Source organism: Megascapheus bottae, chromosome 9 (genome assembly GCF_031878675.1).
Source record: "Megascapheus bottae isolate mThoBot1 chromosome 9, mThoBot2.hap1, whole genome shotgun sequence".
Taxonomy (NCBI): Eukaryota; Metazoa; Chordata; class Mammalia; order Rodentia; family Geomyidae; genus Megascapheus; species Megascapheus bottae.
The window spans coordinates 45,843,655-45,915,743 of record NC_143517.1 but is presented as its reverse complement, the minus strand read 5'-3'; the positions used below and the strand labels follow the sequence as shown (position 1 = coordinate 45,915,743).

General features: G+C 35.8%; 1 protein-coding gene across 1 annotated transcript; it reads right to left on the bottom strand.

Annotated features, from left to right (window-relative positions):
- Positions 1–33,332: 33,332 nt before the first annotated feature.
- On the bottom strand, positions 33,333–65,865 carry Emc2 (ER membrane protein complex subunit 2). Its single transcript, XM_090339267.1, has 11 exons — positions 65,764–65,865; positions 56,238–56,351; positions 55,718–55,782; positions 55,245–55,330; positions 54,220–54,277; positions 49,006–49,091; positions 48,797–48,856; positions 44,951–45,032; positions 43,331–43,441; positions 39,573–39,677; positions 33,333–33,697 (listed from the first exon to the last, which is right to left on the bottom strand). Exons 1-11 carry the CDS (start codon positions 65,801–65,803, stop codon positions 33,611–33,613), a joined length of 894 nt encoding a protein of 297 aa, XP_090195393.1. The 5' UTR covers positions 65,804–65,865; the 3' UTR covers positions 33,333–33,610.
- Between the last annotated feature and the right edge of the window lie 6,224 nt (positions 65,866–72,089).

The following is a 72,089-nucleotide window of genomic DNA, read 5'->3' as shown; positions in this document are numbered from 1 at the left end:
ACCTTGCCTGTAGTCTTCTAAACTCTGAGTAGAGAACCCAAATAAATGATAGCCATGATTCCTCATGGAAACCATAAAAAGAAAAAAGAAAAAACATGATTTTTCTTGTTCTAAAATTTGTAGTAATATATATATATATATACGGAAATAGAAAATTAATGTAATTGGCATAGTATTTTGAAAGGTTCATTGTTTGTATCTCACACTTCTCAAAGCCAAAATCAAAAGTACGTCTTTTGTTCTGAGTTGTAGATACCAGTCTTATAATGTATTCTCACGACTCATTGGGAATGCTTTCAAAACAGGAGTGTATTTAGCAATAAAATCATCAAATTGGAATATTGAGAATGTCAGAGGTCAAACATTCCACCTCCAACTCTCCACAGATAAATGAATAAGTTAAGTCCTAGACAGAGCAACGGAGTCTTGATCACCCAGAGAGCAAATGGAAGTGGCAAACACGCCTCCTTGGATGAAGCCCAACATTCCTTCAATGCTGGGGACCCTTAGCTAACTCCCCTGGTGCTTACCACAAGTGATACTTTGAGATCCATCCCTACTGGAAAGCAACAGGAAAGCTGAAAAGAAATTATTTTTGTAAAGTGCCAATAAACTATAAAGCTTAATGTCTACCATTACTGTTAGTCACCTTATTAAAACTTCTGGTCCCATTTTAATTAGCTAAACATTTAAGAAAAATAATTTAGTCAAATTTTTGTGGCTCACACCTCTATTCTAGCTATGCAGGAGGCTGAGTGGGGTTCACAGTTCAAAATCATCCAGGGCAGCAAAGTTCATAGGGTTCTTATCTCAAATTTCTCACAAAAAAGCCAAAGTGAAGCTATGGCTCATGTGGTAGAGCACTAGCCTTGAGTATCAATGCTCTGAAACAGTGTTCAGGCCCAGAGTTCAAGCCCCAGATATGGCAATAAATAAATAGTAATGATAATAATGTAATATCACATTTCATGTGCAATTGCAGTTATGACACTTAAAACACAAGACTTCTGTCCATGTGGATCCTGATGTAAGGGGGACAAAAGCCATGGTTATGAAGTCAGCCATCCCAGGTTCGAATTCAGTTATAACATCGAGAGAACTCCTCAAATGTTCCCATCAGCTAACCCATCTGCAAGACAAAGGAGATAGCAAGGACCTGCAATTATATTCAATCAACAAAATGAGAAAAGCAAAAGTATTTACATTGACAGGTGTTTCAGAGATGTCAGTCTAGGCCCATTTTTGCTGATGAATTTGCTTTCAAATGGAGAGCAGTTTTCCACTAGTCAGATGATTTTTTTCTGATTGGTTTTAGAGTTTATAACTAATGTGCTTTTAATTCTATATTCAATGGCAGTTTCTTTGAAAATCACTTTCAGTCATAAGATTTATTCTTCCTTGGCTCCCCCCACTCATCCTTCAACAATCTCAGAATAAAACACAGGCTTACAATAGAAAAAGAAAAAGGATTTCATTTAGTTATACCTAAGTTTATTGACAGTTAGGAACTAGTTTACCTCTACTGTCACCACCACCACCCCCAAAAAAGCAGCCTTTCAAAGATCCTTAAGTTAATCATTGATTAGGACTTTACATAATTCAGAGGTAGTAATTCAAGACCTGTTTCAAATTAGATGAGAGCAGAAGAATGATGTGGAAGGAGTTACTATTTAACTGGAATTTTTCTGATTGCACTATTTATCTGGTAGTATTTCAGATAATTAAATAGAACTTTGAGTAACTTGAAAGATTATAGTCACCATTCTCTTTTGCATGGGTCAGTTGAGATCTGGAGGTTATGTCCAGGAAGAGTTGGAAACAATCCAACTTGCACCATTTGGAATTAAGAAACAGCTGGTGAAGAGGCTTTCATTTATAGAGACTGTCTTGACAGCTGGAGAAAAGTGATATGTTGTCCTTGCTAACTGCCATATTAGAAATTATCAGTAAAATAAATGCAACTTAATTCAAAACTAACTGTCTTGATTTCAATATTTAAACAATCTTTCCTGGGGCCAATCTAAAGGCATGGTGATATTCTTTAATCTCTACTCTAGAAAATTGATTTTCTAGCAGGTGTGCCTTAAAGCTAAGAAAGGAGACATGACTTAAAAATCATTTCCATGAGTTTCAAGCACTTCCACATGTTTTTATTTTTTTTAAATAGCTCTTTCAATGTTACTTGAAACTTAGGAAAGGTCATGAGGAGAGGAAGCTGTGAATACCTTAATCCTGCAAATCTCATGACACATGGCATGATGCAATGGGGTTTGGAGCCAGAGGGCTTGTGTTCAAGGCTCTACTTTGCTAATTGGTAACTACAAGGTTTAGCACAGAGTTTGTGCCTCTTTTCAAGCTTCAGTTTAGTTTTCCAACTTGGAAATCATACACGTACCTTCCAGACTGCTGTAAGTAAATGATGTGCATGTAATATCTAGGCCAATGGTTTTCAAATTGCGCATCAAGTCACTGCAGTATGTTTATAGGGATTGCATAGGTTATTGATTTAAACATAGCAGTCCTTGATATCTACCAGTTACTGGGTAAACGGCCAGCTCAAGATAGTTTACTGATTCAAATTAGATCACACTAAATTGTTTCAAGCACTGCCATTGCCTTTAAACACTGAATGATGGTGGCTGCTAAATAAAAAAGCAAACCTGCACTAAAAATGAAATTGGGGGGGGGGTGTCCAACAGATTCCAGAGTCTGAGAGATACTCAAGGCCCAAGAGGCCCAAGAGCAAATAAAAACATTTTTCTTTCAACTTATGTGTATTAGTGTTTTCAAACAGCCGCTAAATTGCTAGAATATAAATACATTTAAAAATTGTTTGGACCTAACCATATACTGACAATATTCTTATTATTATTTTATCCCAGAAGTGTATGCAAAAGAAACAAATGAGATATTAAGGGTGCCATGAACCAAGAGAGTTTGGGAACATCAAGAAATTCACCTAATAGAATAACTATTACACGGTTGAACCCTCCCATTAAAATTAAGATAAATCTAACCTGGTGTTGTTGTCAAGACTCACTGGCATGCTCAGCCTTTGCAAGGATTCGAGAATGGGATTGGCAATAGGGAGAGGAACTAGAACTCTCCACTTCATTCCTCCACCAAGGCATTTCATTCGTCTGAGGAGAGGAGGGAGCCTCAAGACCTAAGAAGCTTCCAAGGTCAAGTTACCATAAAGAAGCCAAAGACTTTCCTGGAGAGTTTGCTGGGCACTGTGAGGTAAGTCAAAGGGTCTCACAGTTGTGTTTGCTGTAACGCACAGACTTGTCTTCTCATGATACAACACTCACACTATTTTCTTCCCATTGTACTGCTCACCATTGTTATCAATAATGATTTCCTTCCTATTTTTATGTTCAGTTCTAAAAGAAAATAGCCAGTATTATGGAAAGTGTGGCTTGAGCAATGCAAGCCTAACTAGTGGGAAAGCTAAAAGAATAATTATCAAAAGCATCAATAAATTCAGCCTGATCACAGCAGGGTGTCCCCTATCTCAGATCTGAGTGAAGGAAGTATTCCTTCAACACTGAATAGTGCTCTACAATATCTTAGAGCTTAAATATAAAAAGGTAAACACCATGACAGCATGATTTCTCATAGGCACAAAATTGTATAGAAGATGACAAAAGCCACTGTCATGCAAAATGATGGAAGCAAGATTGTTCAAAAACAAGATATTTGCTATAGTCAAGGAAACTTGCCCTTTTATAAAAAAATGGGAAAGTAATTCCAACACTTAGACATTTATATGACTGGAAAGATTTCTGACTGTTCTAGATAGAGGGAATCATCCCTCTTAATGACTGTTGAATGACACTGGAAAGAATATTTAAACAAATTTTTTGTAAAGGTGATGAACAGCGGGGTTATGGTGACATAAGTAAAGGAATGAGTAAAGCCCTGCTTCATTTTCTCCCATTTTCCCCTCCCCTGGCTTCCCTCCCCCTCTCCCAAGCTGTAAAGTTCATTTCTAACACCGTGTCTAGTGAGCATCAGTGCTGCATTGGTTCACCTTTTGTCCCCTAGTTTCTGTGATTTGCTTTCCCTTGTATATAAGACAGAGGTACTGGAATCACCAACAGTGATCATGGGGAATAAACCAGAGGAGAAAAAAATGAACAGTAAACTAAAATTATTTTTTAAAATAGAAAAAAAACAACCACAACAATAACTTCTTGTCTCCATATCATGGAGAGCATTGGATTCACCTCATTTTATCTGGTCATATGCACATAGCTTTTGGGCTATTGTGAACCTCTGCTAGGCCATCATAGGCATGTACTAATTATTACAAATGAAGAAAACCAGGGAGCGCATGTTTCTTTGGATCTGACTTACTTTACTTAATATGATTTTTAGAAAGAGTATTTTTAAAGTTTACATATCTAGAAATAAAAGAGTTAATATTCCTTAGCATTTCAAGTCTTAAAAAGATTAAGCTAAGAAATCAGGAAAATGCGAATAATTACTTCCAATTCATCACTATATATGAATACCTGAGTGTTCATTCCATCAGTATTGTTGGGTAGCTGGAACTCTTGAACAAGAAGCATTTATTGCTTTTTGTCAAGAGTTAAAATCTAAGTACTTCTATTCACTACATATTGGCACTAGAGCCACTAAGAATAGCACAAGAACGTTTTAATGAAGCAGTAAGTTGGACAGGCTTTCTTTGCATAGAAAAGACATAGAACAAGTCAAATTTGGTTGTGGACCTCACGTGGTCTACTTGTCCCTTTCAGCAGCTGATGAAGGACAAATGGACTAATGACTCCTCCAGTGAGATAAAGCCTCATCAATTCCCTGCAGGGAAAGATTGCATGTTTATGGTGGGCAGGTGCTGGGTTAAGTAGAACAAAGAAGCACACATTAGGCCTGCCACAGGAAAGCTATTTCTACATAAGATGACAAGTCAGCACTGTTAAGAACCTTTATCACTTGGTAAGGATATGTTCCAGGCAGGCCCAAGTTCCATTCTTGTGTTGTAAGAGTGAATTTAAAGACTGCACACATGAAACTGCCTTCCCCAACAAGACAAGCATTCTTTAGTACCTACAGGGAATTGTTTCCAAGAAACCTCAAAGATACCAAAATCTACAGATGCGAGAATTGCCTAAAAAAATGTCACAGTAATGGCTTGGAACTGATGCACAAACTCCCATATATGTCATCTCTACCTGTAATATCTAAAACAATGTAATGATCTACAAATATTTATACTGTACAATGCTTGAGGATGATGACAAGAAAAAGTCCATATATGTAATATACAGATACAATTCTTCTAAATATTTTCAATCCACGGTTGATTAATTCTGCAGATTCAGAGCCAGAGATCTGAAGGGCCAATCATACTTAACTCTAAATTGCTATTAATCTAGCAAAAAAAAATGTAGACTTAACTTGCAACATATGTCAATAGCAAAAAAGAGAAAATCTCTAGCAGTTCACAAAACCAACCAAAAGAATCAGTGGTACTTTCATCGAAGATACATTTAAACTAAATCTTGAAACATACTGTTAAAGTGTAAAGGTTTGAAATTTCATTTTTAGTGAGCTAACAAATTAGTTTAAAACAGTTTATGGATGCTGGCAGAAAACATGAGATGGCTGAATCAAACAGAAAGATGTTTATTACTCACAGACCGAGCATAGGGATCTTAACTCATTTACAATGGACAGTAAATATACTTTCCCCTTGTTCTAGAGAAAGATAATATCTCCACCTCCCAAGACAACTCAACATGTAAACATTCCAGAAACAATAATCGGAAACAAAGGCAGGGAATATATCCATTCACAAGCATGCAAAAATACAAGAGATGTATGAAAAGTTGTCTCCTAAAAAATAGAAGTTATATGACCCAAATATTTTAGCAAAGCAATAGAGTAAACATTAAATATGAAAACAAAAGATTCCCATACAAAATGACAAGAACAATGTTTGGCAGTTTGCCTATACTTAGTAACTTGGTCATTCATCAGAAGTACAAAAGGGAGGTCAAGATCTAGACTTAAACAGTTTGAGATAATTTTGTGAAGAACCATTAAAAGAACTTGGTGGTCAACTAGATACAAAAGTGACAATTTGAGGATAAATATAATTTATCTAGCAGATTTTAGAGGGAAACATTGTGGAATAAATGGTGAAGTCACTAATTGGAAATAGTACTATCAAAGTTCACTATCATTTACATCTTTTTTATCTTTTTTATCATTTACATCTTAAAAGGATATAAATGACAACGCCTAGAAGACTTTCCAAATCTCCTGACAGATACCAGGGTGGTAGAGAGTAAAGGACATAGTAAAGATATCATAGTTGAAGATAAATGTAAAAGAAAACCACCTAAGGAGGAGCTCTAGTACCAAAGAAGAAAATGTTGCCTCAGATATGAATTCATCTTAGTATTTATCAGCACAATAATGATCTTTCTGTATGGTAAGATAGACTGCTGATAAGAATCTGTGGACAAAGAATTGGTAAAGGAGAAAATGTATCTGTAAAATGAAAGAGTGAAATCAAAGACAGTTTGAGAAAGATAGTAATGATTAACATAATGTGCAATGGGATAGGGTCTGACTGACTTGACCTTTAAGCAATCAAAACCTCCAGGAAAATAGAGTAGAGGGCAGAAAGTGGAGGGTGAGGGGAGCCAGCTTCCCAATTTAAGAGAGAAAGGAAAGACAGCTTCAATACTTGAATCAGTGTATATCTGGTATGACATGAATGAGGTTGGAAAACATTTGTCCAATTATGTATCCGAGAAAGAACTTTGCGAATGGTTGCCATCATACATTAACATCCTTTCCACTACTAGATTGAATCTTAAAGGATTTTTTCCTTCTCAAAGATCTCCTTACTCAAATGTAACTCCTGTTACATGAGTGCCTTAAACTCTTCCTGTGAAATGTCACTTGATGAGAGCTTAGAGTTAACAGAGCAAGTGCTCTTGCTCAATGAGTTATCTACATACTGCAGTGTTCTAAGAGAAGAAAAACAAAAGAATTATTTAAAATGCAGACCTTCAAGGCTTCAAGGATAAAAGGCTCCTATTGGATAATTTAGTTAGGTTATCTTCTTGTTGGATATCCTTGCCAATGTTGTAACTGTTTGGGAAAACAACTGGCAAAGAAAATTTAAGAGCATAATTAGTGAAGTTCTTAAAAGAAATATAACAGGTGAAGCGTTATGAGAAGTTAATTGCTGTTTCTCTCACGACTATCTGTGAGTTCCATCACAGATTTAGTTCCATCCAATATGCTTTTCTTGAACCAATACCTATTAACCCACACAGCCAAGCAGATCAATAGCATAAATCTTCAGTGTATTAGTCACTCTCCAGGGTAATGAATGAATCAAGCATTTATTGCATGCTTAGTATGTAGTTTAACATTTAGCTGGACAGTGTTTAAAATAAGAAAAAGGAAAATCAGAGTTAGAGATTATAGTTATTAAGTTGGATTCAACACAATGTGGATGTTATAATTTTATCTCATTAGAAACACAGAACAACAGAAGTAAAGTTATCTGGTAGTGAAAATCATTTAAGATCTTTTCTCTACTAAGGCAAATTCTCATGGATATCATTTAGTAAAAAAAAAAGAGCTACAACAAACCTATCAATGCAAATTTTTAGGTTTTAAAAATATATGTCATCTAATTTCATTTAGGAAGTTATCCTAGTGAAACAATTGGAGATGTGGGCAAAATACCTTCACAATTACAATCAATACTCCAGTATCTACTGAAATATTAAAAACTCAAATGTTCATCTGAATGTTATGGTTCAATACACTATAATATTCCTACCTGAAGAAATGCTATATAGGCATTAAAATTAATGTGGAAGAACATTCTGTGAAAAAACTGTGAATTTGAAAAAATTTACGAGGGTCAAACAGCATAAATATTCTTAAAACTATGAAGTCACAGATATATCTACATATAAATATGAATAAAACAAATAAGTAGAGACCCACCTAGTCAAAGTTACTATTTATCTCAAGTATCAAAATATCTTTCTATCTGCTATCATCTATTCTCAGCCTCTCAAAGTTCATATACATAATATAATTTTTCAGAAATAGTAGTATACTTTTTCAGAAAAGGGTACATGCAAAAAGAGCGTGGGGCCAATGGGAGAGAGGTGGATGAAAAATGGAGTAGCTGGGCGAGGGGAAGGAATGCAATAAAATATCAATTGCATAAATCACAAAATTAAGGAAAGCAAGGGAAGGAGTGGATCAAAGGAGGGAGAGCTTTGAAGAGGGTGACACTTATCAAGATGCCTCGTAGGGAGCCGGAGTATGGCCTAGTGGTAGAGTGCTTGCCTAGCATGCACAAAGCTCTGGGCTTGGTCCAACATACACAGAAAAAGCCAGAAATGGTGCTGTGGCTCAAGTGGTAGAGCATAGCCTTGAGCAAAAAGTGTCCAAGGACAGTGCCCAGGCCCGGAGTTCAAGCCCCAGGACTGGTGGGGGAAATAAAAGAAGCCTCATAGTTATAAACTACTTGTTAAATAGCACCTCTTTTTCACACTAATTTATTTTTAAATTATTGTACATTACAAGCATACTTTCCTAATACAAGTACTACCGTGTCATTCTTAGTTAATAGTACTTAAAAGACTTTCTTCCAATTTATGATAATACTTATTCCCAGCTGTCTCTTCTAATTTCATCCTCCCTCTACTCCCCCTGTCTATGTCTCTTCATCTCCCTCTTTCCTCTTTTCTTTGTCTCCTTCTTTCTTAGTTACCTCTTATAATCTATCCTAAGACTTTTGAGTGTATGTCTTAACTGTTGGACCTAAACATTTAGATACAATAAGTTATTTATATTCTCCTGGGGTCAAGCATTGTTTTCATTCTCCTAACTCTGTCATCCAAAAGACTCCAAAAATCCATAACTAAAAAGGAATTTATATTTCCTATCACACCACAAAACAGGCAAAAGGCTTTTCGATCATCCTTGAAGCAAAGTCTTGGCTAGAGAATAAACAAAAATGCACAAAGTCAGTCAACTTCCCTCTAAGATTTCTCCTCAACATTTCTCTAGAAGGCTATTCTGCATACTAGAACAAAAGCAGGGCTGCCATCAATTGGGGGAGAAAGTATAAGGTCTTTTTAGTCTGTATCTCCAAACTATGATCACAAAAGAATGCTGGTGCATTAGCAATACCCACACCTGTTCCTCATCTCATCTAGAATTCATACCAACTGTGTGTCTTTGGGGAATATCCTCTCACATCTCACTACCTTAATTTTCTATGCTGTAGTATGGAACTTGGTTAGAATTTGTAATCCTACTTTCATATTTCATCCTGATTCCTGTACCTCGAAGGCTTGCTGGACTTAGCGTCCATCTTAACTTGATTTTACATAGTGTACAAAAGTGGGAGTGAAAGATACACCTTGATTTATCATGGTCCTTTAAAGCCCAAAGAATGGATTTAGGCAAATGATGTAAGAGAAAAAAATGATAGCTATCCATTATGCAACTTTTGTCAGTCTCTTCCCTTTATGACCCCTCCAACTTCTGGCTTACATTATTGTTTGAATAATGTTTAGAGAGCAATGTTTGTCTGACTTGTCTCAGTCAACATAATATCCTCCAGTTCTATGTACTTTGTTGCAAATGATATTTCTTTTTTTTCTTTATGGATAACTAGTATACAGTGTCCATAAGTAATAATTTCTTTGTACATTCATATGTGGACACACAGATTGATCACATAACTTCACTATTATGAATAGTGCCACAGTAAGACAAGAAGAACAAGTTCTGGTATTTCATAGCACAGTAACCTGACTATAAATGAGAATAAGCTATTATGTATTTTGTGAAAGTCTATAATAGAGAAGTGTGAAAACTCTAAACACAAAATTACACTGATTTCCTCACTGTGTACTGTATGCATGTGCTGGAATGTCACACTGAAACACTGTAAGATGTATGTTAATTAATACCTCCTGTCAAAATATTGTTTTAAAGATTTTGTTAGTAGAAACCACATGGCATAGACAAAGCAATGCATTTGGCCAAATGCATTTAAATACATGGGCCAACTCAAAGCATTTCCATGATTCCCATGTTTTGATTATTTGTGTGACTGGGAGAAATTCTGAATTTGTATAGTGTGTGTGTGTGTGTGTGTGTGTGTGTGTGTGTGTGTGTGTGTGTGTGTGGTGAGATATGCACACAACTTCTTGCAAAGAAAATCCCTTGAAAGAGCACACTTTCTCTCCTGCCTGCCTATGGTCCAAATTGAGCATGGCTGGAAAGATATATTCAACAAGTTGTGGGATAGAGCCCCTCTGGAGGTTGCTGGGCTAATCAACTCTAATCCTTCCAATCGCCTACCTGGAAATTCCACTGAAAAAGACACACAGAAGAGGGAAATAACACATTCTACAGGGAGAAGCCAAGGTAGACAGTGAACTCTTTCCCCCATAATTTCTTACTAGACTTTCTGATTTTACAGTATGATATGTTCTGAACCTTTTAGTAAAAGGCAGGTTTCTCATTTCAGCCTAACTGCTGCTAATCTGTTCCAAATGTTAACATTGCAAGTAAGGTCTGGTAACCATCGCTGCATCGAGTTGATAATAGGAACAGAGCTGATCACCATCTGGTTTGGTTCAGAGTACAACTTGCTGCCTCATATTGTAGAATTTGAGTTGGAAGTCCCTTGCATTTCACAAATGCCACAAAAAAGAATTCAAACAAACAGCCCTCCCCAATAAGCATACGTCCTTATTTATTGCTCTATAGGTTTGCTAAATATGGGCTATCACATTACTAATTTCGGCAAATTCTGTGGTCCATAAACAGGCCCAAAACTCTTAACATAAATTATGCCAGAGAAGCCTAATGATAATTTACAAAATTTATGGTGCTGCTTTCCCAGAGTTATGACAGAAAGCCATTCTAGAAATAAGAAACAAAATTGGAAATTGGTTTCTTGCAGCATGTCTGTCTCACCAGCGCTGCTGTTGCAGATCTATGAAAATATGCTCTATGCTACCACTTTATGAATAAATTGGAAAATCTGATTTATCTAAAACTACTGGTAATGTTTGAAATGGATTCTTGACTCAAAAGGAAGTGTTTCACAAGTCCTTTTCAATTCCAGCTTGATACAAAGAAAACCTTCTTCTAGTTGTACCAAATTATTGGTATATATAATATTGTCTGAAGAATTTAGTAAGTAGTTAAATCATGAGGACTGTGTTCTTTAAATTCTATTGCCTTGAACGCTGCCTGTTCCACAAGTGTCTACATAATGAATGAAGCCCAGGAGACCTATATGGGAAGTGCCAAGGTTTTGGATAACAACTCTGATTTACTGGAAAGGTCTTCTTTTTAATTACAGATATTTTATAAATATAGAATCAAGGGCTGCAAAGCATGCCTATATTCTAGAAGAGCAGGCAAATTACCTGAAGATTAGTTGCTCATTTATTTAGGGACACATGTCCAAAATGCAAAATCAAGACAAAGGCACAATTAAAGTACATACCTTTCCTTTGCATATTGATATGTACAGAGTTAAGACTTCTTCTGACCTTCAAAGGAAATATATTTATTTAGGTTCTCCATGAAGAAAGACTTCAGTAATTATTTCTGAAACTGCTGATTCTAATTTTTAACCTTATTAATAATTGGGAGACTATTCTGATAAGATAGCATTTTTACCATGTCCCCTCTGTTAAATGTTTGTGAATATCCAAAAGCCAAAATTTTTGTTTCATGACTTTAATGTGAGCATAAAAAGCTAGATTGGCAAAGCTAACTTGCGAGGATATAGTTCTCCGCACCTATTTATAGACAGACTCAAATGAACTTTCATCAAGCAATATAAAGTTTTATCATTCCTACATTTAAAGAACCACCAATTACGTTTTGTTTTAAGTGTATCTGATGAATGACCTTGCAAGAATCCCCTTAGAATCGGGCAATTATTTCACCTTCATTTTCTTGCTCAACCTTTTTGCATGCCTGTCTGCTAACAGAACAGCTAATGTCTCCTAGTGAAAAAGTTACAGCCTGTGAACAATGGGCTTCTTTAAAAAAAAAAAAAGAAGAAGAAGAAGAAAGAAGTCTGATTTCTATAACAAGAGCAAGATTGAGGTGAAGCAGCAAACTTATTTCTCTTTTCCTTTATCCTCTTCCTTGTTCATTCTTCACAATCCTTTCTTTGCAGGTTCTATACATTTCATCTCAGAAGCCTATTGTGTGTTTGCTTTATCACCTATCAAACAGAACTCTGCAGGCAGAACTATTGCCTTTGTGGCACATTATAACTTCTGCCAATAAATCCCCACGGTATCAAGGAAATTCCTTTGTACCGTGCTGAAGGCGCCTTCTAACAGCCAAGAAAGGAAACACTGGTCCACATGTGAACCTTGAAAGAAACTTCATGTACTTTGTTTTTCCTTTCTATCTGACAGCTCTGCAGTCCTGGAAGCTAAGCAGAATTGGGTCTGCTTAATACTTGGAAAGGAGACAGCTAGAGGCCTGTTCTTCTCACCTTATTACACACACCTCACCTCAGATCAGTAGAGTGGTCAAAAAAGCATTCTGGATCTCAGATATGGAATACAATTATTCAAGAACTTTCTATGAATTATAGACACTCAAAATTTCCTGTCCTTTCTAGCTCTAAAAGTCTAATACAAGTCTAGAATGTTATAATAAAATCGTCTTTGTCCATAATATCCAGAAATGGGATATGATAATAGGTGGTATTATTCTATTTGGAAAAAAAGTAAAGTGAAATGTGTTCAACATTGGGAATGTCCTGGCTTGCACTTTATTTTCTGTATTTCAATGCTGGCTTTAATTGTATTCTTTTTATGGCTAAGGATGATGAGCATGTCTTCATGTATTAAATTGGCCATTTGTATTTCTTGAGAAATGTTCATTCATTTAAGTGGCTTATTTGCTTTATTGATACTTAAGTTTTTTAGTTCATTGTATATTCTAAATATTAATTTTTGTCCAAATAATGGCTAGAAATTCATGTGCCATTCTGTGAATCATACTGAAAATATTTACTTCCAATGACATACAGTTACCAGAATGAAAAGATGTGAAGCTTTTCAATACATTTCAATCCCAGATGTCAATTTTTATTATTATTACTTAGCTACTGTAGTTCTTTTCAAAAGATGTACCTGTACCTGTATTTTCAAGTGCTGTTTTCCAGTGTTTTTCTATAGGTTTCTGGCCCCATATTAACATCATTTATCAATTTTACTTGAGTTTTATACAGTGTGAGAAAAGATAGTTGTCCATGCATAGACAATTTTCTTTTAATATAGTTTATCGTCATTATAAAGGTAATGTATAGAGGCCTTACAGTTACATAAGTCAAGTAGTGAGTAAATTTCTTTTGGAACAGTGTTATCACTTCCCTCATTTTCTCCCAGTTTTTCCCCCTGAACTCTTTCTCTACAAGTTGTTTTGGGACTTTTTTTTTGCCAGTTCTGGGACTTGAACTCAGGGCCCGGGCACTGTCCTTTAGCATTTTTGCTCAAGCTAGTCCTCTGCCACCTGAGCCACAGCACCACTTCCGGCTTATTCTGTGTATTGAACCCAGGGCTTCGTCGATGCTAGGCAAGCACTCTACCACTAGGCCACACATTCCCCGCCTTCCTCACAAGCTAGATAGTTCCTTTTCAAAGCTGTACCTAGTGAAACTGCCCACAGTGGCTCACACCTATAATCCTTGCTACTCAGGAGGCTGAGATCTGAGGATTGTGGTTCAAAGCCAGCCTGGGCGCTAAAGTCTGTGAGACTCTCATCTCTAATTAATCACTAGAAAACCAGAAGTGATGCTGTGGCCCAAGGGGTAGAGGATAGCCCTGAGCTGCAGAGCTCTGGGACAGGCCCAGGTCCAGACAGAAAGAAAAAAAAATGTGCCTCCTGAGGCATTGGACACATTTGTTCACCCCTTGTTTCCCCATTTCTGTGCTTTCCCTTCTGCTCCGCAAATCAGATAAAATTATATACAAAGGAAAAGGTACAGAAATAAAAAAAAGCACTGGCACAAAAGAGGAAAAAACACATAAAGTAAAATTTTAAAAAATTGTTTCCCTTTCTTGGAGTTAATTTGAATAAACACCATTTTCTATGATCATATGCACGTAGCTATTGAGCCTTTGCAACCCTATCCTCACAGTACCCTTCAAGTGCACTCTGAACATTTAATTTTATTGTCAAGGTGATGTACAGAGGGGTTACCATTACGTAGGGAAGGCAGTGAGCACATAGCTCGTGGAATACTGTCCCCCCTGCCATGTATACCCAAGTTTCCCAGCATCATGTATTGAAGATGCTTTAGTTCTTTAACATTTTTGACAACTTTGTAAAAATTAGGTTTCTATAGATGGGTGAGCTTATGTCTGAGTTCTGTATTCCACTGGTCTATTTTGGGGGGTGCCAAATACTATGTCACTTTTGTTCTATCATTCTCTAATATAATATAATGGCAGATATTGTGATTCTTCCAATGTTGTTCCTTTTGCAAAAGAGTGCTCTGGCAATTCTGATCTTCTTGGCTTCTGTAAGAATTTTAACATTTTCGTGAAAATGTCTTTGAATTGTGATCTGAATTGCACTTCACCTCTGGATCGCTGTTGATAATACAGCTGCTTTCACAATATTAATTCTGCTCATCCACAAACATGGAAGCTACAGCTGCTTATGTTTTCTTCAATTTCTTCCTTTAGTGTCTTATAGTTGTCATTGTAAAGGTCTTTCAGATTCTTAGTCAAGTTTATTCTTAGGTGTTTTATTTTTTAGGCTACCCTAAATGAGAATATGTTACTGGTTTACCTTTGTTCTTGTAGGCTATTCCTTTAAACTATAAAAACATTACTGATTTTTGTGTGGTAATTCTTCATTCTGGTATTTTATGGAAAGCGTTTATTAGATTTAATAGTGGTTTTGGTGGAGCCTGAAGGTTCTTTTGTGCATAAGACTATATCATATGGAAAGAGAAATAAGTACATTTTTTCCTATTCATGACCCTTTATCTCTCTCTTACTTTATTGCTCTGGCCAAAGTCAAGCACTATAATGAAAAATAGTGGAAAGAGTAGACAGTCTGGTCTCACTCTTTTTAAAAATATTTTTATTTCTTTTTTATTAATTCATTTATTGTAAAGGTGATGTACACAGGGGCTGTGGTTACATAAATTAAACAAAAAAATACATTTCTTTTTGAATAATATCCCCCCTTTCTTCATTCTCTCCCAGTTTTTTCAGCCTATCACCACTACAAGTTATACAGTTAATTTTCAACATAGTATCTAGTGAGCATCACTGCTGAATTTGTTTACTGTTTGTCTCACCATTTCTGTGTTTCCCATTACCCTCCCAAAGACAGATAAACTAACAAACAAGATAAAAGGAAAAACAAAAATAGAAATAGAAACAAACCAAAAAAAACTTGTTTCCACTTCCTGGAACCCATTCAAATAAATATTATTTTACATGATCACATACACACATAGATATTGCACTGATGTGATCTGCTCCTAAGAATTCCTCATTTGGTAACTGTGTGAATGCCTAAAAATTTGTATAATTTATCATATTCCAGTGTATTTTTTACCCTCCAGTGTGTTTACTTATAGATTTATAGGCACATTCTAACATTCTAATTACCACAAATGAGGAAAAGTAGGTAACCTATGTTTCTTTGAGTCTTGTTTACTTTACTTAGTAAACAAGCCTTTCCATTTTCTTACAAATGGTACAATTTCATTCTTTCTGAAGGATGAGTATAATTCCATTGTGTGTACATATATATGTATATATCAAATTTGCTTCACCTATTCATCCACTAAGGGGCATTTGGATTGATTCCATAGGTTAGCTATGATAAACTGCTGCAGTGAACATAGTTGTGCTTATAGCTTTAGGGTGGCCTTGTTTGTTGTCTATTGGATCAGTGCACAGGAATGAGATTGTTGCATCATAGGATACCACTTACGTTTAGTCTTCTGCGGAACCTCTATACTGCTTTCCAGCGTGGCTGAACAAGTTTACACCCCCACCAACAGTGAATAGCGTTCCCTTTGGGACACATTCCCACCACCATTTTGTCATTATCAAGAAAACTAACAGCTGGGTGCAGTGGCTTATGCCTGTAGTCCTAGCTACTCAGGAGGCTGAGATCTGAGGATGGTGGCTCAAAGCCAGCTGGGGCACTAAAGACGGAGAGACTCATCTCCAATTAACCACCAGAAAACCGGAAGTGTCCCTGTAGCTCAAGCTGTAGGGTGGTAACCTTGAGCTGAAAAGCTCCCAGGCCCAGAGTTCGAGCCCCATGACAGACAAAAAAAAAAAAAAAAAAGGAAAAAGAAAACTAACCATAACAATTATTTCTTCCTTAACTTCAGAAGAGACGATTTCAGATTTTCCCCATTTAATATGATGTTGCCAATAGGTATGTCATATACAGTCAGTAAATTTTGAATATCTGTTCCCCTATTTCTACTTTCTTTAGGATTTTTTATAATGAATGCATGCTGAATTTTGTCAAAGGATTCTTCACCATCAAGCGAGGTCATCATCTGATTTTCCCCCTTATTGTGATTGTATGTAATATATTAATTGATTTGTGTGCTGAAGAATTCTTGCATCCCCTGAAATGAAACTAAGTTTATCATGTTCTATGATCTTTTAAATGTATTATTAAATTAAGTTTGCCAATATTTAATTGAACATTCCTTGTTCTTAAAACCACATAAGTTCATAAGTTTGTTGTATTGTTATTGTTTTGATTATTATTTGGCTTTTGTATTGGGGGAATGACTTCACTGAGTTTGTTAGCATTCTATTCTGGAATAACTTAAGGAGCACTAGCATTGATGTCCTTTAAATGAGCAGTGAGTTCATCTAGTCCTGGGATTTTCTTTATTAAGAGATTATTTAAGCTTTAATATGTACATTATAGATTTAAGTATCCTGTATTCTATTGGCTCAGTTTGGATAGATCAAACGCATCTAGAAACGTACCAATTTGTGCTGGATTTCCCAGTTTATCTAAATATATACTTCTGAAATATTTTCTCATGATCCTGAGATTTATTGGTATTTGTTGAACTCTTTTTCATCACTAACTTTATTAACTTTGATCTTTTTCCTTTTTCTACTGGTTAGTTTGAATAAGCATTTGTCAGTCTTAATTTTCAAGCATTTTGTTTTATTGATTCTGTGTATGATGTTTTTATTCTCTAGTTTAATTGCTTTGCTGACTTTTATTCCGTTTTTTCAGTCTACTAATTGTGATGTGGCTTGTCCAACTTTTCTTTTTTCTTTCCTTTTTTTTTTTTGCCAGTCATGGGGCTTAAACTCAGGGCCTTGGACACTTTTTGCTCAAGGCTAGCACCCTGCCACTTGAGCCACTGCACCACTTCCAACTTTTTCTGTGTAGGTGTACAGAGGAATTGAACCCAGGGCCTTGCACATGCAAGGCAAGTACTCTACCATTAGGCTATGCTCCCAGCCCTTGCCCTATTTTTCTAACAATATAAGATGCATAGTAGTATTTTTCTTTTTAATGTAAACACTAATTGGTATAAACATTTTCCTTTACTGTGTTTCCAAAGCTTCTGGTAAGTGATGATTTCATTTTCATTTGCAAATCCAATGAAAGTTTAGTTCTCTATAGAGCACTAATCTTAAGCATAAAAGCGAGGAAGAGAGCTCAGGCCCTGAATTCAAGCCCCAGGACCAGAACCAAACAAAAAAAAAGTTATATTAATCCTCATATGTTTGAATGTTTTCTATATAGTCTCTTTCCACTCATTTTTTGTTTATTTTATTGTGATAACATACAGAAATTATTTCAGTTCTGTTGCAATTTAAGACTTACTTTATGTACCAAATATAAATCTATTTTGGAGAAAGGCTAAGAGGAATGATTTTGTAGTTCTAGGGTAGAATATTCTGTAGATATGTGTTAAATCCATTTAATTCTGAAATATTATTTTAATTTTCATCTGTTTAATCTCTGTTAATGAGAATGAGGTACTAAAGTCATTCAGTTATATTGTATTTTCAGTAGTGTTTGTTTTATGAAATTGAGTATAATGATATTTGGTATATATGTATAATGTTATATCCTCTTTATGGAGTACTCTTTATCAACATAAAGTTATATTCTTTGTCTCTTCTAATTTTGTCTTGAAATAAGCTTTGTCTAATAGGTATAATTATTCCTGCTTGCTATCATATTCAATTTGCTTTAGATATTTTTTCCATCTTTTCACTTTAAGATTTTGCAGTTCTTTTCTTTTTTTTTTTTTTTCGCCAGTCATGGGCTTGAGCTCAGGGCCTGAGCACTGTCCTTGGACTTTCTCAAGGCTAGAGCTCTACCACTTGAGCCTCAGCACCACTTCTGGCTTTTTTCTATGTATGTGGTGTGGAGGAACTGAACCCGGGTCTTTGTGCATGCTAGGCAAGCATTCTACCACTAGGACAAACTCCTGGCCCTGCAGTTCTTTTCTTTAAGGGCTCAAAATACATCAGTCCACAGTTTTATTTGAGAATTTTTATTGAAAAATCTGCTACTATTCTGATAGTTTTGCCTTTCTATGTGACTTAATGATTTCTTCTTGTATTGTTTTTGTTCTATATACTTAATGCTTTAAGTATAAAATGACATTGGGAAGATTGGTTTTGATATTGTCTGTTTAGTATTCAAAAACCTGTAAGAACCCAAATGTCATGTCAGGACATTTTTCTTATTTCTTTTATTAAATGTGTTTTCTGTGTCCTTGGTTGGCAACTCTTCTTCTTTGCCCATGATTCACAGATTTGGTCTTTTCATGTTGTCTCAGATAGTGCATGATCTAGTCATTGTGGGATGAGTAGGCAATGATCTTTACAAGATAAGCAGGACATATCCTGTTCATGACAAAACGGATATATATGATTCTTGACAGTACCCTTCTTAATAATCTACCTCTCCTGTGTGTTGGTAATTCAGAAATCAGTCAGGGACAGACAAGGAATATGCACATTGTGAAAGAGTGAACACATTGTGGTGAAATGACAGGTAATGAGATGATTTCTCCTGACACTGATGACATTCCTTCATGTCAACTTCTTCACTGACAACTTTTTCATGTGGACAAAAATTGTCCACAAGACCACTACCACCAATACTACCAACAATATGACCACCAATACTACCTTAAACTGAATCTGATATAGTACACCAGAAAAACTTCAAGAATCAATGATACAAATGTTTTCATGTTCTGAATGAACATCTAACCCTACAGAATATCAAGCCAAAACAATGAGATCACTGGTACCATACACTCTGGAAAGGTATTAAAAATGTTGGTTACAAAGAAAAAAAGTTGATGAGGATTGTCCATCTTTTGGACAAATGATTTTTGTTGTTGTTGAAGTCAGAGGAAATCCTGTGGTGCTTAATCTGTGGTGATAATTTTTGAAGCCAATCTGGAGCATCATTAAACAGGTTAAATTCAATAGAGAGGTAAACTGCATCTAGATAAAATCAATGCTCTTAATTGGGGTTTGGAATCCTAATGCCCATTTTCACTAGGCCTCATTGTGCAAGAAAAGGTAATTCACATGATTTATATAGTGAGTATGCTAATTACAAAGAAGCTGATGTCTCAGGTAGAGAAAGAATTTGTACAAGGAGCATGTGGACACTACAGAAAAATTGTTTAAAATTGTTTCTAAAGAAAAATGGTTTCAGTGTGCTAGTCTACCTCAGAGAACCATCTCAGATCAAATTACTTTGCACAAGACAATGAAAAGACAGAACAATTCTGCAGAAGTTTTCCATGTTTTCTCTTTGACTTGTGATGAAACAAGAGATACAACAAGTGTGCCCAAGTGGACATTGGTGTTGGTGGAATAACCAGAGAATTTGACACACGCGAGGAGCTGCTGGTTGCTGGGTGCCATGCCTGGCATGACAAGTAGTAGAGGCTTGTTTGCAGCACTTGTTTTATCAAAGAAAAGAATTTGAGCTAACATTTAGAAAGGTAAGTAGCTTTAGTAGAAAATGGAGCTCCAATCATGTTTGAAATGTTTGACAAGAAAAGTGATTGTGTCTCCCCATTCATAAGACAATGGAAAGACTTGGGAAAAAATTATATTAAGCGAAATGAGCCAGACCAATGAAACATAGGCTGCTTGGTTTCTTTCATCTGTAATAATTAGTATATGTCTAGGGAAATCTTAGCAGAGGGTCACAATATCCCAATAGCTATGTGCACATGACCATATAAAATGATGGTTATCAAAATAAACTCTAAGAAATGGAAACAAAAGGGAAGTTCTGTGCGCATGCTGCTTGCAGTTATTTCTTTTTTCTTCCCTTTTTTCTTTGTTTTATTCCCTGTTGTCACTGTTTTTGATTTTTATACCTTTTGTCTTGTATATAAGTTTTACCTGATTTGGGGAAGGGAAGCAGAATCCAAGAAATGGCGGGATAAAGGGGAACCAAGGCAACAATAGTGCTCCTTAGACACTATGTCAGAGATGAATTTTACAGCTTGAGGCGAGGGCCTTGGGAGGGAAGCGGGAGAAAATGAAGGAGATGGTAACACTCTTATAACTGTAACCCCTATGGATATCACCTTTACAATAACATTTTTAAAATAAATAAAATTAGAAAAATAAAAATGGGGAAAAAAGAATTGTCTCTGTTTTGATCCAAGGGATTCCATTATATACCACTTCATCATCCACCAAGGACTCTGTGCACAATCAGTATGTCTCGGGAATGTAATATCAACAGCAGTGCAGTATAGATTTTGTCAAAAGCAGGTGGTTTATCAGTTGCAGTTTAAGGAGTCATTAAATAATCTTGACTCTATATATGTTGATCTCATTTATCACTGAAAGATGGTGGCTGAGTTGGGATGACATGGTCATAAAATTTAACAAACAGAAATGGAATCGAGCAGCTCACAGAAATAGAAGAAAAATCTGTCACAAATCTCAATGATAGCAAACGGCAGGGTGTTCCAGCTTTCGTTGTAGATATTACAAAATACCTGTCTGATCTGGACATCAAGCTACAATGTGAAATCACTAGATTTTAAACTAAAGCTTATGAATGTACAACTCTAAAGGAATAATATGATACATTTCCTCACTCTGGAATGATAAATGCCTTCTCAGACACTACCACTTGGTTTGTTAGTAAATGTGTAAAACTAATTGAGGAATTTAATGCAAAATTCAAGGACAAGGAAAAAATGGAGTTGGACATCTTTACTACACTATCCTAAATAGAATAGATGCTGGATCTGACTACTTAAAACATGAAATCATTTAGCTGCAAAAATTATGATGAACTAAAAAACTGGTAGGGCAACTTTCCATAAGAGTTCTATGCATGCTATATAAACAATAGTGAATTTCCCATTTTTAGCAATATGCATTGAAATACACATTTGTGTTTGGAAATACAACATTGTACCCACTTCTTTTCAAAACTTAACCACTGCAAAAAATGTTACATGCCACACTAAAAGAGTCAAACCTATAGAAGCAGATTCAAGTAGCAACACATCATCAAAACCAGCTATTATCACATTTCACCAAAGAGAAACAGTTCCAGCTATCACATTACAGGTGACCAAATATTTCTGTGTGGGGGAGCATGTGTTGGGGGAGGGAAGGTCTTGAGGCTTGAACTCGAGGCCTGGGTGTTATCCCTAAGCTTTTGTGCTCAAGACTACTCTTGAGCTCTACTACTTAAGCTACAGCTCCACTTTCAGCTTTTATGATTGTAAACAGGAGACAAGAATCTCACAGACTTCTCTGGGCTGGATTTGAACCAAGATCTCAGCCACCTGAATTGCTAGGATCGTAGATGTAAGCAACCAATGTCTGCCTACCAGGCTAACCTTTAAGTTAATAATTTTTTATGACTTATGAATGATATTCTAAATATCCAAATGACTTTTAACAGAAAAAAAAGGTTCTCCACCTCTGGTTTATAAGATAGATTTAGGTGTTTACAAGATTGGTTAAAACACAATAAAATTTGCTTTTAATGGGTTTAATTATTTCTATTTTATTTTCATCATAAAAGTTGAAGGCAGAAATTTCAAATTTTATATTTTCACTTGTTTTTCATGAAGGAAAACTTCATAATGGTATAGTCATGATATTTCTTTGACATGAACAAAACAAAATATCACTGTAGAGATTAATCTCCCATATTAAATTTCTAGTTGAAAGTGCCATGTCAACTAAGCATCATATTTAGTCTCTGTCTTTTGGATTTTAATTACTGTAAAAGCTTCTTGTGGGCCGGGAGTTTGGCCTAGTGGTTAAAGTGCTTGCCTAGCATGCACGAAGACCTGGGTTCGATTCCTTGGTACCACATATATAGAAAAAGCCAGAAGTGATGCTGAGGCTCAAGAGGTAGAGTTCTAGCCTTGAGAAAGTCCAAGGACAGTGCTCAGGCCCTGAGCCCAAGCCCAGGATTGGCAAAAAAAAAAAAAAAAAAAAACTTCTTGTACTGCTAGTATAGCCATTTACATGTCAAATTCCTAGGGAACACAACTGCAGCCACATTTGGTGTTGATGGAATATATGGGTGCAAGTAACAAGAAGCTGCTGCTTCATTTCCAAGAAGTCAAGTTTAATTTGCTTTCTTCCCTCCCACCCCATTTAACTGGCAGAAACACAAATTCCACTGCAAATGCAACAACCAGCAAACACAGATGCCATCATAAACATCTAATGCTGCCAGCACGGAAACCCTGCATTGACAAATAACAGAACTATCCATAGCAACTAGATAATATTCTGGGTAGCATATGTGAAGCCTATATTTAAAGCTATATTATAAACAAAATGTATGCATCCTTTAGAACTGAAAAAAAATGAGTTTGAATATTTTAAAAATCACTGACGTTTGTGGTGACTCAAGTAATTTTTTCTTCCTTAGTGAGTTTGGAAATTTCATAAAGCTTTTATTGTAAACTTCTACATTATTGTAGCTCTCCTCTGAGATCCTATTGAGCCTTAAATAAAATTTTCAATACTCAATTCAACTCAAAAACAACTTTACCAAAAACTTTCAAAGTTTGCTGTTCAAATTCATAGTCTCCTAACCTAATTTGTGTTAAACTTCAGCAGTTCTCTGAAATTCCTTGTGAACATTACTTGACACAGAGACAAAATATGAAATCAACAAATATGCATAACCATACAATGTGTATATATTAGATACTGGGGAAAGGAAACTGAAGACAAGATACAGACTTCCCAGAAATGTTCCCTTTAGCTTGTGGAAATCACTGATATAGGACACTACTAAATGAAAGCAGTACTCATTAAGTAACCTGGTCTCTTGCTGAGCTCCCTAAGGAGAACATCTCTCTCCTCAACTAATACAAAATCTCAATATCCTGAAGTAAAAATTCCAAGTATAACACATTAACAGACACAGCAAGAATAGAAAATGATCATGAAAAGCACATTAAGATTGAGGCACTTAACCTCTGTAAATTTTTTTGTTTCAAATCTAAGATTTTTTGTTTTTATGAAATCTTTCCATATCACTAGGGCACATCAATGTTTTAAACACTTCCAAGTTAAAAGAGATTTTTTTAAACACTGCTTAGTTGAAAAGACCTAAGGAGGTTGAAATATATTTTTTAAGAAAGATATATAGATTTGTGGATAGATTTAAAAACATTTGTAAAGAATATTTGTTCTTTTATCTTGCCTACCTGACAAATATTACGGGCCAAAATAGAAGGTTCTTTTCATTTATATTTTATAAACATTTTGAAAGCATTTCCTCCTGGTATGTATCCAAATCTCATTCAGGTACACAAATATCTAACATCAAAAGTTACTTAATAACTATATAAATCCTTCAAAATCTACACTAAAGTGAACAGACCAAGGTTACTTGCAGTGTCTGAGACTGCTTGTGTGTGTGTTTATAATTGTTTTATAAATATTTTAATGAATTGACAATCACAAAGGATTGGCTTAAATGTTATTGTGTCAGATTTTAAAATCTATATCTCATGAACTGGACTGGTTACCTATCTGGTTACACATTAAGTAAATTGTTTAATCTACAACTATTAACAAAAGATGTCCATCTCATCCATATGTGGCAATCTTAAGAAAACTACATTTAAAAATTAAGCGTGTACCTATAGCAAAAGTCTACAAATATTCTAATATCTAGTATGTTTTCAATACTCTTTTTGTAATTTAACCATTCATCCTGTTGTTTTTTTCTATAACTTAAAATTTTAAAACTCTAGATGGCGTACTTCTACAAGCTTGACAGAAAAATATACACTCAAACAGCAAGCTTTATATTATTTCTAATCAATGACTTAAAATTATGAAATGAAAACTATTTTACTTGATTTGTGATTAATAGAAAATTAGTTATAAACTGAAAACTAGATTTCAATCTATACCACAAAATACCCTGAGTCTTTTTAGAATACTGAACATTTTCTTGTGGAAAATTAGAAAATGTAAAATGTGTTCAGCAGAATCCAAATCAGAATAAATATAATACCATATCCAACTGTTCTTAATACCTTTATTTTCATATATTTAAAAATTGCTTCTCTTTCTAATGTTTACAAAATTACTTTTGTGCAGATATTGGAGCCATTTACAAATGAACATCATACATTGTCGTTTCTATTTCAAAACACACATGCATACATGTGAAGATTAAAATGCTATACCAAGACATCAGTAGCTCAAGCCTGTGATCCTTGCTACTTAGGACCTTGAGGATCACAGTTCAAAGCCAGCCCAGGCAAGAAAGTCTATAAAATTCTTATCTAAAAGAAAGAAAGAAAGAGAGAAAGAAAGAAAGAAAGAAAGAAAGAGAGAAAGAAGGAAGAAGAAACTAGGAAAGAGAAAGAAGGAAAGAGGGAAAGGGAGAACAAAGAAAGAAAGAGGAGAGGGAGAAAGAAGGAGGGAGGGAATAAGGGAGGGAGGGAGGGAGGGAGGGAGGGAGGGAGGGAAGGAAGGAAGGGAGGGAGGGAGGGAAGGAAGGAAGGGAGGGAGGGAGGGAAGGAAGGAAGGGAGGGAGGGAGGGAAGGAAGGAAGGGAGGGAGGGAGGGAGGGAAGGAAAGCCAAAAGGAGTGCCATGGCACAAGTAGTAAAGTGTAACACAAAGGCTCAACCATACACACACACACACACACACACACACACACACACACACACACACACACACACACAATGATGATGATGTTGATGATGATGATGATGTTGTAAATAAACCTTGCGACTAACTAGCAGGCACACTGACCATCCCACAGGGACTGTTTCCCAGTGCAGCTCTGACTCCTAGCTGCACCCTGTCTATTTCCCAGCTGCTACTGTATGTCTTAAATGATGTCTACAGTGGATGCTATATGGAGTTCTTTTAAGTAAGATAGTACCGTATTACTTCCATTGTTTAATTCTGGAACCATACTACTTTGATCCCCCTCACAAGTACTATAGCAATATATATTCTAGTTTATAGTCATTGAGGAATTGCCAACCAATGGGGCTGTGCTATCTCAGATCCCCTCTCACCTACTGGTTATGACAGGTGGACTAGTACAGTGAAACTAGACCCCAAACCAGTTGTCATTCGAGTCCAGTTCTTGAAACACCTAGCTATTTGTTGCCACTCTGGAGACTTTTCATTTTACTTTAAATATGTGATGTTGACAGCATACATTGTTGCCTAGCATTTTTGAAAGATGGGATACCCTTACACATAATTCTTACCCATGTCTTCATGTAGTATTTAAGTTCCTTTAAAAATCAATTGAATTCACTGTAAGAGAAATTCTTCATACTACAGCTTTCAAGTTAGTTGGATAAAACCTCAGATTTCTTAAAATTTCTGCCTAATCCATTCACTGTTGAAATATTTCAACATTAGACTTCTGAAAATAGAAATTATTCCAACCTGTCAAAATTAGTGTTTACTGTTGTCATTTTTCCTAGATATTTTATTCAGTTCTATTGATCCATGTACCTATAATTTTACCAAACAAAAATCCAAGAGTATGATTGCTCCAGCTTCATTCCAATTCCAAATTTCTCAGGCCATTCTAGTTCCTTTTCATGTATTCCTTCTGGAATTTGGGTAGAATTGTAGTAAACCAACAGACCTTTCGGGCAACTGATATTTTATAGTATTTAGTTTTTAATCTACAAAAACTGTATGTCTCATAACTTGCAACAATTAGATCTTGTTAAATCTGTACTTAACATTTTTTTCTGTGATTACAGAATGTTTTACATGATGGTGTACAGACATGGTTGGGTTTTTTTGAGGGGGGGTGAAGTGACGTTGTAGTCTATATCTTACTAAACCCATTTATTAGTTCTGCTGCTGTTAGAGGTTTAGCAGGACTTTCTATGTAGACTATCTTGTTATCAGCAAATAGGAATATTGTCTTTCTTTCTGGTCCTCTTGCTTCGTATGTTATTACACTAGGTACAATGTTAAACCCTACATTGAGCAGACACACTGAACACATATATCCTTGCTTCAAATTTGGGGGAAAATGGATTTCATTTTCCATCATTAGGTAGTTAAAGACATCACCATGCAGCTGAAGTTTCCTTTTTTTAAAAAAAAAAAAAGCACACTAAGGTGCTGCTTGTGAATTATAAATGGGTATTAAAATTTGTTCACTGCCTATTCTGTACTACTTTTCCTTCTTAACATGGTAGAATATTTATTTTCAAATACTGAATTTGTTCTACTTTAATACAACAAATATTGCTGTAGTATACATTATTCTTTTTGTATATTCTATCAGTTAATACTTTGTGACTAGTCACAAAGCCTCCAGTCTTGAACTCAGGGTCTGAACACTGCCTATGGATTTTCTCAAAGCAGACCTCTACCAATTGAGCCACAGTATCATTTCCAGCTTTTTTTTTTTTAATGTATGTGGTACCAAAGAATTGAACTCGGGTCTTCGTGCATGCTAGGCAAGCACTCTTATCACTAGGCCAAACACCTGACCCTAGGTGTCATTTTTTAATATACTATCACTTTCTTGTTCCTTTATTGAGTAATAATGCCCACTTCATTTATTGAGTTAGGAGGTGTTCACTTCTATATTTGCTGAATGAAAACACCTAAAACTGGATTTGTTTATTCTATAATTTGGGAGCTCAAGATAGGAGGGAAAGGGCTGGAAGTGTGTCCTAGTGGTAGAGTGCTTACATAGCATGCGTGAAGCTCTGAGTTCTGTTCCTTGGTACCATATACACAGAAAAAGCCAAAAGTGAGGCTGTGGCTCAAGTGGTAGAGCACTATCTTTGAAAAAACCCAAGGTCAGTGCTCAGGCCCTGAGTTCAAGCCCTAGGACTGGCAATAAAAATAAATAAATATACTAATTTCAAAACTATTTTTTGTTTTTATTATAAAATCTAACACGTTTGTGGCAGTCACAAATAGTTTTGGGGTAAAGCAATTTAGCTTATAATAAGAGTTTATCGAACTCCCCTATGACCCAGCAATTCCACTACTTGGCATTTACCCAACCATCCAGAAACAAGGACATACTAAATCCACTAGCACAACAATGTTCATTGCAGCATTATTCACCATAGCAAAGATATGGAACCAACCTAGATGTCCCTCAGTTGATGAGTGGATCAACAAGTTGTGGTATTTGTACACAATGGAATTCTATGCTGCTGTCAGAAAGAATGGACATCGCCCCCATTTGATAGGAAATGGAAAGACTTAGAAAAAAATCATATTAAGTGAAGTAAGCCAGACTCAAGGGAACTTAGGCTCAATGGTTTCCCTCATTCGTCATAATCAGTAGAAACCTTGGGCTCTACTAGCAGAGATCTGCAATAGAGCAAAATCTTGATACATAAGGCCATATAATGTGAAGCTAATTGAAAGGACCTCCAGGATATTGAAACAAAAGCCATATAATGAATGATTGTTGTCCTTAATGTACTATGTTGTCTCTCATCTCCTTTGCTGTCCCTTGGTTATCTCATATTGTTATAGTATCTCACTTTATTATCTGATATATTGAATTTATTTGTATTTGGATATTTGAAATTTGATAGGGAAGGGGGGAAAACCAAGACAGGTGGGGGGTGTGGGGGGGAAGGGAAATGGGTACCAAGACATGTGAAAGGGTATCAATGTATGTGAATTAATGCACCTTCTATCTGGCAAATATCATGTAACCCTTTTACTAATTACAGTAAAAAAAAAAAAAGAAATAAAATAAGAGTTTATCTGCCAAGGAAGAAGAGAGTGGTAGGGTACATGTGAAATTCAAAGTGAAAGATGAAAGTAGTACTAGGTTTTTTGAAATAATTCTTTTTTTCATATATTTTTTATTGTAATTAATAGAAGGGTTACATGATATTTGCCAGATAGATGGTGCATTAATTCCCATACATTGATACCCTTTCACATGTCTTGGTCCCCTTTTCCCTCCCCCCACCCCTCATCTTGTTTCCCGCCCCCCCCCCCCCCGTTCCCTATCCAATTTCAAATAACCAAATACAAATATATCCGATGTATCAGGATATATCAGGTAACAAAGTGAGATACTGTAACAATATGAGATAACCAAGGGACAGCAAAAGAGATGAGAGATAACATAGTACCTTAAGAACAACAATCATTCATTATATGGCTTATGTTTCTATATCCTAGAGATCCTTTCATTTAGTGTCCTACTATATGGCCTTTTGTATCAAGGTTTTGCTCTATTGCAAATCTCTGCTAGGAGAGCCCAAGGTTTCTACTGATTATGACAAATGAGGGAAACCATTGAGCCTAAGTTCCTTTGAGTCTGGCTTACTCACTTAATACGATCTTTTCTAAGTCTTTCCATTTCCTAACAAATGGGGCAATGTCATTCTTTCTGACAGCAGCATAGAATTCCATTGTGTATAAATACCACATCTTGTTGATCCACTCATCAACTGAGGGACATCTAGGCTGGTTCCATATCTTTGCTATGGTAAATAGTGCTGCAATGAACATTGTTGTGCTGGTGGATTTAGTATGTCTTTGTTTCTGGATGATTGGGTAAATGCCAAGTAGTGGAATTGCTGGGTCATAGGGGAGCTCTATGTTTAGTCTTTTGAGGAACTGCCATACTGCTTTCCATAGTGGTTGAACGAGTTTGCACTCCCACCAACAGTGTAGTAGTGATCTCTCCTGGCCACATCCCCTCCAGAATCAAAATTCTCATAGTCACAAAACATTAAGTTTAAACTTAAATTACAACAAAATTTTATTTTCAATTAAACTTGTTGAAATCCTTCCTTAATAATCAATACAAGCCAATAAACTCAAAATAATTATTTTGTAAGTCAGAAAAATCTAAATTCTAGTCACTCTTCTGCTATTAAATTGCTATTTGTGTTAATTTTTATTTTATTTTATTTTTTTTTCAGTCCTGGGCTTGAGCTCAGGGCCTGAGCACTGTCCTTGGACTTTCTCAAGGCTAGAGCTCTACCACTTGAGCCTCAGCACCACTTTCGGCTTTTTCTAAGTATGTGGTACCAAGGAATCAAACCCGCTCTTCGTGCACACTCTACCACTAGGCCAAACTCCCGGTCCCCTTTTATATGAGTTTTACTTGGTCACCCTAAACTGGGAAAACATTATACAACACATGCTTCAGATACTACAAAGAGTAATGACTTGTGAAACTGACATCCTGGCACCTACTATCACAGAAGTTTAATTTCTCTAAGCCTCAGCCTCCTTTAACAAAATGGAGTTCAATTATATCATCTCCAAAGTCCTTTCTAAAGTCCTAGGTTTTTAAAATGAAGAAACAAAGTCATTTTGAAAGTAAGTGGGCTTTTAGAAGAAACTTTTTCTTAAAAGATAAAAAAGTCAAATTACATAATTTTAGCATATTGAAATCCTGGCCTTCTATCTCCAATTTTTAAAAACTCCCATTTCTACTCCAAATCAATATTCCTTTATAGTTGCAGAAAGGTGGGTAATTACAACTTGTTGTTCTCTTGGTTTAAGAATGCTTGTTGTTGGCCGGGAGTTTGGCCTAGTGGTTAAAGTGCTTGCCTAGCATGCATGAAGACCAGGGTTCGATTCCTCGGTACCACATACATAGAAAAAAGCTAGAAGTGGTGCTGAGGCTCAAGTGGTAGAGCTCTAGCCTTGAGGAAGTCCAAGGACAGTGCTCAGGCTCTGAGCTCAAGCCCAGGACTGGCAAAAAAAAAAAAGAATGCTTGTTGTTGAGCTACAATATTACTTATTACTTCTTTTGTTATAGGTAATTGTTTGCTTAAAGTAATAATATTCTAAAGTGCCAAGGGATTTTGCATTGCTACTTTAATGGTAGCCATGTTATTCAGAAGCAAACATAACTAAAGAAACAGGAATTCCAAAAGCAGTCAACTGCTCCTGGGGTTTCAGGTGATCCACAATGTCATCAGGGGACTAGATGGTACCTAATTTTTAGTTCCATCTTTGAAATGCAACGTTCATTCTCACATTTGTCAATCTATGGTTGTAAAATAACCAATATACCTCTATGCATTTCACTGGTACTATGGCCAGAAGGATAAAGAGGCAACAAACAAAACAAAACAACAACAACAAAAAAACTAAACCTGAACAAAACAAAACACCAGTCATTTCACAAAGCTCTGTTTCATTTAAAGGAAAGGCCTCCTCAACCAAAGCATCTGCTCATTTTTCTTGTTTACTCAGGTCATATTCCATACTTCATACTGTTCAACATGACAGCCACAAGTCATCTGTAGCTATTTTAACAGTTAAACCTTCACTTTCTCAGTTGCACTAAGAGTCTAGAAGCATTTCCAGTGTTCAGTAGACACCTATGAGTAGTAGCTGCCACACTGGAAAGAACAGGCCGTTAAATTTCCTCTTCTGCAAAAAAAAACCAATTCACTGAGCATAAGAATTAATGCTACTTCTGTTTCTCAATTCAGATGCTTCCTCTAGAGTTGGTACAATGTCCTAATCTCTTGGAGAAAAGAAAATTTTTCCCATTATCTGAATAAAATAGAATACTGTTAATAAGAAACATAACAGAAACTGTACAGGCAAACTGTCTTGTAACTCTAAGATCATCAGCATATTTAACATTTATAAATTATCGGCATTGACAAAGTCTTTGGTAAATAAAAGTTCTTGCACTTTTTAAAACATAACTACTTCTAGCTGGGTGCCAGTACTTCATGGCTGTAGCCCTAGGTACTCAGGAGGCTGAGATCTGAGGATCAGGGTTAAAAACTAGCCTGGGCAGGAAAGTGTGAAACTCTTATCTCCAATTAATCACCAAAAAGTCAGAAGTGGCTCGAATGATAAAGCACTAGCCCAGAGTACAAAAGATCAGGGCTAGCAGATAGCACCCAGATCCTGTGCATACATGTGGTGTGTATGCATGCACGTGTACATGCACACAGTTCCTTCTTTCTTTTTATCCTCTTGGTTGTGGGGCTTGAATTCTGGGCCTGGGCGCTGTCCCTGAGCTCTTCAGCTCAAGGCTACTGGCCTACCCCTTGAACCTCAGTCTCACTTTCTAGTGGTTAACTGGAGATAAGAGTCTCACGTTCTTTAGTGCCCAGGCTGGCTTTGAACCTCGATCCTCAGATGTCAGCCTCCTGAGTAGCTAGGACTACAGGCATGAGCCACCGAACCCACCTACAGTTATTTCTTAAGAAAATAAGATTGTATCGTGGAAAATTAAATATGCAGAATAATTTGCTAAGAGTATAAATTATTTAAAAGGATAAAGGAAGCTGATATTAGTTTCCTTTCTAAAACTCCAGGTCAGAAACTTTTTCCAAAATCCCAAAAACAAAAGGAAAAGCCTGCAGAAGCCTCTGTAAATTATTACTGAAAATAACATTAATTTTTTTCTATACTATCATCTATCTTTACAAGTTGAAAATAAATGTCCTCAATAAACAATTGCTTATTTAAAAAACATTTTTTAGCAATATAATGAATGATTGTTGTCCTTAATGTATTGTTATCTCTCATCTCCTTTGCTGTCCCTTGGTTATCTCATATTGTTACAGCATTTTACCTTGTTATCTGATATATTGCATGTTATTTGAAATAGGATAGGGAAGTGGGAAAAACAAGATGAGGGGTGAGGGTGGGGGGAGGGAAAAGGGGACCAAGACATGAGAAAGGGTATCAATGTTTGCAAAGTAATGCACCTTCTATCTGGTGAATATAATGTAACCCTTCTATTAATTACAATAAAAAATATATGAAAAAAAAGAAAAAAGTTAGGGAAAGATTGGGTTGGGAGGGATGGGTGAGAATGTTGAAAGGGGGTGACATTGATTAAGATTATATTAACAAACTGCTTTATTAAATGGGAATTACTTTGTACTACTACTTAAAGATAATAAAAAGATGGCAAAAAAAATAAATGAAAAAAAAAAAACAAAAAAAAATTTTCTTTTTTTTTTTGCCAGTCCTGGGCTTGAACTCAGGGCCTGGGCATTATCCTCGGCTTTCTCAAGGCCAGTGTTCTACCTCTTGAGCTACAGTGCTACTTCTGGCTTTTTCTGTGTATGTAGTTTGGAGCAACCGAACCCGGGTTTCATGCATGCTAGGCAAGCACTCTACCACCAGGCTACACTCCCAGCTCCTAGAAAACTTTCGTGTCTAAATAAAATGTTTAAGTTCCAAAGTCCTTCCTGTCCTACTGAAACATACTAAATTCTGTTGATGGAAGGATAATAGTTGTTTATTGTATAAACAATAAGAAATTATAATTCTTAGGAGGTAATATGAGAATTAAGATAATTCTAAACACAGTTTAGGTGCTTATAAAAGAAATCTTGGGCATTGAAGAATCTCTATTCTCCGAAACTCCTAAATACCTTGTATGTAATTTGCAGTTAAAAGCTTAAAGATTAATATGTATTGCATATATATTAATATTGAGGCATTTTATAGGCAAAAACCCCAATGTGAAAAGAAAAAAATTTCAGACACTGCTACTTTTGGCGAATGACATACTTTGAGGTAAGACTGATCAGAGTACAGGGCAGATAAACAATTCAAACAGCTCACTCCAACTTGCACTACTAACGGAAGTCAAAATAACTTGGTCAAGTTAGGATTACTGTGCTTTTCTACTATGAGTGGGAAGAAGCTAACTAGAAATTGAATTCTAAAGCTATATGCTAATAATGAGTACAGCAAAAAAGAAGCTAGATTCTGTATATGCAAGTTTAATAAATCATTATAGTTTATTTAACAAGATTATTTCTAACTGTGATTTAAAACCAGTTATAATGTATATATATATATATATGTGGATATGAAGATGTACAATCAATAGGTCTTAAATCTTTTTTCAATGGATATTCGCCATCTTCCTGCTTAGTAGTAAAAGGCATTTTTAGGTTTATATAAACACATTCTTTACAACCACTTTCTTCACAGAAAATTAGAATATAAATAGCAATGGGCATTTAGTAAATAAGTCACAGGCCAATCAGTTCAATTTTGCAGTTGTAGAATCCAATGCCAAAGAGTTTCTGAAACTTTAAGACTGGGTGATCTGCAATGTTTCCAACATGTCTTCAACTGCCTTGAGAGAGTATTTGGTTTCCTTCTTACTTCGACCTGCAAACTAATTACACATACCAAAGGAAAAAAAAAAAAAAAGAAAGGAAAGAAAGGAAGAAAAGGGAGGAGGGAAGGAGAGAGAGGGGAAGGGATAGAGAGACAGACAGAGAGAGAAACAGAGAAAGGGGGGGAGGGGAGAAAACAGAGCTCAATTAGAATTCATTTCAGAAGTTGGTTCAAAAACATCACACTCTTCCCTTCACCACTGCTAATGAAATGTAACACAATTTTACCACAAGTATGAAATGAAATAGGTTCTTCAACTGGTATTTTATTAAGATTTTTTTTTACCTTCAGGTGAAGTGTAAATATTTAAATACTAGGTCAGTTTAAGTAATGACAACTGCTAACATTATTTTAATTTACTCTATATTCGGACCAGAAAATATTTACAAATTAAATTTTAATAATATTTAATACATACTTATGTAGGACTGTGGTCCATTTCTATTTGTCTACACTTTGAACAGATTTTTACAATTTCAAAAAGGCCGAATATTAAACATATTTAAGTTTTAAGAAAGCTCAAAAATTATTTAAAATAGGCTGTTACCTTTCCAGATTTACTACTTGACAAAATGTTCTCTTGAGGGGCAAAAGTTGTCAGATAAAACTTTATGCTACATATAAAAATGATATACCCATATTTTAAAAATACACATTTTTATTTTTGCCTGGGGCTTGAACTCAGGGCCTGAACACTGTCCTTGGGCTTTCCTCCAGACTAGCGCTCCACCACTTGAGTCACAGTACTACTTCCAGCTTTGTGTATTTGGTGCCGGGCAATCAAACACAGGGGTTTATGCATGCTAGGCAAGCACTCTACCATGAGGCCATGCTCCTGGTCCCAAAATTAGTATATTTAAGAGGTACATTAATTTCAATATAGCACACATAATTTGTATTCACTGTTGAATACCCCATACTAACTTCAAAATGAATTTTCTACTGGACTGACAAACATTATTATTTATCAGTCTGATTTAACACAATAGATTTAGCAGATAAGTATTTTGAATATGAGACAAAGTTTATTGTATCTACCTGTTTTCTCATGTTAAAGTACTGTTTAAAATGTGGTATTAGCAAGGACTAGCATTTTCCAGTTAACATATTTTCAAGTGACTGAACGTTGCTTCAAATAGCAATGCTGCTTTAAGGGATTCAGCCCTTGATTTATGAGGTGTTTCTTCTCTTTTGTAATTAACTTAATTTGGCAAACTCCTCATGACCTGTTTAGATAGATGAAGTGATTAAGCACAGGTACCTTCATAGAACCCATAGGCTTTAGGAACTGGTAACCTGCCTCTGACCTTCTCCTATTGCTTAACATAAGTCCACTACTTCCTAACATTTTTGCTTCATTATTTGATAGGAGTAGCAATAAAAGTGCCAGGAAAAGTTAAAAAAAAAAAAAAAAGCTTACAAAAACCAAGTTTAGATTACTTGTTGTAAGGTATCACTACTGAAGGGAACAGAAGTGCTGAAAATACAGCCATAAGTACAAAATATAGCCACAGTATTGTATTTAAAACTTGTGTGTGTTTTTTTATCCTAATTTCACTTGACAAATAAAGGGCATAGGGCATGGTTACTACCTCTATTATCCAACTGATAGATTGACCTTCAAGAGGATTTACTAAGAACAGAAAGGCTTTCAATTTACCATTGCCAAACAATGTTAAACAGGAGTAGTTCTAATCAGATATTTTAAGAGCTAATTTTGTTTAAAAAAAAAAAACTTAGATGACTTGAAGGAGGGTATAGACTAACATACCACAAATTAACACTTATAAAAGTTGTCAAAATTTTTGAAAAACTCACATCCTGTATCTTTTAGAATACACCATTTTAACTAGTTTATGCTTAAAATAATCAAAATAAAGAAATTTAATTTTTCAAAACTAGCTAATTAAAAAAAATCACCTATGACAGTGTCAACAAACTAAAACCACAGCAATAAACCAAGCCAACTTACTTGTGTCAGAACAAATAAAAAGAAAGCTGCAAATATTAATCTACCACTTCACATTTTGTCTGACATGCAATTATTTTGTCTACTCTGGAATATATGGCAATTTAACTGATTGAAGCTGGAATCATTTTTCCTTGAATCTTGAATTGTCTATTTTCCATAAGAATAGTAACAGAATCACCTCTGCAATCATAAATGGCATAGGGATTACAAGCATAGAAGAATGTATCAGCGTACCTAAAGAGGCATTTATCTAGAAAATCAGGAGATTCATATTGAAGTTTTTCAAAAGCAATATTCAAATTTGTCTGTGTAAACCAAACACGGTAAACCAATTATCTAACTCAACACTTAAGCAGCAACCATGCTCAGTTTCATTACTAAGTAGAAACTAAGAAAGGAAAGCAGTTCTTAAAAACCTTACTTTTTCTCATTTATAATATCTAGGAAAACATCACTGTGAGTATTTACTACATATTTTAAACTGGAATTTATGCCCAGGTGTTGTCTGAGTTGTGAAGTCCATAATTAAATTTCTGGATAGCATTCAATTCTTTATTATTGGAATCATGGTCATTTTTTCCTCTAATAGTTATATTAGCATAAGTAAACCATTTATGGTTCTCTTTTGGATCGGTAACAAAAATCACAAGAACAAAAGATAACAAAACAAAACAAAAAACTTGTCTCAAATTTAGAGACATTTGGTTTGTCCACTGCAATAACTGGTATATATTAAGCTAAAATATACATTTACACATGTTGTGGAAAATAATATGGGTAAGAAAGTAATAGAATAAATGGGATGGAAAAGCAGGTAGATAAATGCCCAAAACATTATATTGAATTAAGAAGCCGGACATCAAGGAACACATAACCTATGTGCTCTCATTTCAATAAAGTTCTAATTTAGGAAAAGAAAACAACAACTGGGTATTAAAAATCAAATCAATATTTGCTTGCTGTAGTTCAGGCTTTAAAACATACAAACTTATAGCCTATTCTGTGTAGAATCCTATTATAGACATATGCTACCCCAAATCTAAATTGAAGCACAGATTATCTAATATTTGCAAATCTTTTGCCTTAGAATATGATAAAAGAACTAACATTCACTATAATATCTAGTAATAAATACACAAAGGTGACTCAATGAATGGTGTGATTAAATGGGAACTCAATTTTGTTAAACCTCCCTAAAGAATGTGAGGTTTTTATTTCCAATTAACAACTAGAAAATGGGAAGTGGGGCTGTGGCTCAGGGACAGTGCTTAGGCCAAGAGTTCAAGCCCCATGACCAAAACAAAACAAAACAAAACACAATACAGCAGAAAGCAAGCCTATAGATGATACATATTTAAAAAAAACAAAAAACTTCCCTAGTTTATGGGCAATTCTCCAAAATCCTTCAATGTGGTATGGACAATAATAGCACTACCTAAAGATGATGATCAGCAATGTGGTGGGTACAGGAAATAACAAAGAATCACTGCTCTATAAGGACACAACATCAATATTATGAACAGACAAGAATTGATGAATCTACAGGTAGCCTTCCAAACAAGACTTCACAGCCCCCAGTCCAAAGACAAAAGTGAAAAACTGCATGTAAATTGGAGATTGAAACTAGTCTAACCACATGATTTCTCAGGCTCTATATGACCTTAGATTTTAATAAGGCCTCAAATCCTTCCAAGTATTCAGTAAATATCATCTTTCAAAAATACAAAACTCTCACACCGTAAGGAAATAATGCAAGAAAATGAAATGAAATTGAATAGGGAAGAAACATTGGGGCAAGAGGAAGAGATGGTTCAGAAAAGGAAAGAAAGGAGAAAATAGAAGAAAAAGAAAAATAGAACCGTTACCACAATATTTAATATTTAAAACTGAGTGCAAACCTTTATAATTCAAGATCTATATAGAGCAGAACAGAGGACTACAGTCAGAAAAACCAGAGTCACATTTAACTGTGAGAAAGACTGTGTAGGCACGCCATGATTGAGTTTTCTATAACAGGGAAAAAAAAAAAAAAAAAGGAAAAGTGGAGCTGGAAAGCTTCCCTGTCCTAACACTAACTTCTGCCATTCCACAAACAGTCCAGGGATGACACTGCATTTAAATATGAAAAAACAAGAAAAAGAACTTTAATAAAGCTTGTTAAAAACTACTGACAACAAAGAAAAAGGAAAAAAGACAAAAAGTTGTGGAGCAACAGAGGGCAGGAAAAGGAAATCCATGATACTTATAATTGGAACTCTGAAAAGAAAAACTTAACAGAAAAAAAATTATAAATGAGAGTTTAAAAGACTCTTTTCTCAAACAACAGCAATGAATTCAAATGCTAAACAAATGAAATATATCTACGAGAAAACAAGGTGAAGGATAAAAAATAAGATATAAGACCATTGGATTCAAAGAAAAACTTCCTTTGGGAAACCAGACAAAACTCTCAGTCATTTATGAAATTCTGGATAACACTGAATCTTTTAACAGCAATACTTTATTCTAAAAATAATAGAAAAATGTGTTTCAGGAATGTAAGTACCAGGGTAGACACTTGATGTATAAAGGCTTATTTTATAAACACACAAGATATATATATATTGTTCATAATTTCTCAGGAGAAAATTTCCTGCTAAAAATGTCCTGAAAATTCTCCAAAAGAATATTCTCATAGAAAACTAAGACAATAAATTTTAGTTTAAGATCAAAGTTCTAAGTAGACTGAGAATGTTTTTTTCCTGCATTTTTTAAAATTGCTTACTGAAATTAATTAATATAACCAAATCTGTTTATACATAATTTTTTAATAGTTTTTACATTTAAAAAATTAAAAATTTTGCCAGTCAGTCCTGGAGCTTGAAATTAGGGCCTATAGCATTCTCACTGAATCTCCTAGTACTCAAGGCTAGCACTCAATCACTTGAGCCACTGAGCTACTTGTGGCTTTTTCTGACTAGCTTATTAGAGAAAAGTGTCTCACAGACATACCTGCACAGGCTGCCTGTGAATTGTGATCCTCAGTAGCTAGCATTACAGGAGTGAGCCACCAGTGCCTGCCTATATGTTGTCTATTTTATACTTTGTTGACATTTACCTTTTCTAAATGTAGGACCAATGAGATTTCTAAGACTAAGTGCTCATAATACTAAGAGATTCCATTTAGGGAAAAAAAGTCATAAAAACCAAAAATTAATTAAACATGATTAAAACACAATTGATAAGGACCCAGTAGTATAAAAACTCTATTGGCTTTGACATGTGTACAAGCACGAAGGTAATAAAATTATCTTAAAACCTACATAGTAAGAAGGTTTTCTTCTTTCTTTATTGCTGCTATTATTTTCTGCAGTTTTTGTCTTGTTTATCTATCTTTGGAAAGGTGAGAGAGGAGCACAAAAAGGGTGGGACAAAGGGTGACAAATACATCCATGGTCCTCACTAGATACTATGGTAAAAATGAACAATCCAACCTGTAGGTAGCATTATAAGGGAAAACTGGTAAAAATGGAATAGAGGACATTGTTCAAAAAGAAATGTACTTATTATCTGACATATGTAACTGTAGCCCTTCTGTACATCACCTTCACAGTGTGTACATGTATAAGACTAACAAAAAGAGCCAGAGAAATTAAGTTAATGATACTTTGTTTAACTGGCTACATTCATTTTCCTGACATGATGCATGGGTCAAATGGTTGAATGCTTTCCCCATAGGTTGGGGAGAGGGGTGGCAGGGGCTATTAATCCTCAGTACTGCAAAACAAAACAAAATCTCAACAACTAAAAGGAAAATACACCATTAAAACCCAGCTGTTTCTTTATAGAATTTACTAAAATAGCAATAATGAAATTGTAATAAGTATAGTAGTAGCAAAAGAAGACAATTATCAATACAAACCTGATAAGCTCGGTTTATTTGACTAGCAGCCCAACTAGCATATTTCATGTTGTCCTTTTTCATTTTTGCACTTGCTTTTGGATTTGAGGCAATATGACTTGCAGACTGAAAACAGAAAATCATCAAAAAAAATTCCTTTTTCTAGTCAAGATAATAAAAAACATGCAAAGGTCACAACTGCAATGAGTAGATAACATAAAATTAGGAAACACTGTATAACTATTTCTTTTTGCCAGTCTCGGGGTTTGAACTCAGGGCCTGAGCACTGTCCTTGGGCTTTCTCAAGGCTAGAGCTCTACTTTTGAGTCATAACACCATTTCTGGCTTTTTCTATGTATGTGGTACTGAGGAATCAAACCTGGGTCTGCGTGCATGCTAGGTAAGCACGCTACCACTAGCCAAACTCTGGCCCTGTAAAACTATTTTTAATGTAAAAATAAACAAATGAAATTAGTGTTAAGCTGGCAGCGGTGGCTCATACCTATAATCCTAGCTACTCAGGAGGCAGAGATCTAAGGATCAAGATTCAAAGCCAGTCCAGGCACAAAAGAATCTGAGACTCTTATCTCCAATTAACCTCTAGAAAAGGGAAGTGGAAGTGGAGCTCGCTCACGGGTAGGGCAGTAGCCTTGAGCTAAAGAGCTCAGAGACAGCTGAGTTCAAGCCCCATGACCCACAAAAAAAAAAAAAAAAAAAAAGGAAAGATAGAAATAAATAAATTAGTGTTTAAAATGAAAATGTTTTAAAATACAGCATACTACAAAGTAACATGACAAACAAAAGAAATTTTAAGTAATGTCATTTAATTATGCATTTATCATAGGTACTTAAATGTAAGATTTCCAAATAACTAAAGAAGTACAAAGCACTTCATACGCCAAAAGAACATTTTATCATTAAGATATTATTTCTTTTTTCTTAATTATATAACTTTTCTAAAATCAGAAATACTGAATTTAACAGATAGAACCTCAAAAATAATTTAGTCCAACATTATATGTTATAGGAAAAAAATTAAAAGCCCAGCAGAAGTAATCAGACTTGAGAGATAATTACCTGTAATCTGTTCTCTTTTCACTATATCAAAGCTTCCAAATTGTGTTCTACAGAACTCATTAGTGATTACAATTTGATACAACATCCCCTTTTTAAAAATGCAAGTGAGGGATTCTTAATATGACTGATATTTATGAAACAATTTATAAAACTCAAAATACAGGCAAATTTTATATTTCTGAGGAGAGTAAAATAAAAATTTTGTCCTATTCTTGGACACATCTTATTCTTAAAAACAATCTGTCCATGTGATTTAAAAAGAGGCTTAGCTTTTGTTTTCACACTTCATCTATGATTTAGGTTTTTTCCTTTAACATGTTTCTCCTGTCACTGAAGTATCTGTAAGCTAGTAGTGAATTTTATTTTATTTATTTATTTTTTTGCCACTGTCTTTGGACTTTCTCAAGGATAGAGCTCTACTGAGCCTCAGCACAGCACCATTTCAGCTTTTTTTCTATGTGGTACCAAGGAATCAAACCAGGGTTTTCGTGCATGCTAGGCAAGGACTCTACCACTAGGCTAAACTCCCGACCCAGTACTGAATTTTTATATCATCTTTTTGGTATGAATTGTAGAAAGATTTGGTGAAAGGAGTAAAACAAGATGATTGGGAGGGAGTGGGAAATGGGGACATAAACATAAGACGGGGTTATCAATGTGTGAGAAGTAATGCACCCACTATCTGGTGAATGTAACTGTAACCCCTTTTTATACATTACCTCAATAATAAAAAATAAAATGGGAAAAAAAAAGATTTGGCATCAAATGCCTACACTGAAATCCCAGTTCAATCTCTCAGGAGGTAGGTTTGATGTTGTGTATTAATTAATTCTATGTCTACACAGTTTTATCCATGAAGTGATACAAGTGAGGAGCCAGGAGCATAGTCTAGTGGTAGAGTACTCACCTCGCATGCACAAAGCCCTGGGTTCGATTCCTCAGTACCATATACACAGGAAAAAGCTGGAAGATGTACTATGGCTCAAGTGGTAGAGCTCTAGCCTTGAGAACAGCCAAGGACAGTGCCCAGGCACTGAGTTCTAACTCTAGGACTGGCAAAAAGAAGAAGGGAGAAGGGAGAAGGGAAAAGGGAGAAGGGAGGGAGAGGGATGAAAGGAGGGCTTGGGAGGGGTAGGAGGGGGAGGAGGAGGGGGAAGAGGGAGGAGGAGGGAGAAGGGGGAAGAGGGGGGAGAAGGGGGAAGAGGAGGGGGGGGGAAGGAGGAGAAGGGGGAGGAGGGGGAAGAAGGGGGAAGAGGAGGGGGGGGAAGGAGGAGAAGGGGGAGGAGGGGGAAGAAGGGGGAAGAGGAGGGGGGGGAAGGAGGAGAAGGGGGAGGAGGGGGAAGAAGGGGGAAGAGGAGGGGGGGAAGGAGGAGGAGGAGGGGGGGAGGAGGAGGAGGAGGAGGGGGAGGAGAAGGTGGTGAAGGTGGTGGAGGTGGTGGAGGTGGTGGAGGAGGTGGTGGAGGTGGTGGTGGTAGAAGGTAGAAGGACCAGAAGCATGGCCTAGGGGTAATGCTCGACTAGCATGCAAGAAGCCCTGGGTTCAATTTCCCGGTACTACATACACAGAAAAAGTTAGAATTGGCGCTGTGGCTCAAGTGGCAAAGCATAAGGCTTGAGCAAAAAATGTCCAAGGACAGTATCTAGGCCCTGAGTTTGAGATGCAGAACTGGGGAAAAAAAAAAAAAAGAGGGCTGGGATGTAGCTCAGTGGCAAAGTGCTTGCCTAGAAAGTGAAATGTCCTGGTTTCGCTCCCGAGTACCAAAAACAAAAGAAAGACAAAACATACACACACATGCACATACTATTTTAAAAAACAAAGAATAATAAACAATGCCTGTCACAAAAAGTGCTAGGTACATACAATTACTGGTAATAACTTATTGAGGTATTATTTTACAATAAGTATTTAATTTATTTAGCAAAGAGATATTGTTAACTACACTGTCATACAAGTCACTGCAATTGGTTCTAGTAGAATTCAGGAAAATTTTCTTAAAATTCTATAGAAACATATTCTAACTACATTTCCTTTCTAAAAATGATTCGTTTTTCTCAATCCCTTTTCTTTTAAAATCAATTGTTTTTATTAAGCTCAAATAAAAATGACCAGAAAGTCCATAAAAGGACAAGGTTTAACAAATTTCAAAGAACTAAAAGTTTAAAATTCTTTTTGTCTTCAGAGAGGTGTTTTCTTTCTATTTTAAAGCCCAATTATTTCTTCTAGCATCCAAAAGTGATTGCTAAATTGACTCTTTAAGCTTTCATTTGGCAAAAACTGTAATTAAATATGTTCTACAATTCCCTTTATTTCTATACCACAGAAAAACATTTTAATTTGATATACTTGAGATTTTATTTTCTATTGTCTTTTATTGGCATTGTTTAAAACAAGTAGGCAAGAAATATAAGAGTATAGGGTAATGCATTATCAAAACAACTAAAAAGTACTATACTTTCAATAGGATTGAATTTCATTATTCCGAGATACTAAAAGGTATTTTACAACAAAATGTCAAGCAGCTAGATTAACATTCCACTATAAGACTGTCCTACAGTTCACTATTCATAATTAACTAAAGGAAAAAAAAATAAGCTAATCAATAAAATACAAAAACAAACAAAGAATGATTGGTGGGGGTGTGAATATGGATTGTAAGTGACAAATTCTGTAAGAGTAACATTAAGCATACACTTTAACTTACCATGTAAAGCCCAAACAATGCTCTCATATTTCTGTTGTTCAATTTCAATGCCTGTGCAAAATACTTTCTTGAAAGCTCAAGATTTTCAAGTCCACCCTGGGTATATTTGACCTGTTAAAAGTTGCAGAGCACTGAAATCTGTTTATTTTACTACTTTGAAATATAGCATGTTTCATCGTACCATAGGCATTAAGTAATCGAAACAGATACTCTGCAAACAAATGCAAGATGTTAAAAGAATTCACTTTAGTATTTTGCAAGTTAATATAAAATTTAAAGCATAACTTCTCCCAATAAGCTATTTTATCCCATGAACATTAAAGACAGAGTAGTTTTTAAAATAAAAATGTCGCCACGGTAAAAAAAAAAAAAGTTCAATACAATTTCTATTTCAATTGCCTTAAGTATGCTTCACAACATTTTTTTATCACTAATATTATATTCCTAGACTTAAAATACCAAACTGTCCTTTCATATTCCCTAATAATGAAATCCTTTTAAGCCTACAGCATTAAATTATAATGCTATTCCTAATAGCAAAGTAAATAAATATTTCCACATCCCCAAATACTGGTCTTAAAATGAATATATAGGGAACAGATTTTTTTAAACCCAAATCATTAAAATGCTTCAGAAGCAATTAAAGAGTGACAATGGTGAAATAATTAAGAAAGAAGTATTCAAATGCCACACACAAGTCCAGAAACATCACTTTAAAACAGAATTTAATGGAAAAGTTTTATTTTCATTGAAATATTACAAAATTTAAATGATACTAAAATTGTATTATAAAGGTGACATACAGAGGGGTTGCAATTATATAAGGTAATGAGTACATTTTTTTCTGAAGTGTTACCCCTTCTCCCATTTTCTCCTATTTTTTCCCCTTTAAAAATGTTGTAAAGTTCATTTCCAACATCGTATCTAGTAAGGAAAGCTGGATTGGTTCACCCTTTGTTCTGCCATTTCTATGATTCCCTTTCCCTTTCCCAAATCAGATAAACTTATATGCAAGAAATCAAAAACAGCGACAACAGGAAATAAACCAAAGAAAAAGGAAAAAAGTAAGTGCCAATTATACAATTAAAAAAAAAAAAGATACTCTGAAAATGTTGCAGGAGGAAACAGGGGAAACACTAGGACCCCTTGGCAGAGGTCAAACTTCCTAAGATCCAGAAACACAACAAATAAAAGGCTAGATAAATGGCATTTCATTAAACCAAAGAGTTTCTACATGGCAAAGGACATAGCTAGGAAATAGCTAAGAGATTACAACATCTTTACTAGGTAGGTATATATCAGACAAGAGCCTCAGACCTAAAATATATTAGAGCTCAAAAAATTAACCCCCCCCAACCAAATCCTCAAAGAAACAACAACCCCATCAATAAGTGGTATAAAGACTTAAGAGATATTTCTCTGAAGAAGAATAAGAATGGCCAATAGATAAAAAAAAGGTTCAATTTCTCGGGCCATCAACTTCACTCTTTAATTCAACATCCAACAGATGTTGTAAACATTTATATAGTTGCCTAATATTAAGAAAATATTAGTATCATGCAATATCCAACAGCAACAAAAATAAAATCACATACAGTTGTTGTTTCTGAAAATACTTACTTCAGCATACTGTTGGCAGTATAAGTGGTTGTGTGGATTAGTCATCATAAGCTCCTCTAAACAAAACGCTGCTTTTGCATAGCTAAAAAATATCAACAGGAGAAAATTTAAGTAACCAGTTTTATCTTAGATAGGCCTAAAAATAGTGATGTTAGAGAGTATTCCTAAAACAAGTCATTGCATTAGTTCTCTTCAACTCAAAAATGGTATTTTCATTGGTATGAAAGTACACATTTTAGGGGCTGGGAGTTTGGCTTAATGGTAGAGTGCTTGCCTAGTATGCACAAAGTCCTGGGTTCCATTCCTTAGTACCACATATATAGAAAAAAACAGAAATGGCACTGTAGCTCAAGTGGTAGAGATCTAGCCCTACGACAGGGCTCAGGCCCTGAGTTCAAGCCCCAAGACTGGCAAAAAGAAAAAAAGAAAATACAACTTTTAGCCAGGCGTCCATGGCTCATGCCTGTAATCCTAGATACTCAGGAGGCTGAGATCTGAAGACTGGCTGCTAAAAGCCAGTCTAGGCATTAAAGTCCATGAAACTTTTCTCCAGTTAACCATAAGAAAACCAGAAGTAGTACTGTGGCTCAAGTGGTAGACTGCTAGCCTTGAGCTGAAGAGCACAGGGACAATGCTCAGGCCCAGAGTTCAAGCCCCATGAACAACAACAACAACAACAACAAAAAGAAAGTACAAGGTTTAATGCTTAAAAATATAAAACAGTCTAGAATTATCAATAAATATTATGCTTGAAAAGACTGGGTCATGACATCTAAAAAGTAGTATCATGCATCTTACATATAAAAATTCTTGTAAATCTGTATCTAACATATAGAAAGGAAATAAACATTTTATCAAGTACTGCCTGATTTTATAGATATAAATATGTATACATTTATATATATACATATATAATATCTGTATTTGTATATAATATATACAGACACAGATACATGCTATATTCTACTACAAAGACTTGTCATTACTTAAATTTATTTGTAAGCCCATGAATCAAGTTAATTTTGATATGGCCTTTACTACTGTTAAATTATGTGGTAGAAAACTAAAAATCTTGCTGAAAAACTCTAGAGAGAACTGCCAAAATGGCTCTGAAGAAATGACTTTAAGCCATATAACTGCAATTCACCTAAATATACCTTATATGCTAAAAACCTTATGAATATTCTCACTATAGGAAATCTTAAAGAATACAGATATTAAGATTTATTCTCACTGAGGAGGTGTTAATACTACAAAACAGAAAAAGGCTACCAATAGTTAATTGTGGTATTTATCACTCATATATTTGGGTAAAGACTCCTACCTTAATACCTAATATACTTACTTTAAAAAGTATTTGATTCAGTTCCATACCTATATATTGACCACAATAGCTAGCTTTTATTAAGTGCTATACACTACACCAAATGTATTAAATATAGTAACTCATACTGAAAAAAGAGACAATCATTTTTACTAATCTATACCTAAGAAGGATGAGGCACCAAAGTATAAACTGAATCTTAGGTAGTGCAATTCCAGAGAGCTATATAAACATAGTAGGTGCTACTTGGATGCACACTGCTACAATGAAAACCAGTTATCACTTCAGTGAAATTTTCAGTGATGACAGAAAAAAAAAAAAAAGCATCAGCAGTCAAATCCAAGAAGCTTGAAGAACCAACTTCACCTTTCAGACTGTCCAAAAATTGTAGCATATTTTAGATTTATAAAGGATTTTACATATAAATTCTCATTCTAGAATGAGGGGGGATTAGCATTTTGATATAGAAGACTTAGCATTGATTCTTGAAACATGAGAGGAATTTAATGAGTGATCAAAAGAATGACTATCTAGAATGAAAGTATTACAAGAGAGCTGGGCTGGTGGCTCACACCTGTAATCCTAGCTACTGAGGAGGCTGAGATCTGAGAATGGCAATCTCATCCAAAGCCAGCTCAGGCACTACAAAGCCTGAGACTCTTATCTCCAATTAATCACTAGAAAAAGGGAAGTGGGCTGTGGTTCAAAGGTAGGGCAGTAGCCTAGAGCTGAAGAGCTCAGGGCCAATACCCAGGTCCTGGGGTAGGGGGGCAGCCCTGAGCTGAAGAGCTCAAGGACAGCCCCCAAGACCCAAAGTTCAAGCCCCATGTACCAAACAGGGAGGAGGCGGGGAGTATAAGTGAATACCTAGAATGTAAGTATTATAATTATATATCTAATACCTATTTCTCTAAAAGGAGAGGCAAAAAGTTGTCTCTACTTAAAATATCTCACCCAATCAAGAGACAATTTGTTTTACATGTCCCTTTAACTAAGCTGATACCAGAAGTTATAGTAAGGCAAAGAATAAGTGTTCATAGGATGGGTGGAAAACTATGTATTAACCTACATTGATGAAATTATAAGTAACTCCTGTCTTGAACTTCTTAATTTTTTGAGCTATCCAAATTTTCTACATCGGTTATTTTTTAAGTAGAAGACAGACATTTCTGATGATCTGAAATATTTTAATTTATTTACTCACTTATTTACTTTTTGTTTTCCTGATTCCTGGTCTATCTACTGTAATCAGGCTCTTTGTGAACTCATAGCTCTCTTGCCTCCACCTTGTAAGAGCTGATATTACAGACTGGACCACCACTCAGTATAAAATGTTTTTAAATGCTTTTCATCAAAAAGAAATTTTAAATGATTGTCAGCTGTTTCACGAACAAACAAAAATCATCAATATTCTTTTTTACTGGACACTGTAAGTTCAGTTTCATATAATGTTTAAATATTAGCATATACTCATACATGAAAGAATAATCAGAACATGCATATATAAACAAATATGCATGTATGTGTATGCATGGCTGTGTGTGTGTGTGTGTGTGTGTGTGTGTGTATTATAAATAGAATTAGGTACAATTAGGCAAATAGTTTCCTGAATATAAACAGAGTTTCATGCAGCAGAAAAACACAGAATGGTTCCTGGAATATAGAACACACTTCATTGCATGGTAATTATTTTATTTTAGTTCTCACTTTACCTCAATCTTTTATTTGAAATTATACACATAAATGAAGACAAATGTCTTCATTCTATTTTACTTAATATTATCAGTTGTATGTAGTGTGAGAACAGGGTTAACTATTCAAGCACAATAAGAAATGTCTGTGAGAATCTGATTCTATTCTCTTAGAAGGAAAGATATATGTCAGACTTCAAAATAAAGGGGAAAAAAAAATCTATGCTTCTAGGTTAGCCTTAATGCTGTGATATTAGAAAACCTGCCCTAAGACTCGGCACTAATCCTCTCACACTGGGATTTCCTGTCACCACATCAATAAGAGAGCTAACAAAAACATTAAATATCCAATAAGCAAGTTCCTATAGCATTCAACATTCTTGATTATTCTTAGTTTTTATCCCAGGCAACACAATGCTCCTACTTTGGAAGAGGTGATTTTCTTAGTATTAAGGCTAATAAAATGCATACAATTGACAGAATCTTTGAACAGCAGGGAGGGAGTATAATGTTCTTTGCATTTGGATTCTTAAAAATTAACTAATTTTAGTTCAACCTAAATAACAGCTGAGAAAATGAAGCCCTTGCTATCTATATTTGAAAGGAAAACATTTTTCAAATTAGCTAGCAGAACAAAAATGACCTACTTAGTAACTATTTGCATATTATGATATGTACAATATTAGTTTTGTTTTTTATTCAGTTATTCACTTATCTCTCATTTAAAATAAAGGTGATTCACATTTCACCATTCCTTTGGAAATCACTGTCTTGCGAACTTATAGTGAGGAAAATTGCACTCAAAATTGTAATAAGTGCTTAACAACTTACTCATGTTCATTGATATAAAGTTCTGCAAGTTCATGCCAGGCTTCTTGGTCTCCAACAAATCTAGTAGAGGAAAGTAGGAAGGAGTAAGTGTGTAGATATTCTGTAAATGAACAGCATGGAGGCAAACAGAAAAATCAAATGCAAATTCCATTTTAATTAAAAAAGATTTATCAGAATAACAAAACACAATCCTCTTGTAAAACACTCACTGTTCCAGATACTCATTCAGTTCCCGAATGGCCTCCACATTTTTCCCCTGGGCTTTTCGAATGGCAATCTTCCTCTTTCTTGCAGCCTGTGGTTTGACATTAATAAAGGATTAGGCTCTCATGATTCACTGAGTTTTTGTAAAGAAGGTGATTTGACTGTGCAAATTATTATCTCAATGCCAGTGAAATTCCATTGTAAAACTACTGCTTAGTGAGAGTTTATAAACATACCCCATGACATCTCACTAGGGAATTTAAATATTCCTCTAACAATCAAAGAGGCCTTATTTTTGATACACACAATGAACGCATCATTTCGTCCAAATAAATAATCATCCAGATTCTGATAATTAAAAGCCAGCAGGAAATCCTAATCTTCATACAACCCAAAGTCTTTTTTTCTGCCTCATTCATAAGATCTATATCTTAAGAAGTACAATGATGGTAAAGATTAGGGAAAAGGGAATCTCACTATGGGCACTTGAATATCATTAAAGAAATGTGAGTTCTGACAACTTTTTCAGAATTTAAAAGAAAAATCTACAATATTTCCAGACATTATAGTAAAAATTTTATAATACTTAAAACATGCATTTCCAAGTCTTAGAAGTGACAAATACAGAAATCAATACCATGAATTTATGCACTCATCAAATATGCGTCAACTACTACTATTTGTCAGACTCCGTGCTGGACAAAAAAAGAAAATAAATCTCCATGGGGACCTAAGTAAAAGACATAATGTAGTATGGGCAGCAGTGGAGTTTCAAAAGTGTCAACGAGGATATATAAAGCCAGCTGTGTTCTAGTGAAAGAAGTGGAAGAAAAAAACCAAAAGGTCCTAGATGATACTCACACTGAAAAGGTACAAAAACATAAAGCTAAAAAAAAAAGTAAAAGGAAGTATAAAGTTATCTGTGTAATACTGCATAGTAGAAAAAGAAACACACAAGCAAAGGCACAGGAAAAAGAAACACAGCAAAAGTCTGTTTCATCAGACTACTAAATTCTAGACTCAGGATAAAAGTACAGGAGAGCACTATATAAATTTGAATTACTTTAATGTTTTATCCAAATGGAGAAGGATAAGAAATAAAATATACTACAACTAGGACTAAGTTAAGCTTATTCATTATTAACATGATTTTTGTTGCTTTATTTAGTATATGTTATATAAAATGTAAGAAAGTGAAAAAATGGATAGTCTCTTTACTACACATTAGGATTTATATACAGCGGGGTGTGGGCTCATGGTTTGGCTCTGAGAATATGAAAGTAAAGAAATACAGAAATCAAAACACTCTCCAACAAATGAGCCCAAGAACAATATTTACAATAATATTGACAATATTTTGATAATAAAATGTTATATATATGTATATACACATATCTTGGTTATGTATATCATCATGATCTAACTATGCCGAAGGACCAATACAAGACTTGTCACACAGTAGACAAATATTTTGTGAATATTTTCTTTATGTAATACAGGTCTTAGGAATTTAAAATTTAAGTAAAAGTGACAGCTCAGAAAGTTAATACAGACCCTAAAACAATTAGGAAGATTATCAGACTTAGAAGTCTGGTCTTAGTTGTAAAAAAAAAAAATCCAAGAATGCCAGATGCTGATGGCTCACACTTGTATCTCTAGCTATTCAGAACGCTATGATCTGAAGGTCATAGTCCAAAGCCAGCCTGGGCAAGAAAGTCCCTGAGACTCTTATTTCCACTTAACCACCAAAAAGCTGGAAGTAGAGCACTGGCTCAAGTGGAGGAGTACCAGCAACCATGAGAGAAAAAAAGAAAAAAGCAGCTCAGGGACAATCGCTAAGTCCCTAAGGTTAAACACAAAAACGTTTTCTGGTTGTTTTTTTTTTTTTTAAATCAAGGAATAAACATATTATCAAGAAACTGATTTTTCTGAGGAGACAAAATGTCTGATTTCATCAATCCAGCATCATTTGAAACACAATTTAATTTGAAACACATTTTTTGAGGGGTGGCATCGGGGTGGAACTTGAGTCTTCAGCTTGCTAGGCAAATGCCTGATGATGTGAGTCATACCCCCTGGCCTGAAACACAATTTAAGCTGCTCTTTTCACTTTTCATGATACTGTTTCTTTCACAGGTAGTAGGGTAAAGCAAAAGAAGCATGCTTAGAAAAACAAAAGACAAACATCAATCTTCTTTACTCAAATCTTAGTATTCTTACAATCCCTAAGTGTCACTGTAAAACAACACTGCTAGAACATATAATGGGATTACATAAATGTTATACCTTAAAAAAACAAACTTTGATCTATGTTTAGTATTTATATGTTACATGTTACTACAGAGTTCTAACCATAAGTTCATTAAAGGAGTGGTACACAGCTTGTTATGTTTTATTATTTATATCTTGTCCCAGTCCTTCTAGGTTATATACCAGCTGAGACAAAACATCTTGTGGATTCAAATGCTACACATAAAAAAACAAATATGAACAGCAACTAATACACAGGAAGATACAGAAAAAATTGTTGTATGTAGCATAATATATGGTATATTGACAGTCAGTTTCATAAGGGCTATACTGAAAATACCTAATTATGGTTAGCTTTATTTGACCATAAAATCATTCTTGTATAATGGAGCCCACACTAACATTTTTAGGTCAGAAGCCTCCTGCACAGGCTGGAGGCCCCTACCTACAGGCTAGAGGGAAATTTGCTTCTGCAAAGCACAGATCTAGAATGTTATAATTTGTCTTTAAAAAACTGCTTTTGAAAAACAATTTTCTTATAAATAATGGAAAATAAAAGGTTTATGTAACTACAATGCATCAATCTAAATGTTTACCCAGGGAGAATGTAAAGACCATTTCAATGCCATGCAGTTAATACAACAGGAAGGAAATGATGACATGACGATGTGTCAAAGACACATTGTTTAGTAATGCATGCTATTCTTGAATTCCAACTATTCTCCCAGTAAAAGGGGAAACTTCATGAGGTCATTGTCAAAATACATCCCTCTATGTACATAGAAACAAAAAATCTCTGAAACAATACCAAAAATAATTATGTGTTTGCTTATGGAAAGGAAAGCTTAGACCCAAAAGTACAAGAACTGAATCAATTTTTAACACATATTTTGTATTACCATTTTTAGCATGAGCATGGCCTACATTTTGAATGCTCAATTTATGAAGTCTTAAAGAAACTAAACAGCCCATTTCACTACCTTCTCCAAAAAAGAAATTGAAACTTATATTCTACTCATAGTATATTTTTTCTACACTTTAATAATGCTAAGACTTATTTAATGGCATTCACTTGAAATTTAATGTTTTCCCCAACTCCTTGTCTTTGTTTAGTCCTAAACCACACTCTTTTTTTTTTCCCCCTGGCCAGTCACAGGCTTGAGCTCAGGGCCTGAACACTGTCCTTGGACTTTCTCAAGGCTAGAGCCACTTGAGCCTCAGCACCACTTCCGGCTTTTTTCTGTGTATGTGGTACCAAGGAATCGAACCTGGGTCTTCATGAACGCTGGGCAAGCACTCTACCACCAGGCCAAACTCCCAGTCACACTTTTTTCTTTGAATCCTATGTATCAAGTAATCAAGAATCAGAATTAGAACATAGAGGATTTAGGGCTGAAACCGGACCAGTCAGAAAAGTCCAAGAAACTCTCATCTCCAATTAACCATCAAAAAGTTAAAAGGGAAGCTGAACTATTTTGCTCCAAATGCTAGCTTTGAGCAAAATGTTCAGAAACAGCATTCATATCCCAAGTTCAAGCCCAGGATCTCTGTCTATCTGTCTGTCTAAGCCTCTTTCTCTACACACACACATACACACACATACACATACACACACCCCAATTTAAAAAAAAGAGAGAAAGAAACCTAAAGTAACAAAACGAAACTGGGGCAGGGAAAAATGGAGGCTCAAACGTACAGTAGCTGTCTAATAAGCATCAGAATCTCAGTTCAAACTCTACTATCACAAAAAAAAATCAGAATTCAGTAAATAAATTTCAAAGACTAGTATAAAAGTATTATATTAAATTGCTTCTATAAAAGCAAAGCCAAAAAGTTTAATCCACTTTTTCCTCCTACAACCAAACAAACTGAAAACAACTGTATTTCAAATAATATAATGAATGCATATTAACTTGGAGGTGAGTCTCTTATGAATGAATAACCTAATTTCTATCTTGGATATGCAGGAAAAGAAGAACAAGACAAATAAAAACCATATGATCACTTCTAAATAATGCAGAAAACCAAATAATGACAGTATAAAAATCTGACTCACAACTATGGGTGAGAACGAGGCACAATTTCTCAGTATTGAGAAGGCCTTAAGGTTGCTTTGAAAAAAAGAAAAAGTAATGTCGTCTGAACAATAATGTCAACATTTAACAGTAAAGACAAGTCTTCTGGTAGGCTCATTGATCCTAATTCTTATATGGTCTTGTCTCTCCATCAATAAAAAAACCGTTTTAAATGACATAGAAATGGAACTTATATAATGGGAGACTATAAACACTTTGGTGGCTCATGAGAATATTGACTTAACATTTAAAGAAAAAAAGGAAGAAATGAGGAATAATTAGATAAGGTTTGATGAAAAAATGTATCTGGGGGACCAGGAGCATGACCTAGTAGTAGAGAGGGCTTGCCTAGCATGCAGGAAGCCCTGAATATAATTCCTCAGTACCACATACACAGAAAAAAGCCAGAAGTGGTGTTGTGTCTCAAGTGGTAGAGTGCTAGCCTTGAGAAAGCCCAAGAGCAGAGTGCAGGCCCTGAGTTCAAGCCAATAATAATAGTAGTAGTAGTAGTAGTAACGGTAATAATCATGTATCTAACAAAATTGAATTAATCACCAATTCAAAAATGTTTACCTAACCAATAAAGAGTTTAATTACTTCTTTCATTTTTTTATTAAACACCTAAAAAGTACTTAAACAAATTAGCATTTATCTACAAAATGTTATAAAAACAGAACTCTGCTAGACTTTTACGTAAAAATACAACTGATATAATCTTTCAAGTTTCAACAAACATATTTCCCAATAAGACATCTTCTAGAAGTCAAATCTTGGTAAAGAATATCAAATCTATTAAATGAAACCTGATCCGTATGTAGTTTTACATTATTTTACTCTATGAATTAATTGTAAGGTTTAAACATTAGATCATCTTTTACCCATTTGCAAACTTACAGTGTTGGTTGGATCTTCTTGTAGAATTCGATCATATAGCTGTACAGCATCATCATATCTAGTTCAAAAGAAATAGAAACTTTAAGAGTCATTACCTTAGAAATGTATCAATAAATAGTAAAGAAAAACTATACCAGCCAGAATTTAAGTGCATGTGTAATCCCTATCTCTTTTTTCACATCTTTAACAGTAAAAATCTAATATTTTAAAGAAACACATCATATATAAAATACATAAGGAAAAACTTACTTCAAAAGATATTGATACAATTTGGTCTAAATACAAAGATAATAACTAGCAATCAGGTTGGGGCATCAGAACCAGACATAGCAATAGCATTAGCATTACTAGACGGGAAATACAAATACCCACATATGTTCATAGCCCCAAGGGAAAATTTAAACAGGATGCAGAAACAGAAGTAATATTATAAACAAATAGACTATTTTAAAAGTATGTAAATATATATGTATGGATATATATATGTGTGTGTGTGTATATATACAGGTATATATGTGTATGTGTGTGTGTGTGTGTGCGTGTGTGTGTGCATATGTATATGTATTTCTGTAAGTTCAAGGAAATTGGCAATGCCCTTATTTAAAGAAATGAAGCCTAAGTGCTGTAAAAAAAAAAAAAGATGGAAAGAAAGAAAGAAAATTAAATAATTTATCTAGTTAAAAAATAGGAAGCTATGTATGGTAGTACATGTTTATAATCTTATCACTCAGAAAGGGAATAATACTGAGACTGTCTCAAAAAACAAACCAAAAAAAAATTCTGGAACCAGTATCTAAAACCAGTTTTACTTTAAAATATGATCTAATTTCATTAAGCCAGAGGTAGCAAATGAATTTCCATTTTTATGTCAAATCCTGATTTGTACTAAAAAACATTCTGTTAGTCTAGAGCTCAGCAGTAAGATTTTTAGCAATTACCGACATGCCATGGGTATAGAATAACCTAAATATAGGTTACATATTTGACATCTTTAAATGGAATCATTATTCACAAGATTTGGTTACCTTTCCATAGCTTCAAATCTCATGCCTGTTAATCGCTTGACCCTGTGACTGCCAGGAAACTGTCTTCTTAACTCCTGAAGACAAAACTGAAAATATAATTGGTTTAGAAAAAAGGAAAAGAAAAAAATTTAAAGAGCAGTAGTTATGTATCCAAAATGGGTAATGAAAAATGCTCTCATTTTTACTGCATCTCAAAGTATTTAGTTAGTTACCCTTTTTGTTTTCTGTGTATATGGTTTTGTTCCTCGGGGTGCTGAGATTTCAACCCAGAGCATTGTGGTAAGCGAGCACAAAGCCTCTGAGGTACTAACCCAAAGTTCCAAATGCAATTAGGAGAAGCAAGTGAAACTCATTATAGGAAACATGCACAGCAAGCCATACATAACTCAACTTCTTACATATAATTTACAAATTAAATTAAAATTGAATTAAATATAAGACAATATAATTCATTTAAAATAATTAATACCTACCAAAGCCAAATCATCCCGACCGTAGTCCAGAGCTGCAATCATTACTTGCTCATATATGATCCAAACTAAAGAGAAAAAAAACAGAATACAAAAATATCCCAAACAGAAATTAATCTGTCTAGTTTATGATATCTTAGAGAACATTATTAAAAACTGGTTTATTATTTCTGGAATTAAAGCAATGCATACAGTACAATAAAATACTTAATGTAATATAAAGTAAAAATCTCAACTTACTTAATACACTTAGCTATTCTAGCTAAGGTTTATAAAATATACTTCGGCCAGACACGCGGTGGCTATGTTAGCTTTAAAACAAAACTGTTTGGCAGCTTTATTACTACTAATTATAAATCTTTCTCAAAGCACCATTAAATTTCCTGAGTCAAGAAGGTCACAGGTAAGAGTGGCAATGGCTAGTAGAAAAAGGAAAAAAAAACTTGAAGATATATTAAAACAAAAAAATAAAGAGCTGTAAATAACACATGCCCAAATGTAATGCATTAATCAAGGAACTTACTATCATCTCCAAGTTTAGAGGCATAATCATTAATTAGTTCTTCTCCAACTTCTACAATTTGTTCACTATTCCGTGAATTTTCCTCTCTCCACTTTCTCATCTTATCTCGCATTTCTGAAAAAAATATTTGTTACTTATATGCATGTACACACATGTGATAAATGTCCAAAACATGGACAAAATAAAATCAGCTACTACATAGTGATACACTCAAACTAACATGTAAATATATAATACCAAAAATTGATAAAATAGAAAACCAAATATCAAGGGCAACAGATCCTTTATAAAACTAAAACAGCATCACAATTGATATTACAACTACTATTAAAACCAATAAAGGTGGATGCCTACTGCTTATGCTTATAATCCTATCTACTTAGGAGTCTAGGAGGCTGGGAGCTGAGGATCTGAGTTTAAAAGCAGCCAGTGTAACACCTCTGAGACTCTACCTCCAATTCACCCACAAAAGACTGAAGTGGAGCTGTGGCTCAAAGTAATAGAAAGCCAAATGTGAGCCAAAGGTAAGGGATGGCACACTGTCCTTGAGTTCAGTCCTACTATCCACACATGCACGCACGTGTGTGTGTGTGTGTGTGTGTGTGTGTGTGTGTGTGTGTGTGTAAAAAGCATCATAGTTTTGTTACAAAGATTCCCTATTTGTTTGGGGGGTTGTAAGGGAGAATGGTCATAGACCAATTCCAGAGCTTGACAAAAGCCAGGAATTATTTTCCCAGAAAAAAACATGAAATTAAGCTTATTCACTGACATAAAAATTTAATTTTATTTAATTTTTTTTGCCAGCCCTGGGCCTTGAACTCAGGGCCTGAGCACTGTCCTTGGTCTTTCTCAAGGCTAGAGCTCTATCACTTGAGCCATAGCACCACTTCCAACTTTTTTCTATGTTATGTGGTACCAGAGCACGCACTCTTCCACTAGGCCAAACTCCAGCCCCACATAAAAAATGCAATATAAAAGTTTCATAATCAGAGTATCTGGATCTCAATAGTGAGGTATTTGTCACAAACTACCTTAATTATAAAAGTGCTAAGCAAGGAAATAAACAGCAAAAAAAAATGATTAGAAGAAATTCTTTAAATTGTATTTAAAAATAAAGAATAACATGAATAATGTAAAATAGAGCCAAATACACATGGCCAAACAACAAACTCACAAGAACTGTTCATATTATATTCTAGAAGTTGTAAAGAGCAGTATTGCTATGGTTTAAATGTACCACTAAATGTTCAACCATGTTGAAAGGTGATTAGATCATGAGGCCTCTGTTGTAATGAATGATCAATGCTTTATAGTAGGAAGAGGCTATTTACTAAGGGAGGTTTAATTATCACAGGATTAGGTTCCTGATAGAAGCAGGAATTCAGCCCCCTTCCCTCTCCTGTACACATTCTTTTGTCCTAATTATGGATGACACAGCAAGGCAAACTTCACAATTATTACATTCAATCTTGGACTTCCCAGCCTGCAAAACCATAAGTCAAGCAAATTACTGTTCACTTAGCACATTCCTATAATTCTAGCTATTCAGGAGGCTGAGACCTGGAGGATAGCAGTTCAAAGCCAGAGAAGTGAGAAAAATCTGTGAGACTCCATTTCCAATTGACCAACAAGACTTGAGATTTACCTAAAGTGGTAGAGTGCCAGCACTGAGCAAAATGGCTAAGCAAACATCAGGCCCTGAGTTGAAATCCCAGTATCAAGAAACAAATAAAACAGTCTGAGCTGGGTACAAGTAGCTCACACCTGCAATCCTAGCTACTCAGGAAGCTGAGAACTGAATCTGAAGATAGAGGTTCGAAGCCAGCCTGAGCACGAAAGTCTACAAGACTCTTATCTTCAATTGACGGCCAGAAAACTGGAAGTGATGCTGTGGCTCAAGGGGTAAGAGTGGTAGCCTTGAGCTGAAGAGCTCAGGGATAGTGCCCAGAGTTCAAGCTCCACAATGACAAACAAACAAAAAAAAAACACAGCCTGGAGTATTCCATAATACAAATGGCTCAGGTTCAAATCTCAGTTCCACTACTTTTCAGAAATGTGATATTATCACTTTGCACTTCAGTGTTCTCATTTACAAATGATGTATCCTGTTTTTTTTTGTTTGTGTGTGTGTGTGTGTGTGTGTGTGTGTGTGTGTATGTTTGTGTGTATACAAATTGCCTGGTATATCTCCTCAAAAAAAATCTTATTTTCCCTCAGTTCCTTTCTTGTTTTTATGCAAATGATTTAGGTTAATTCTGTTTTGATTACTCAATTAACAGGGTTTGAAGCCATATAAATCAATGGCATATTCTAAAACAGCAAAGTACTATTTGTCTTGATCTAATTCCATCATTTTGGTTTCATTCTTCACTTGGCATTTGGGTCACAGAATTTAAATAAAGCTCAAGAAACTACAACCCAGGTTCAAATTCTACAGCTTCCTGTTTTTGTAGGTTTTACCAGAACCTACCTACCCTTGCTCATTTTGGAGATGTCTGTGGTTGTTTGAGGGCCAAGTTGAAACAAACTATACAGCACACAAAACTATCAATATTTAGTATTTGGTACTGTAAAAGAAAAAAAAAAAGCATGTGGGCATCTAGAACACTAAGCAGCAGACAAGGGCAAAGACCTACAGTTAAAGGCCTATGATTTAAATTCCAACATGGCCACCAGTCACTCATTAGCACAATCCTCCTGAACCTGTTAGCAGTATTAGTACTTCAGCTATAAAATACACAAGAACAGAACCCTTGCAAGTCTCTGGTGAAACTTGTTTGAAGCAAAACATGGACTTCTCGCATATTTGAAAGTAAAACAGTTTAGAGCTTTTTGTATTTTTAAGCTGATTTGGATTAGGAGGGGTTGCACTCACCAATTCATCATAGACTACTATTGTCTTTCATCTAATTTCATACATTTTTCCTCATTAGCTTAGTTCCTATGTTTAGGATTCCTAATATTAGATAATTTATATATATATGTATTTATATATATGATAGACATAAATATATACATGCTACATTCAATATATATGAAAAGTACATATATACTTTGTATATAAATATATAAATATGCTATATATATTTTGTATATGTTAATATTTATTAATGTATATAGCACCTCATGAAATGTAAAATGCTATAAAAAATTTTTTAACTACCTTTTCAGAAAATAACAATAGTTTCTGCAACACAATTTCATGGTGTTCATGAAGTATTTAAAGACTTTCTGGCACTCCTTCCTCAAATACCTTGTTCCATTTTGCTCTAAATTCCCCCAAAACACATATGCCTCAAAAACAAAGTAATTTTATTTAATAGAGTAAAAATGAGATGCTCATTGCTTACTTATTCATTTTATTAACTACTGTTTAAACCGTATGAGATAATCTACGGATCATCATCAAAATAGTGGCTATGATTATTGTACTTACTTCTTCCACGAGGACTAGGTATTAACTATGGAAAGACAAATGAGCTGTAAAAGATGAAAAAGCATGCCTGCTACTAGCTCTGATGACTCCTATGCTCCAAACTCCTTTCTCTACTCATATTTACTATAAATTCCGAGGTAACACAGATTCATTTACATGAACTAGCATACTTTTAAAAAGGAGTACTTACGATACAAAAAACTTTAAATTATTCATAATCCCACCTATTTGTCTAATCAGATTATGGAAGGATGACGAAAATAGTCAATGTGAAAAACCCACTTAATTTGAAAAAAAAAAAAAAAGTATAGCGAACTCCAGCAGAAATGGAGAAATGTTTTCCCCATATGATACAACACAATAATATGATATGAAATCAATTTAGTTATTTCTTTCAGCATTTGGGTGGAAATTAAGATGAGCAGAATGCATAACTCGTACTACATGGTGTCAATTATACACACAATCATGTGTGTGTATGTATAACTACATCTGAATATGAGTTACTTTTTAACAACTATTTTTCAGTGTGAAGTTTAGAATGTAGGAGAGAGGACACATTTTTAAAACCCCATTTGCAAGAACAGGTCTAGATCATAGAAGTAGAGCAGGAGTTATCTTATAAATGGAGGGAGGTAAAATGGTGGCATGTACCTTTCTAAGAAATACAGAAAGAATGAAGTAACAGTGGTAGTGCTGGAAGTACTAAGTAGAGGAGGACAAAGAGCTCAGTTTTGAGTTTTATTAAATGTGGAAAATCTAGAAGATGTGCCCTATATGAACTGAAAAATAAAAGATTTTCAGTTTAGAACTGAAATCTTAACATATGGTCCATGGAATTTAGGATACTGCCTATCTTACTTAGCATTGTAACTTCAAGAAGTGGAACAATGTCTAAGGTAATTGTACTCCACTATTTTCAATTAATATGGTACCAAACAGGCTAATATTTAAACTTGAATGTGGATGATATTGCCCACAGAAGAGAATCGCTCCTTGAATTTTTTTTAACGTGTAAGATCTTTACACATCTTCTCCCAGAAATACACACATGCACTCACATATATCAGCTTTCCACCCATGCTCATGGTGCTCATGAATTATTTAACCCTTATTCCTGCACCAATCAAAAATTTACTGATCTCAGGCTTACCAATTACTGAAAATATTTTAAGCAAATAGCTATGGGCAGGCACACCAACTCATACTTGTAATCCCAGTTACTTGGGTGGGGTAGCAGGTGGGAGCAGATCTTGAGAGGACTGAGGATCACGTCCAGCTCAGTGAAAAAGTCAACCAGTTATGACCAACCAATCATCAGGGCATGGTGGAAGAGAAGCACAGACCTGCCACCCTACCTATACAGGGGTTGGAAACAAGAGGTTTTCCAGATCAGCCTGGGTAAACTGGATTCTTTTCAAAAAAGATGTAAAGATAACGGCTCAACTGGCAGAGGACCCTGAGGGCAAACCCAACACAACAAAGAGAAGCTGGAAGAATATTGCTAAGAAACAAAGGAGATCTTTTCATAGAGGGTATGATCTACAATAACCAATGTATTACATGTACAAGACACAAACATTTTAACTGGCATGAGATTTTGTGATGTCAGAGGTAGGCCATGAAAATCATGCTACCAATGGGTAAATGCCCAGTAGTGGAATTGCTGGGTCATAGAGGTACAAGGACATATTAAATCAATGTTCATTGCAGCACTATTTACCATAGCAAAGATATGGAATCAACTCAGATGCCCCTCAGTTGATGACTGGATCAACAAGATGTGGTATTTATACACAATGAAATTCTATGCCTCCATCAGAAAGAATAACCACACCATTTGTAAGGAAATGGAAAGACTTAGAAAAAATCATACTAAGTAAAGTAAGCCAGACTCAAAGACTCAATGGTTTCCCTCATTTGTCATAATTAGTATAAACCTTAGACTCTCCTAGCAGAGGATTACAATAGCTCAAACCCTAGATACATAAGGCTATAGGATGAGGCCAAATTAATGGACCTCAGGACATGAAAGCAAGAGCTTAATTATAAGTGACTGTTATTCTTTATGTATTATGTTTTTCTCTCTTCTCTTGTGTTGCCCTTTGGTTAATCTCATATTGTTACAATATCCCATTTTGTTAACTGATATATTATATAGATGTTTACTTGTTTATTTGAAATAGAAGGGGAAAAATGAGGGGAGAGGGTGAGGAGAGGGAAATGAGGACAAAAACATAAGAAGGGATATCAATGTGTGAGAAGTAATGCACGCTCTATCTGGCGAATGTAACTGTAACCCCTCTATACATTGAAATAAAAAAAATTACAAAAAAAAAGAAAACCATGCTGTAGTTGCTTATGAGTGAATAAAAGGAGAAAGTAGTGCACACAAGTACTAACATTTTCTCAACCATTAATTTTTTCAAAAGGCATTGTGCTAGACATCTTAATCCTGTCTAACCACATATTCTCAAGAAATTTGACTAGTTTTGATTATTAGTCTAAATTCTCTTTTCCACCTCTAGATGAATAAAGCCTTTACACAACAGATGCTCTTAACTGGCTGAACAAATAAGTTATATATTTTATCTTTAGGTTTATAAATAGTTGTTTTATAAATAGGTGATAAATTTCCATTCAAAAGGATTGAACTTATCAATTCAGGATGCTATTCAATGGAATTCCATTGACTTGCACAACTCTCACACTGTTCCTTCCCAAACTAAATCAAACACTGAGTCCTACTGGGTGAAAGACAACCTAAGTCCACTCTGAAGTCAAGCAAGGACAGGGAGAGAAGGGCAACACCGGTGAGCTCCTGTCCCAGAGCTTTCCCTTTCTAAAATTCTGTTATTTTAAGTCTCTAAATTATAAGCCTAGAATGTCTTTTCTTAAAATTCCATTACAATAGGGTTTTAGTTTTAGAAAGTTCTAAACCTTCATTTCATAACTGAGCAAACTTTACTCATTAGTTGAGATGACTAAGTTTACCTACAATACTGAAATGATTCTAACACTAGAAAAACCATTTATAAATACAACCCTTCTCCAACAGTTTGTGTTTATTATTAATACCATTAACGACTTGGTCAGTAATCACTGAGTTTCTCCCATATGTCGAGTAGTAGTGATGTAAGAGAAAAAGTACCTTTCATTCTAAGAAACTTAGAAGAATCAGTAAGTGCTACCATAGTTTGGGAATGTACAATCCAGGAGTAGCTTAGTCTGATTTTGACTTCAGGGTAGATTTCTTGGTGGAAAGTTAAGGGGTAGTAGGGATGTGTGGTTAAGGTGGGATCTCTTCAATATATGATGGGGGGAGCTCATAGGGCTTAAACTCAGCCTGGGTGTTGTCCCTGGGCTCTTCAGCTCAAAGCTACTGCCCTACCCTTCAGCCAAGACCCACTTCCCGTTTTTTCTAGAGGTTAATTGGAGATAAGAGTCTCAGGTCCTTTTGTGCCCAGCTGGCTTTGAACCTTGATCCTTAGATCTCAGCCTCCTGAGTAGCTCAATATATGACCTTTTACGGTAATTCTGATAAATGAAAAAGGTAATGGGAGATGGAGTAAGTTGGCTGAAAGTCAAGTACACTTTTGGTAGAAATGAATGTACAGAGCTCTAAGTCAAAAAAAAGGTGCATGACAATTGAAGGAATTCCATAAAGACTAGCTCCAGATAAAGCTATAATAATAATTTTAATAATGCAATCTTGGGACCAGGAGTATGGCCTGGTGGTAGAGTGCTTGCCTAGCATGCTCAAAGCCCTGGGTTTGATACTTTGGTACCACATACACAGAAGCTGGAAGTGGTGCAATGGCTGTAAGGTGCTAACCTTGAGAAGGCCCAAGGACAGTCCCAGGCCCTGAGTTGAAGCCCCAGGACCAGCAAAAAACAAACAAACAAACAAAACTAATTTTTAACAGTTTACTTAATTTGTGATTTTTGTTGTTGTTGTTCTTCAACCAACTTGTGAAGTATTTTTTTTTTCTTTTTGTTCATGGGGCTTGAATTCCAGGTGTAGGAGCTGTCCATGAGCTCTTCACTTCAAGGCTAGCACTCTTACCACTTGCCTCTTCCAGTTGTCTCCTGGTTAAACGGAGATAAGAGACTAAGGACTTGGGCCACTGGTAGAGTGCTCGCCTAGCATGCATGAAGACAGAAGTGGTGCTGTGGCTCAAATGGTAGAGTTCTAGCCTTGAGAAAGTCCAAGAACTGCCCAGGCAATGAGTTCAAGCCCTAGGACTGGCAAAAAAAAAAAAAAGTCTCAGGACTCTGGTGCCCCAGCTGGCTTTTAACAGTGATCCTCAGACACCGGCCTTCTGAGTAGCTAGGAATACAGGCATGAGACACCACACCAGGACAAGAGATGGGTTTTGTTTTGTTTTTTTCCAAACCTAATTATACTCTTTCTCTTTATAATGCCCACAGGGTTAGGGCCAAATTACTTCATTAAATCACATCATTGAAATTATCCAATCCCTCAAATTGCATACAAGCTACAAAATCTAATACCACTTTTGATTTACCTAAAATATTCCTTTAACAATTATGCATCTATCTATTGTCCAACAGAAGGGATATTTTGAAACTATATATTAGATTTTTTTCTCCATTGGACTGTTAAGTCTTTGAGGGTAGAGATTCTGTCTTACTTAAATTGATATGTATATTTAAAAATATGAATATAGGCTCAACCTTGTAATCCTATCTACCCAGGAGGTGGAGGATCTCCATTCAAAGGAAGTGTAAATAAATAAATCCAAGCAATGCTTATCAGCAGAAGGCCTAATGTGGTAGTGTGGCTTCAACTGTAGAGTTCCAGCTTTGAGGAAGAAAGAACTGGAGGACCTGAGTTCAAGCCTCAGTGCAATAAGGCACGTGCACGCGCGCACACACGCGCACACACTCAATACTTAAATATAATGAATTTTCCCCCATACAAGTAGAAACAGTTCAGTGTGCTACAGGACACAATGCCAGTATATTTCCAAACTGTTTACCTATATTTTTTTTCTTTTCCCTTACATTTTGCAACTTTATAATACTTGAGAGATTCATTCACAAACCAACAGAAAAAAAAAATCCCATTTTGTTTGGCATTCACTAGACAAAATAGCTGCTGAAATATACTAAGTACTACTAAAAGTATACTCAACGTTTCGTGACATGTATGTGTGTGTTTAATTGAAGATAAGACTCTCATAGAGTTTCCTTCCCAAGGCTGGCCTTGAATGTCGATCCTCAGATCTCAGCCTCCAGAGTAACAAGGATTACAAGGAAGCGCCCCTGGAGCCCCACTCCACTAATTTTTTTTTTTAATGATGCAATTTTACATTTATTAAACTACAGTTCAAAGCAAGTGTTAGTGGTCTTCCACTAACATTTGATACATATCTGGGTCAGTCCTTACAGAACTGGGTCAAAGACAACCTACGTCCACTTGAAGTCAAGCAAGGACAGGGAGAGAAGGGCATCACGCGTGAGCTCCTGTCCCTGGGGTGGCCAGGTTACGTTTCGCCTTCAGAAATCACTTGCAGAGTTCAACACAAAGCTGTGCTGTGAACACAGGCGTACTTTATGGGGCTACGGGGCGGGGAACCCAAAGAACAGCAATCAGACGCGCAGCCGAGAAGAGAGCAGGGCGGACAGTGCACGCAGGGTGGTCGGACCCGTCCCCACACCGACACACCCGGCCTGCACCTACCCGCAACCCCTCCCCGCGCATCACCGGCAGCCCAGGCTCGGCGTCTCCCCGCGGCATGCCCGCCCACCGCGGGGAGAGGGGGCTGACAGCGCCCGCCCCACGTCCCTCCGGCCATCCCCCCCCCCACGCGGGAAGCAGCCCGGGCTGCCGGGCAGGCGGGGAGGCAGGCGGCGGGGACTGCCGCCGCCCGCGGCCTGGGCCGGGAAAGGAGCCAGCCTCCACCCCAGGCCGGCCAGTCCAGTGACAACTCGGGTGCCGAACGCAGACGACAGCCCGGCGGGGACACCCAGCTCTCCGAGGGAGGGGGAGGGACTTCCGCACATTTCTCAAGGCCTAGGGTCGCTCTACGCCCGCCCCGCTTCAAAAATAAACGAATAAATTACCTTCCCAGGTGACATCGTAAAGCTCTGAGACCTTCGCCATCTTCCTACAACCTAGAGGCAGGAAGGGTGAGCGAGGAGTCGGGGAGGGGCGGGGATGGAGGCGGGGAGACGCCGTCACGTGACCCACGATTCCGCGGAGGCGGATTTACGAAGTCTTTGCCTATTGGTTGACAGAGCTGTAGGGGTGTATCTGTCACGCACGTGCACGCAGCTCTAGGGCGGGGCTTAGGGAGGAAGTAGGTGGAGCTAGCGGGATCCGGGGCGGCGCCGGGAGTCTCCGAGCGTCGTGGCTGCGGGGCATCTGAACCGCTTTGGGGTGAGGTGGCTTGTTTCTCTCTTTTTCTCTTTCTTCCCCTGCCTCCCTCCCCAGACTGTGGTTTCTGAACGAACGCTCCAGCTTCACGTGTTCCTCCTCCCCGCCTTCAGGCTGCGGTCGGCGCTGGGTCCTCAGGGCCCTCAGCCGGCCGCGCCATTCTGCCCTGCTTCGGCCACCCCGCCTTTGGTGCCTGACTTGTCCCCAACGTCCTGCTTCCATGGTAGGATTCGCCGCCTACGGCGTTACCGAGGAGGGAGTGGGCCGGAAAGGCCTCGAAGGCTTCCTCCCGTCCCTGGGGGACGGGGTGTGGGGACTGAGTTGGCCTAGGCGCTTTACCTTCCAAGCAGCCTTCTGCTCAGGCCCGTCCTGCCCAGAATTACATCCGTGGTCTGGACACTCCCGAAGACCAACCCAAGTGCAAGTGCCTCAACTTTGCTTTTATTTATTTACTTCCAGGGAGTCTTCCAGGTCCCATCGCTAAGGAGACATGTCAACCCTGCAAGGGAGATACTGGAGGGAAGTAACCGCGCATTTTCATATTTGAAGCAATCAAAGAATCAGGGAGGATGGGTTAAAAAAAAAAGGCTAAATTATCTCCAAAAGGAAGGATGAGTGAAGAAGTAGCAGTCAAGATTTGAAAAGAAAGTATTGTGTAAATTTATTTTTGTTTCCAGCGTGATTGAGCTGTAATTGACAAAATTGTGTATTTTTAAGGTATGCAGAGTGGTCATTTTAAATGATTGCCACAATCAAGCTCATCCCTCACCTCTAAATAGTTACCATAGAGGAAGGAGATGCAAAAACATCTGTTATTAGTGTTCCTCACCAAATTCCCATACAAGTTTACACCCTTTAACAAACATCTCATCTTTTCCAATTTTTTTTAAAGAAATCCAAAAACAAAAGAAAAAATAAAACTTTATCTCATCTGTCACAGAAGATATGTTGAAGGAGGACAAGCTAAGAAACCCCCCTCTAGGCCCACCTTGCTCCCACCTTGTTCTGGGGCATAAAAAACTTTAGAATCCAGTGGTCATGGTAAACATCTATTCCAGAAACACAATTAATGTCACTGGCCTGTTTACAGGGTCCAGTGGTCACCAGGACCCAACAGTTAATCACGTACACCCAAAATAATCAGAAATATACTTATGAATCAAACTAAATGTCAAACTAAATGTTATCCAATCATGAGCCTGTACCTGTAACTTGTTTGTACATGATTATAAAAGCTGTGTAAAATCTTTGCTCGGGACCCCTCAGCGTCACTTGGCAACAAGTACACGGAGGTCCAGGTTCAAACTCGATAAAGGACCCTTGCCCTTTGCTTTGGCCTCGTCCTCTGGTGGTTCTTTCGGGGTCCCAGGAGTTCAGGTATAACAATGTAATAGTTCAGAATTTGTAGACTTGGGTTACATTCTGAATGAACCTTATTCTCTCCAGACTAAATAGACTTTAAAAAAATAATTGATTCAAAAAGCTCAGCTCAGCGATTCATGTTCTGCTAATACTTCAATTTAAAACAATCTCAAGTCATAAGAAGAACAAGAACTCTCGGGACTGCAGTGTAGGCCACACTATTTAAGAACTGAGGAAATTTCAGTTTGTCTATTTTTTGAAGCATAAGAGATGATTGTAAAACGCTAAGAATACTATATAAAAGAGGGGCCGGGAGTTTGGCCTAGCAGTAGAGCGCTTGCCTAGCATGTGCGAAAACCCAGGTTCAATTCCTTGGTTAGATACCACGTATATTAAAAAAAAAAAAAAGCCGGAAATGGTGCTGAGGCTCAAGTGGTAGAGCTCTAGCCTTGAGAAAGTCCAAGGACAGTGCTCAGACCCTGAGCTCAAGACCAGGACTGGCAAAAAAAAAAAAAAAAGAGAGAGAACAAGATGCCTTGACTTTTCACAATCAAGATTTTGACTGCAGTCAAATCACCCACATGGCACTCTCATTAGCCATCAGTACTATTATATCCTAAACAAGCCTCTGAGTTCTGGCTGCCACCTAACTCAGTCTACCTTTACTCTTCACCATCACAATGGATGAAATCATCTAATGGCACAAATGATTTGTATTTTTCTTGTTTATTCTAAATCACAACACTCTTCCCCGAACATATTCTAGCTTACTTTATTTTATTCTTCTTATATAAAAATTTTCCTTATATACAGCAGCTGCAGTGGTCTTAAAAATCATAAAACCGTGCCTGTGGCTCACGCCTGTAAGTCTAGCTACTCAGGAGGCTGAAGTCACAGTTGGAAGCCAGCCTGAGCAGGAAAGTCTCAAGACTCTTTATCTCCATTTAACTATCAAAAAGCTGTAGGTGAAGCTACATCTGGTGGAACTCTAACCTTGAGCAAAAAACCTTAGGGATAGTACCCAGATTCTCAATTCAAGCTCCAGGACAGACTCCCCTATCCCCCCCAAAAAAAAAATCACTTAAGTTCTTTGTTTATAGTTCTTAATAATTGACTTCCTGTGTCAATAATATGTATGTATTCCAGAAGCTATACAGTTGTTCCTAGGTCCTTTGTTAAGCTTATATATATGATCTCTTCACTAGACCCCAGCCATTCTCAACCTACTTATATATGCCAAGATAGTATCTGCCTTGGATCTGACATTTGCCTAGTTCTTCCCTTTTCTTAGATTGTATCGCCAAATCTCAGTGCCTTAAGTGAATGATTCTTTTGTCATTCATATTTCAAGTTAAAATACATCTACACATACAGAGTTCTTTCTTTATCATAAGAAAATATGTTAATATCTATCATCATCACAATATTCATCACTATTTGATAGTTATCATTTGCTTACTTTCTGTATTCTGTATAATCTGGAGGAAATGGATTTTATCATTTTACTTTGTAACAAATAGGGATGGGAGAGAAGACTGGCAATTAGTAAATGTTCATTGAATGAATGAATTTTATGGAAATAAAAATTTTCCTTAAATTAAAAGTGATTATGGTCATGATCCACCAATTAGAAACAAGAACATCATTTAAGAACTATGGTAAATTTTTATGTGAGAATTGTAGTAAGACATTTCATACTAGTAGACATGTAAACTCTACTGTTGGGTTAAGAATAAGATGTTTTTTGTACCTGATGCTGCTTACAAATTATAAATTTAGTAAATATAGAGACTATGTCAATTCAGTTTTTTATCTCCTATCCCTATACAGTGTGCACTAGACATTCATAATGAATTGTTAACAGCTAAAGTTCTGTTGAATTTTTTGAGCGAGCAAAGGTGATTTTTTTAAGTTTGCACTCAATGTTTTCAAATAGTTAATGTTTGCTAATAATTCAATTAAATCTTATATCTATGAAGAAATAAGCCACTTGATACTAAGTTAAAGGTAGTCATTTTCAAAAATTTTAAACTGGGAGAGAGATTTCCTAATGAAGTTTTATCTAGGACCCTGAAATGAAATTATGTCATCAAGTTCTTGATATTAGAAGATAACAAAGATATGTTAGTGATACAGAGATGATTTGTTAGATCAGGATGCAAGTTCATAGATTATAAAGTTCATAGATTATGGCATAGATACAACATTTATCTATTATAACATTTCATTTTTGAAATGAAATCAATGTCTTCATCAGGCACACTCAAGAAAAAAATGATATATGAATGACAAAAACCTGTATTCTTTAGCATTTTATAATACACTTATGACTAAACAAAAAAGAAATGTCTTCTATAGGAAAAATACATTCTGGGCTCGGAGTTTGGCCTAGTGGTAGAGTGCTGCCTAGCATGCATGAAGACTTGGATTCAATTCCTCAGACATACATAGAAAAAAAGCCAGAAGTGGTGCTGAGGCTCAAGTGGTAGAGCTCAAGTCCAAGGACAGTGCTCAGGCCCTGAGCTCAAGCCCACAACTGGCAAAAGAAAAAAAAAAAAGAAAGAAAAAATGCATTCTACTGTGTTCTCCAAGATATGCTTCCTACTTGGACTCATTGAAAGGAATCTTCATTATGTTGCAAACATCGAGTTTCTCTGAGTTCTTCCAAATATTGCTGTGAATATGAAGACAATTTCTATTAATCTTAATATTAAACTATATTAGTGCTTGCATTATGAGTAAAATATGTGAGACATAATGGAAGATATTGAAAGGTCTCAACATAATTAATAGACATTAATATGATTTTTAATGTGGGGCTATATTATCTTACAGGATTGTGTTTGAATATTACAATGATAATCAGAATTAAGGTCAAACATGAATAACTGAATAAGCCTACATTTTCTTTGAAACAGGGCTAACTTTGGTTATTTATCAAACTTGATTTGCCAATACAGCATTTTCAAAGTATATGTTTTATGGCTCAGTTAATTCAGTTAATATCTTCAGGCATTATGAAATATTAAAGCAACTTTTTAAATTCAATAAACTTTTTGACTTTACTAAATATCTTTAATAGGGAAGAGTATAATACTGTTTTAACTGATTTTGTAATATCCAGCATTTTCATCAAACCATTTATTTATAATCTACTATCTGCTTTGTTCTGTCTTAATCATAGTGAGTTAAAGTGTGTTATGTTATGTAGCACAATTTATAGCCTCTATTTGCTATGAAAATTAGCCATCAAAGTGGTCTTACTACAATTCTCATAAAAAAATTTATCATAGCTCTTAAATCGTTCTTGTTTCTAATTGGTAGACCATGACCACAATCCCTTTTGATTTAAAGAAAAGCTTTTTCATATACTTTTTTTTTTTTTGCTAGTCCTGGCTTGAACTTCGTACATGCTAGGCAAGCACTCTACCAAACTCCCGGCCCTTTAAAGGAAAATTTTTATTTAAAGAAAAAGTTTGCTATCACTTACAACGTACTCACCATTTAAATGTGCTCACCATTCTTTTCATGTCCAATTATTATTTTAGGAAGTAGAGAAGGATTGCTGGAAAACATTTCCAGTGAGATCATTTCAGTGCTTTCATAGTAAATTTTTGCATACTGATGATTCCCCCTCTGTACTGCAGTGCAAAGAAAAGTATATCCAGAAAGAGTACGCTACAAAGATTTCTTCCACTTGAACAATACATTAGGACTGTTTCTTTTGCAGATAGCTATACTTAAAGAAGGCAGTGTTCATAGTGATTATTTAATTTGATTTTTATTTAAGTTTTCCCATATTATATGTTCCATACAGGTGCATACATACATCATAATAGTCCATAGGTAAACCTGCATTTTCACTCTTTGAAATTGGTTTGGGGAATGGAGATGAAGGAAAGTAATAAAAGGACTGTTTATTCATGGTACATTGTGTGTATGGGTATGCCAAAATGAAATCTTGTAGTACTTGTTGATGCTAATAAAAATGTGGAAAAGATAAATGAATATCCATTTTGGGTACCAGGGATCCAGAAGATTCTAAATACCACTATTGTGACCAGTCTATGGAAGCCCCAGTAGGCTCTAGTATAACTTTTTTTGTGTGTGTGGGGGGGGGGTCATGGGGCTTGAACTCTAGGCATGGGCGTTGACCCGGAGCTCTTCAGCTCAGGGCTACATCCCTACCCTTGAGCTACAGTCCCACCTCCCCTTTTCTAGTGATTAATTGGAGATAAAAAGTCTGAGATTTTAGTGCTTGGCCTGGCTTTGAACCTTGATCTTCACATCTCAGCCTCCTGAGTAGCTATTAGATTACAGGCATGAGCCACTGCATTCGCTCTCCTACAACTTTTTCTATAATCTTTTCTTTCAATGCTCATACTGACAGTTCTTGCCTAAAATTAGCTTAAAAACCTTTAGGCACAATGAACACAAAGGCTTACCTTTTCTGTGAGTGTGTGTGTGTGTGTGTGTGTGTGTGTGTGTGAGAGAGAGAGAGAGAGAGAGAGAGAGAGAGAGAGAGAGAGAGAGAGAGAGAGAGACTAATCCTATGCCCCTTTGCAAATTAGAATACTTATTTAAAATTAGCTTAAAAACCTTTAGGCACAATGAACACAAAGGCTTACCTTTTCTGTGAGTGTGTGTGTGT

Coding starts and splice junctions, on each gene's coding strand:
- Emc2 (XM_090339267.1), bottom strand. CDS start 65,803: ATGGCGAAGGTCTCAGAGCTTTACGATGTCACCTGGGAAG. Junction 56,352..65,763: donor TTACGATGTCACCTGGGAAG/GTAATTTATTCG, acceptor TATTTTTTTCAG/AAATGCGAGATAAGATGAGA. Junction 55,783..56,237: donor CTCTAAACTTGGAGATGATA/GTAAGTTCCTTG, acceptor TTTTCTCTTTAG/TTTGGATCATATATGAGCAA.